Raw genomic sequence first — 51,426 nt, 5'->3', positions numbered from 1 at the left:
CTCCACATGAGGCCCACCCCCGCTCATTAATATTCATGAGTGGGTGGATTTTTACACGAAAGCAGAGGCAGGTCGAGCTGAATTAAATAATTTATTACGCAAAGTCGCTTCAAATATGACGTTTCATTACAGAAAGTGACGGTAAAAAAATAAATCCACGCAGCACAGTGCTACATCCGTACGTGACGTCACTGCAAAAGAGCCCCGCCCCCTCAATAATATTCATGCACGCGTGGAAATTTCCACTAACGCACAAGAAGTTCGCGCACTCCACATGCCGCATCCCTCCCCTCATTAATAATCATGAGCGAGTGACGTCACTCCACATGCCGCACCCCTCATTAATAATCATGAGCGGGTGACGTCACTCCACATGCAGCACCCCTCGTTAACAATCACGAGCGAGTGACGTCACTCCACATGCCGCACCCCTCATTAATAATCATGAGCGGGTGACGTCACTCCACATGCAGCACCCCTCGTTAATAATCATGAGCGGGTGACGTCACTCCACATGCCGCACCCCTCGTTAACAATCACGAGCGAGTGACGTAACTCCACATGCAGCACCCCTCCCCAATAAGCATTAGCGAGTGACGTCACTCCACATGCAGCACCCCTCGTTAACAATCACGAGCGAGTGACGTCACTCCACATGCCGCACCCCTCCCCAATAAGCATTAGCGAGTGACGTCACTCCACATGCAGCACCCCTCGTTAATAATCAGGAGCGAGTGACGTCACTCCACATGCCGCACCCCTCCCCAATAAGCATTAGCGAGTGACGTCACTCCACATGCAGCACCCCTCCCCAATAAGCATTAGCGAGTGACGTCACTCCACATGCCGCACCCCTCATTAATAATCAGGAGCGAGTGACGTCACTCCACATGCCGCACCCCTCCCCAATAAGCATTAGCGAGTGACGTCACTCCACATGCCGCACCCCTCATTAATAATCAGGAGCGAGTGACGTCACTCCACATGCCGCACCCCTCCCCAATAAGCATTAGCCGGTGACGTCACTCCACATGGGGCAACCCCCCCTCCCCCCTCTCCCCTCTCCCCCCTCATTACTAATCCATGAGCTGAACAATTTTTCTATTGAATATTTGAGATTTACTGCAATATACACCTGTCCTCCTTGGACGGACAAAAAGCGAGTTCTAAGAGACTGTGAATCTCAATGTAGCTCTAATGGGTATGCAAAGTACGTCAATCACAATGGCTCACATGATTCAAAGTTACTCTAACGTAGTGAATCTTAATGGACTCAAGGTTATAAAAGAAGTCAGATGACTCACATGGTAGAATAGAGAAATAAGGTGGTTAAGTTGTCTCCCTTTACTGTATTTGTATCTCCGGATGAAACATTTAGGTAGATTTTGCCAACGTTCGCTTGTTCGCTGGGTAATCATTCGTGTCGTGGAGAATGAGCAACGCAACCCTCTACGTTATGTGGAGAGACAGATCAGGGGAAGGCAACGCACGGTGGCTGTGAGATGTTGACTGCCTCGCCTGGTATACAGGAGGTCGCAGGTTCGATCCTCGACCCTGTCGCCTGCTGTATATTTAAACTTTGCGTGTCTCTTTCTCTCTCGGCCCGTGGTCGCGTGGATTTCCCCCCGGGTCCTCGGCTTTTTCGCCTCCACATTTAGAATGAACATCACAAGTTGTAGAGTTTTAGAGTATTTGGCTGCTATACATTTCCACGTGATAAGCCACGTCGTTGAGCTATCATTTGTGATAGCCAGGTCGCTTCAGAAAAAAAATAGCTACATATCTCCCGTGTGGCCTTTCCTGGTGAAATAAAACATAGTTTTAGTTCCTTTTAGTATTTTGATTGAAAGCTTTCGTGACTGCAGGGATTCATATTCTTGGTTCTTTCGGTAAAGTCACGTAGAAGGGAAATAATAAAATAATACAAATATTAAACATATTCATCTTCTTGGTTCTTTCGGTAAAGTTACGTAGAAGGGAAGTAATAAAATAATAAAAATAAAACAATAAAATAATTCTCACGACGTTATTATGTTTTATTTTTATTATTTTATTACTTCCCTTCTACGTGACTTTACCGAAATAACCAAGAAGATGAATCCCTGCAGTCACGAAAGCTTTAAATCGAAATAAAACATATTTAAAACATATTTGAATTATTTTATTACTTCCCTTCTACGTGACTACGTGGCTTTACCGAAAGAACCAAGAATATGAATCCCTGCAGTTACAAAAGTTTTAAATCAAAATACTAAAATTAACTAAAACTATGTTTTATTTCACCAGGAAAGGCCACACGGGAGATATGTAGCTATTTATGTAGCTATATATAAAACATATTTGTATTATTTTATAATTTCCCTTCTACGTATATATTAATTTTTTCTACCAAGAATATTAATTTTAGTAATTATTAAAATCCGCGTGTAAACAACAGCGGTCGCCACGGCAACGGCCGCAACATCAACAACAGCCCCACGTGGTGACCGCCTCCTCGTCCGCCAATGGGAAAGCCGCGTCTGAGATCACGTGACCCGCACGTGACCCGCGTTGCCATGGAGCCGGAGGACGCTCACCTAGGCCGGGCCGAGGGAGGGTGGCGATCGGAAACGTCGATTACGGATTAATTTTAGTTTAAAGTTTATTGTTTTTGTTGTTGTTAATTGATTAAATTAACTCACGCCTCAATCGTCGCGCGCGGGGGTTGTTTAATTTGTGTATTTTTAAAAGAGGCGATTCTGCGACCCAAAGGTGCGTGGATTCAACAAACAACGTTCACACGACAACGCGGCCGGGCGCGTTGTTTACATTATAACTTATATTATAACTTATATTCTAATTGATATAATAACTTATATTATAACTTCATAAGACGCGTGTGTATAGAATCCGCCACAGGTGTGACTGCGTTCACCGAAGGGTCAACACTGATTGAGTGACTGGTTATTTAAAACCCGTTAAGGTGTACAATATTCATGGTAACCATTATGTCGATGTATAACAGCAGCTATGATCCATTGTTTACAGAAGTGCAGAAGTGTGATGGATCATCGAGAAACACAGACCACCCCAGACCGATCGGCTCAGGGCAGACGACAACGCGACTGTGAAGTTGACAGTGAAGTGGACGCCGACCCAGTGCCAACAACTCGGGACCTAGAAGACGACGAACCACCACCAAGTCCTCGACAAGCAACCACGGAAGCTGCCACAACCCACGATGTCGATCCTGCAGACACACACAACGTGTCCCCTGCAGAGACAGAGCACGTGGAGGACCCGAACAACACCCAGAACGTGGATCCTGCAGAAACACCGGGCTTGCTTCCAGCAGAAACACGCGATACCGAGCTCTACCCAGACTCCGCGGAGGAGGATCGGTCAGATACTGAGGAAGGAGGTGACACAAAAATAAATCCTGCGGAGCAAACCGAAGGCGACGTCGTGGAGGACGACGATGCTAACCGTCAGGCGAGTGACATCGCGTTTGCGGTGTCTGTGGAAAATCCCGCTCCAGCTGAAGTCTCAGCGCACATGGACATCTCGGTGCAAGTGCAGTACGCTTCAGGTGGCGATGACGATCAGAGGCAGGCTGTGGATGAGGAGCGTGAGCAGGGTGCGTCGTCGAATGAGAAATATCCGACGCAGGAGAAAGGTGGCTCCGTGGCGGGGCGGTCAGAGGTGGAAGAACTCAGCGAGGAGTCGGATGGAGTGTCTGGATCAGTGGAGCTCGTGCCATCTTCCCCTGAGCAGGAAGATGCCACGGCAACAGGTTCAAGTCTCACGTATTTTTAAATCCTTTATATTAAGTTCGCTTGCTTGCTTGCTTGCGTGCTTGCTTGCTTGCGTGCTTGCTTGCTTGCGTGCTTGCTTGCTTGCGTGCTTGCTTGCTTGCGTGCTTGCTTGCTTGCGTGCTTGCTTGCTTGCGTGCTTGCTTGCTTGCGTGCTTGCTTGCTTGCTTAGGACCGTGCAAATCTTTCGCTCGTTTTTTAACCCACTTCCCGTGATCCAATCGAGCTGACATTTTCCACACAGACTCGTTGTGCCAGACAATTAATGTTCGTGAAAAAAAATTCCCAAAATTGTACACTTTTTAGGCAAAAAAAATATTTTACATATATTCAAATAGAACTCATTCATCGCTTTGGCTGAACGTCACAGTATAAGAGCCCAGAGCGTAACCCCTCCACAGGCCGTGGCGGAGTAGCGCAGTTGGTAGTGCCCTCGCTTCCCATGCCAAAGGTCGTGGGATCGATCCCCGCGTCCTCCACAGGCGGATATATTTTTAAATCCTTTATATTAAGTTCGCTGCCACGCATATAAAGGATTTATAGTGAAAAACTTTGTTTTTACGGGTTATACTTATTTAATCCTTTATATTAAGTTCGCTTGCTTGCTTGCTTACGACCGTGCAAATCTTTCGGTCGTTTTTTAACCCACTTCCCGTGATCCAATCGAGCTGACATTTTCCACACAGACTCGCTGTGCGTGACAATTAATGTTCGTGAAAAACTTTTTTTCCAAAATTTTACACTTTTTAGGACAGAAATATTATATTTAATTACCAATTGCTTAATGGTGCAATGCAATCATCTGACCCATAGGTGGCAGGCATCTCAAGCCAGAGGACGAGAGGACTCTAGCCGCCACGCATATAAAGGATTTATAGTGAAAAACTTTGTTTTTACGGGTTAATTTTTTTGTTATCATGTGGCTGGGTGGCTTAAGAGGTCAAAGCACTGGGCTAGCTAGCACTGCTTGGATTTGAAGCTGGCTGTCAGCTACCTCTGTTTAAACTGGGTTCTCAAGTGTAGTGAGTTTAATAGCGGCAGCTTGGTCACCAATATTTCATGCCTTTTTCCAATATTTGTGCTTTACAGTGTCAGGTCATGAGGTGGAAGTATTAATTTAGATCTTTTGCAGAGCAGTGCAACCCTTTATGTTAGATATCACAGGACTGCTGCCATCCCACTCACTTTGCCACTGATATTAGTGTTCGTCGCATGACAGTCACGTGCATTTATTGTTTTAATTCCCAAAACCAGAATTAAACTATATTGAGTGCAAAGTGAAATGCATTATCCTCGGTGTCAAGGTAACAATGCTCTCTCTCGATCCACAGTAAAAATATTGCTGACGCCAGGGGGTCAAGTTATGACGATGGCGACAGCCTTAAGCCAGACCGCCGGCAGCCTCAAGGAACATTTCGCGACAGAGATGAAGGTGCCCAGCCAAGTTATACTCATCTCCTTTGAAGGTTGGTCTTCCTTTCAAGATTTTCATCACGAGGGTCCACCATTGGGCTGCTTGGCCATTACCATTAATGTGAGTATTTGAATCGGACTCTCCATGACAGAAGGCGATGGTCGGACAAATATAATAATACTCTGTCATGGACATCAAACCTCAGTTGAGGGTGACTTTTGACAGCTAGTCCATGTGCAATATATATTAACACACACACACGCGATATCCCCCAGTGTGTTGCATCTTCCTTCAAACGGTGTGCAGACAGCTCTTGGTGATACTACTGTCGCGCCCACTCGCAGGAAGCACCGTGGACAATGCGCAGAGCCTGCGCATGCTGGGGGTGAAGCCTCACGGCACCGTGCAGCTGGAGATGTGCTCCACAGAGCCTGACACGTACCCGCTGAGGCCCATCAAGTTGCGGCACGAGTACAGCATGCCCGATGTCATCACAGTGCGCGTGCAGACCGGTGGGTGCTCACCGCATTGGCGCCGTTCATTAACGCGTTGCAGCCAAAGGTTCAGAGCGATCGTGTTTTCGACCTTCTCTCATAAAGCAGCGCAACCCGTGGTGTTGGAGAACGGTCTACAGAAGTGGATATCACAGACCTACATCTGAGGTATCTTCAATGTAATTGTGTTCAACACAGAGATCCAGCTGAAGGTCGATGTACAGGATAGATTTTTAGTTTTTATTTGTTATAAATCGCAGACGGGCCATTGCCCCACTTTCTGTACTGCCACCTACACCCACAAAACTTTTCTGCTGGCTTGGAGATCACGGCTGATGAGGATGAGGAATAGGTGATAGCTTTATGGATGCCCTATATGACGAATTTAATACTCTTTTGCAATTGAACGCACGTGTCACTGCCACACAAATTTCCTCCAGGATCAGGAACGCTGGAGGACGTCGTGGTGGAGATCGAGAGGGCGACGCGGCAAAACCCGTTTCTAGGCGGCTTCAGGCACCGGTTGACAGGCACCGAATTCCACCACGCCGGCACTCAAACACTGCCCAAACGACGGCCTGACACTGGAAGAAAGCGATTCTGCCGGAACACCCAGGTGTGCCAGAGCATCGCAAGAGACGCCTTACAAAATTCTGTTCTGTTCCCCCACTCTCGGCCAATACCAGTGATGATTATCTAAACTGGTCCTGAGCCTCCCCGAGGTCGCCTCAGCCTCAAATGAGTACTTGGTGTGGTTTGTAAACATCGCCACTGGGGAAACAAAGGTGGTCGGGTGTGGTGCTATCCACCCACCCCCCCGTTTGCCATTCTGGCCTTCATCGGTGCTCGTTAACAGGACTTTCACCCCAAAAAATCTGTTAATGCTATATGGGGGATCTTTGTCTTGATTGTGTCTGGCAGACTGTGTCGGAGAAGCAACACTACCAGCAGACACACAACACCACGGCGACGCAGATGACCAAGATCGGCTGCTACATAACCAGCACCACGGACCGGCTCCTGGCGCCGCGGCCCTACGTCACGGCCAAGGAGTACCACGAGCGTCGCCGCAGAGCCGTGAGTCAGCACCGCACCGCACCACGCCACATCGCACCACGCCAAACCGCACCACGCCACATCGCACCACGCCACACCGCACCACGCCACATCGCACCACGCCACACCGCACCACGCCACATCGCACCACGCCACATCGCACCACGCCGCACCGCACCACGCCACATCGCACCACGCCAAACCGCACCACGCCACATCGCACCACGCCACACCGCACCACGCCGCACCGCACCACGCCACATCGCACCATGCCACATCGCACCACGCCACATCGCACCACGCCACATAGCACCACGCCGCACCGCACCACGCCACATCGCACCACGCCACATCGCACCACGCCGCACCGCACCACGCCGCACCGCACCACGCCACATCGCACCACGCCGCACCGCACCACGCCACATCGCACCACGCCGCATCGCACCACGCCGCACCGCACCACACCGCACCACGCCGCACCACGCCACATCGCACCATGCCACATCGCACCACGCCACATCGCACCACGCCGCACCGCACCACGCTGCACCGCACCACGCCGCATCGCATCGCACCACGCCGCACCGCACCACGCCGCACTGCACCACGCCGCACCGCACCACGCTGCACCGCACCACGCCACATCGCACCACGCCGCATCGCACCACGCCACATCGCACCACGCCACACCGCACCACGCCACATCACACCACGCCACACCGCACCACGCCACATCGCACCATGCCACATCCCACCACGCCACATCGCACCACGCCGCACCGCACCACGCGGCACCGCACCACGCCGCACCGCACCACGCTGCACCGCACCACGCTGCATCGCACCATACCACATCGCACCACGCCACATCGCACCACGCCACATCGCACCACGCCACACCGCACCACGCCGCACCGCACCACGCCGCACCGCACCACGCCACATCGCACCATGCCACATCGCACCACGCCACATCGCACCACGCCACATCGCACCACGCCGCACCACGCCGCACTGCACCACGCTGCACCGCACCACGCCGCATCGCACCACGCCACATCGCACCACGCCACACCGCACCACGCCACATCACACCACGCCACACCGCACCACGCCACATCGCACCACGCCACACCACACCACGCCGCACCGCGCCACGTCACATCGCACCACGCCACCCCGCACCGCGCTGCACTGCACCACGCCACACCACGGACGAGCGCCTGAACCCGCCAAAAATCCAATTCACTCACACGCAGGGTTACACGCCTACGTGCCTCACTCACTTCACTCACACACAACCAAAAATACTCTTGGCCACGAGTGGTTGAGTGACTTGGATTGACTAGTTCGTATGGATTCGAGCTCGAGCTCGTACGAGGGCTCTTATTAATAACTTACTTGGTGATGCTGCATTGGCAGTGGTGCACAAGTACAAATAGCAGCATTCTGTCGCTGGCATTTACTTTTCTACCAAATGCGATGAAGGCTCCACGTGTAGGCAGGGCTTAATTTCCCCCTCACACCAGTCTACCAGTGATCTGGAAAATTGTAAGTAGCACATACCTATTATCCACAGCCATATCAAGAAGTATACTGGATGTGGTGTGCAAGATACATGTTTTTACAGGTCGCTGACCCTGACAGATCTGACTGAAATGAAGCCCTGCACACAGTAGGCATGCAGCAGTACAGAACACCACCTCCACCGCCACTACCAACGCCACCACCACCACGTTGTCATTGAACAGTGCCGGTGTGTACTTCTGCCTCTCTTTTGCGACGCAGGTAATCGTACTGCAGAGCTACCTACGCCGGTGGCTTGCCAAGGATGCGGTGCAGAAGCTGAGGGAGGCCAGGGCCCTGCGCCTGGATTGGGAGCGGCAGGAGGAGGAGCGGCGGCGCCAAGAGAAGGAGGAGAGGAGACGCAGAGACTACGAGCGTCGCGTCAACCCCAGATCCAAAGAGGACTTTGATCTGCTTTACGCTGCGGTGGAAAGTGAGGGCGCAGTTTGGTGGTACAGCATGTCTTGAAGGTTCAGAATGCTCATAGGTGATGAGACGTTGATGCTTGGACATTAGTAAGGTTTGATTAATCTCTATCAGAGTTATCGTCTGCCCTCCCCCCCTCGTTACTGACAGATGGACAGACAGATATATCGATAGACATATCGATAGATGGACAGAGGTAATGCATAATTACTGTTAACCTTTGACGGAAAACATTAAACAGCAAAAAATGCAGGCAACTGCCTTTGATTAAAGTGGGTTTTCAAGTATAGCGAGTTAATGTTTTGAACCCTGTCACTGAAACCATTACATAAACGTGGGTTCTGCGCTTAATTTGTAAATAAATAACCCCTCTGAACGTGTAACCCCTCGGCTGCGTGGTCTAGAGGATACCTGAAGGGACGGTCAGATATGTCTCTCTCCAATATCGGCTTCCGCGGGCCGTCCTCTGATGCGAAGCGGTTGTCCCCGCCCGGTGCGCCGCACAGAGTGGCGCAAGGAGGAGGTGGCGCGGATCGACGGCGAGCTGAGCGGTGACGAGAGGAAGGCCGCCCTGTGCACGCTGCTGGAGCAGGAGACACAACTGCTCGCGTCCATCGGCCGGCACAAGCTCATCGCGGACGGAGTGAACCGCGAGAAGGCCGTGCGGCAGCTGCTCCAGAAGGTGGGCGGTTGCTGGCTGTGGGTGGGCAGGCGAAGATCTGTATCACGAGTGGGGGTGTCCATTTTGTTGTTTTGTTTTGCATTACCAGTAGCAGTGTGACAAAAAATGGTTAAAGTTGATGACTGACGAGTGCCGTTATGCAAGTAAATATCTTATGACGATAGGGCGAGAATCATGCGAACGTGGCCATAGGATGGGCTGCCCACCAGTTATGTATAATCTATTTATATAAATGATAGAATTTGTATGAATATAAACACTCCACGCATATGGATGTGCAATCATTATTTGCGCACACAATTCCATCGGTGTGTCACTTGCAAAAGAATGCAAATCTCCGACGGCTCATTCACGTCTCTACTCGATCACGGAATATGACAACACCGATTCTCCCGTTTCCAATTCCGTTTCTTGCTCCCGTGAGCCCAGAGTGCTCGCCCCAAGTGCTGGACAGCGTTTGACGGCAAGACGACGGCAATGCACACACCAGCCAGCCTCCTTGCCAAGGAGCTGCAGGACATCTACAGCAGCGTCAGCATGCCCAGCCTGAGCCAGGAGGAGAGACTAGATGCCTTGCGCACCCTAAAGGACAAGGTCAAGGTACTCTCGTGCAGAGCAAGGACGATTATACAAGTCGATTAAATAGACCTGAATTTGTAAATCAATCACTGGCCGGACGAAGGCTCCGACACGCCGTGCACCGTCGCCTAAAGTTGAAACGTTGTCGACGCGCGCCCTTTCCCCTCCCCGTGTCAGGACAATGACTGCAAGCTGACGCGGGAGATAGCGGAGCTGGTGGACCGGGAGACTGACCTGCTCACACGCTCCGTCAAGGAGGCGAACCTGGAGGGACTGCGCAAGAGGATCTGCACGCTCTTCCTGCAGTACATCAAGACGCCTGCCTTCAACCCCGCCGTGGCCAAGCTGCTCAAGGTGACCCAAGAAAAATCGCGACAGCTCTCCGGTGCAGTTTTTTCGTTTTTTCTGGCATGTGCTGTTGAGATGACGTCCACCGTGGGAGATGAAGCTATGAGGTCGGCTCGAGTACGGAGCCAGACGAATCGTTGCATTGCAAGACTGCAACGAGGCCTTTATCTAGCAGTGGATAGATCCTCGCCGATGATTGATGAGGATGACGACGACGATGATCGTGATCCGTAGGTGCCCCAGGACCCGACGGAGCTGCGCAAGAATGTCTACTTCTGCTCGGGCTGCTGCGACCACCTTCCCGCATCGGAGTTCTGGCTGGCGTCGGACAGCCGGGGCCTGGGCCGCTGCCGGCGCTGCTGTCAGGTGGATAACGCGGCGCGGCGCCGGGAGGAGATGTCCGAGTACCGCGCCATGCTCCGCCGCCTGTGCCACACCGAGGAGGGCTACAGCGACGGGTCACGAGCGCCGTTCCTTATCCAGGCAAGTCCACCACTGGCAACGCCGGGTTCAAGTGAAGGGATATCACTGCTCGCTCTGTGATTTGCGCTTCTGTGGGCCATTCTCTAATATGGGGGGGGGGGGGGGGATTTGCAATGCTCTGCGAGAGATCTGAATTGTTGGGTGTGGTGCTGGCAGGCCACACAGTGTAAGTGTTGTCATCTCACTAATCTATCTCTTTATGACTCTGGGAGCCATATCTCTCAACTGGTCATATTTTGGTGGATCACTCCATGAACCTTCTGGCCCACGGGCCGCCAGTTAAAGAACCCCAAATGGAACCGGAAGTCAAGACGCCATTCAGAGACAGCGGGCATATTTATTGTGTCGATAGAGAATAGAGGCAGTCTGTTATTAGGCGGTAAAGGTGTAATCCATCAATTGCTTGCTCAGGCCACTACCGGTTGAACGGCTTTCACTTGAGGGAGCTCTAGAGAGCTCCTTGGTATCGGCAGAGGGTGAAAGTACCAATATCTTGAGAAGGTGGGAGTCGAGAGCATGAATGGCTGGGCACGGGGAAAATCTCCCTATCCAATAAATCAAACAAATAATAATCGGTCATGTGATTATTGAAATATATTGATTACCCCAGCCCTACAGCCCGCTACTATTTCACCAGAATGCTTCAACTTGTGTGTTGCGTCACGTTGCTGGCCGCCCACGGATTGTCCGTCTGCAGGAGCAGGACCTTCAATTCCTCGTGGACAGAGTGTGGGGGGCACAGTCGGCCCTGAGCGCGTTCACCGGCCTGGCAGAGATGGAGCTGGTGCGGTGGGACAAGCGGGAGGCCTGGTCTCCCTGGAACTGCATTCTGCTGACGCGGGATGAAGCGAAATATCACCTGCAGCTGGAGGACATCGACAAGGTCTGTAGACGTGTGTGCCCCAGCCCCATCGATATGCTGGGCTTTCATCAAAGCTTTCGCATTTCTGGGAGGCTCAAACAGAACACATCACTAGCTCATGCAAATAGGATAATGAATTTGGATGAGAATGAATTTGTGTTAAACCATAAACAAAAATGATGCTGATTTTTTTTACGTTTTATTTTTGAGCCTAGGTTCTGCACTGCTCTGCCAGAGCTATCAATTAATTCTTCATCTCATAAAAGAACACTGATAGCATCAGGGCCAGAGGCTTAATTTCAGTTGGGTCCATCCAGCTCAGCGATCTCGTATAACGCATCCACGATACCTCTCACTATGGCTGTGGCTGACAGTCACGTGTCACTACTCTTGTTTACCAGCAACCTGTAAAATATTGAGTGAGCAATTATTCATTTAGTATTATCATTCCGCTCGTTTACCTAGGAAAGCTTCACTGAGCCTCGTGAGTAATTTTCAGGAGGATCCTGCCAAGGTTTTTTGTTGTAGGGAACGCTGTTGCTATGTGTAATCCCAATTGAGTACTTTACAGGTAATTTTCCAGCATTGGCATGTTTGGCCAATACCAAGAACATTTCCTTTTTAAATCCTTTATATTAAGTTCGTTTGCTTGCTTGCGTGCTTGCGTGCTTGCTTGCTTGCTTGCTTACGACCGTGCAAATCTTTCGGTCGTTTTTTAACCCACTTCCCGTGATCCAATCGAGCTGACATTTTCCACACAGACTTGTTGTGCGAGACAATTAATGTTCGTGAAAAAAAAAATCTAAAATGTTACACTTTTTAGGCAAAAAAAAATTATATTACATGTATTCAAATACAACTCATTCATGGCTTTGGCTGAACGTCACAGTGTAGGAGCCCAGAGCGTAACCCCTCCACAGGCCGTGGCGGAGTAGTACAGTTGGTAGCGCCCTCGCTTCCCATGCCAAAGGTCGCGGGATCGATCCCCGCGTCCTCCACAGGCGAATATATTTTTAAATCCTTTATATTAAGTTCACTTGCTTGCTTAGGACCGTGCAAATCTTTCGCTCGTTTTTTTAACCCACTTCCCGTGATCCAATCGAGCTGACATTTTCCACACAGACTCGTTGTGTGTGACAATTAATTTTCGTGAAAAAGAATTTCCAAAATTTTACACTGTTTAGGGAAAACAAATTAAATATTTAATTACCAATTGTTTAATACTGGCAGACAATCATCTAACCCATAGGTGGCAGCCATCTCAAGCCAGAGGACGAGAAGACTCTAGCCGCCACGCATATAAAGGATTTATAGTGAACAACTTTGTTTTTACGGGTTTACTTGTTTACTATGAAAGAAAACTGGTGAATCTAGAGGAAATGCATGCAGAACAGAGGGAGAACATACAAACTCCAGACAGAAAGTCGGGAATCGAACCCTGGACCATCTTGCTGTGTTACCGCTACGCTGCCCTGACACCCAAATTAAGCCCTGGATAGCAAAATTGGGATAAAGTGTACAAAAATAAGTTTTGTTACGACTACGTTAAAACTACAGTCAGAAAAGCGATGGTGGCACTTGGGTCTATCTGTGCGGCATCCGAACAGGCGTACGAGCGTGCGTTCGTGCAGAGAGTGGAGCAGCGGCAAGCCCTGGCTCGAGGCTACTTCTCACGCCTGCCAGGGATGGCCCAACAGCTGGAGTTTCCTCCGGCCCCACCGCCGCCGGGTCTCAAGATCCTACGGCCACGCACAACCACGGCCTCCGCCACCGGGAATGCCACATAGGGGTGCACTCGCACGCACGTGGGTGCATTCTGAATCAAAATCCATATTTATCCTGCAAGAATCCGTTGAGCTGCGAAGCTCTTTTCACGCATTTCCAGAAGTTTTAAGGATGTCCAGTAAGAGCTTCATTTCAGCTAACTCAGGCCAGTTTGGGGACCCGGAAAATATTTCCGCATTAAGCATTTCTAGGGTTGCCGTCGGTCCGGGAATTGGCATCTGCGTTCGGGTGGCAGGAATTGATTTGGACCGAGAACAGTTGGTATTGTATTTAACTTTATCACAGTCTACTGCACCGTTTTGATCATAGACCTAGGCTGACTGAGGTGCAGGTTTGACGCAGGTTTGGTCTGTGGATCAGGTGGTAAGCCTAGACGATTGACGTCCATATTACCTCTTGCTGTGTGGTTGTGGATATTGCTCATGTGCCTACTCCTGTCTCCCAGAAACCATGAACATATTGAGAAATTAAGCCCCGAATGCAATTAAATATATTTAACAAAACATGATCTGGGTATGTAAAAGTGCCTTTGATTTTTTACAACTCTTTGGCAAAAAAACGCTTCTTTGAAGCCAAAAGTCTTATTATGTATTTGGGGTGTGTGGCTACTAAGTCTTTTTTCATGTACATCTGTTTTATGGCTGTCAATCCAACGGCTCTGGGAACTGAGAGTTAAACGCGTAATCGTTCTTAATGAACGTTGTGTACAAGAGGCTGTGTGAGGGGGTATAGCTCAGTGGTAGAGCATTTGACTGCAGATCAAGAGGTCCCCGGTTCAAATCCGAGTGCCCCCTAGAATTTTTATTTAAAAATGAATTATACACTTTGGGTACTGGAAACATTTTTTTTATTCAATCGTACATATTCGATGTGTCATTTGAGTCTAAATAAAGATACCGTAGAAAACTATCCGTTTAAAAAATGCTGCTTTCAGGGACTTGTGTGAAAACTATGTTGTGTGAATTTAGCAAATAAACAGCAATGCATGAACAAATTAAGTAATTTAATTGTAAATCCGTGACTGAAATATCTGGGTGTATGTAGATATTTTTTGTGAACTGTGTAGAGATGTAATCATTCATGCCGAACCATATGAGTGCATTGGCATTCATAGGCATTGGCATTATACCTTATTTGACATGCACGTTATGTACTTAAGCGATTACGCTCACACAGCAACCTGTGGGGGTATAGCTCAGTGGTAGAGCATTTGACTGCAGATCAAGAGGTCCCCGGTTCAAATCCGAGTGCCCCCTCAAAGCTTTTTTTTAATATAACACCTCTCATTTGTTAAAAACCCACTTGTGTCACGTCGGTGTATATTTTTTACTTTAAATCTTTCAATTCCTAAACCAACATCTTTCTTTTAGGTACGACTAAGATGTTTTAAAATATGCACTGTAGTCTCTTTGAATGATTTAACAATGGTGTTGAGTGGCAGCCCCGATGACGACATCAAGGATGTCAAGTGGTTGTGCCGGTGTTGTAATCCTGGTCATCGATCTTGACAAAGGGACCCTGGATCCGGATGCTGTAATACACCACCTGCTTTGTTGCCCACCCCATGTTCCACACCTTTAAATCCACTCCATGTTTCCTCTTTCAAACTACTTTGTTTTCATACTCTTTGGTTCTTTCGGTAGTCATGTTTTCCCCTACAGCCCATTGCCAATCCACTGTCGGATGAATGCCTCCCCACGTCATGTCGGCCATGGGTGTTATTCGTCAATACTCTAATACGCTGAATCTTGGCTTAAAGCTTTCGTGAATGCAGGAATTCATATTCTTTGGGTCTTTCGGTAAAGTCACGTAGATAGGTTAAAAGAAAATAAAAAAAAACTACGACGTTTCGATCGCAACACAAGTGGTCGTCTTCAGGAAAAAGGAGACGCCCACTTGTGTTGCGATCGAAACGTCGTAGTTTTTTGCTTTTGTTATTTTCTTTAAACCTATCTACGTGACTTTACCGAAAGGCCCAAAGAATATATAATGCGCTGGTCAATTTGGTTTGACAAAGGAAGCCCTTACGACCCTGAGCCAGTGGTAGATATTCCACATTCCTAAGCCTGGGTGGAGAACGACTGCAACACGAAGGTCCATACTCGTACAAAAGGTAATCCACTCACTGGCTATCTCACCGAGTAAGAGCTCATTGATTGAGATATGTCTCTTTGGTATAGTGACCTGGGTCTGCTTGTGATGACAGAAACAGTGCAATTACAGACATACCATTTAGAGAGCTAATAGAGATCCAGAGAGACATTTAATTACATAGGGAGTTAAACACAATTGCCAAAGCAAGCAGAACATGACAGTAGAATACTCTTAGTTTTTTCGGTAAAGTCACGTAGGTAAAAAAAAAATCACGACGTTTCGGAGGCAACACAAGTCTCCGTCATCAGGTGGGACCGTCCAAGCCAGATTTGCTGTATCAAGTGAGGCAGGGATTCCAAGATGCAAGTTCTTAAATACAAGTTAAGGGGGAGGAGAGGGGGGGAGCTTATCAGAATGTGGTAGCCAATGAATGGAACATATTGGGTGGGGGGGGCAGCAGAAAACGTATCACGACAAAGCTATCAACTTAATCCTTCCTGTAAGTATTCCCACTTATGCTCTGCCTTCTTACTCCTCTTTCTCAACTCACTCCTATCCTGAGCCATCATCTGTACATCCACTCCACAGTCCTTCACTACCTGGCTCACCACTTGAAGCCACTTCTGTCTGGGCCTGCCTCTCGTTCTCCGCCCCAGTGAATCCATGTTCATCGGCTTTCTTCATCCTTCGTCGGGTTCCCTTTTTTCCTAAGACGTGTCACTCAAGCCATCCGATTTCGTTTGATCTCAGCTTGTCTGAGATGGGTATCACTCTTACCTTCTTCCTCATCTCTTGTAAATTAAAGTTTGATTTTCATAAATGTTTGATCACCAAAACTGATAAACGTTCCATAAATAAAACTAAAAATGAAAATAAATTTGTAGTAGGTGACGTTTGGGGCAATGGCTCTTATTTATAGCAGACGTAGAACCATGCAAAAATAATGCAAATATTAAATGGAGGTACCTAGCATGATATAAGAGAATTTCAATTCAATGTTTATTTGTGACACGAAAAATCCTGTTTAGCCAGTTAGCCAGTTTGCAAAGAAGATCCGTGGTGCATCAACAAAGAACAATATCCAAGTTATACTTATCGAAGGATAAGACATCAGAACAGAATTCACAAAGAACAAAGATTAACAGGCATATTATACCAACAATCATACAAATGATTAATACTCTCTCCTGCTGGTGGTGGTTGGTGGTTGGAACAGACTTATGGTCAGAGGGACTGCTGAGGTTGGATTTTGTCCCATTTTTAAATCCTTTATATTAAGTTCGCTTGCTTGCTTACGACCGTGCAAATCTTTCGGTCGTTTTTTAACCCACTTCCCGTGATCCAATCGAGCTGACATTTTCCACACAGACTCGTTGTGCGTGACAATTAATGTTCGTGAAAAAAAAAATCCAAAATGTTACACTTTTTAGGACAAAAATATATTTAATTACCAATTGCTTAATGGTGCAATGCAATCATCTGACCCATAGGTGGCAGCCATCTCAAGCCAGAGGACGAGAGGACTCTAGCCGCCACGCATATAAAGGATTTATAGTGAAAAACTTTGTTTTTACGGGTTAATTTTTTCCCATGATGCTCTACAGCCTGAGTAATGGTGAGTTGTCTGCCTGCAATTAAGTTGTGTTTAGTTTGTTGTCTTCCCCCCGCACCACCGATTACATAATGTAACACAATTTTAGTTCCTGTGTAGTAAGTGTTATTTCGTAATTGCTTATGCCTAAAGAGTACAGAAAATGGCTAATATTTTCCACAAACTTTGCTTTTGTGCACCAGGACAGTGATATTTTGAAATGTATCTCTTTCAATGAAGAAAACGGGCGAATTTGTGTATTTTCGTTCACATCAAGTCAGAAAAAAATAACATATGAATCAAAATTAACATGTATTTATACTAAAGTAATAAAAAAATTACTACGAAAGATTTAGAAGTGAGTAGTTTTTCGAGATTTACGATTATACTGTAAATCACTTTCACGAATCAGCCCCCAAATGTAGTCCCCCATCATGTTCTTGTTATACTGTCCTTGGTAGCGGCGTTCAAAGTCCAGTATATCCTGGTGGAAGCGCTCACATTGCTCCTCCGAGTACGCTCCCATGTTCTCCTTGAATTTATCAAGATGAGCATCAAGGATATGGACTTTGAGGGACTTGAGGAATTCATTGCACTCCAGGATCTTCTTTATCTGTGGTCCGATGAAGACACCCGCTTTGACCTTTGCCTCAGACAGCTTAGGGAAGAAGTCTTGAAGGTACTTGAAGGCTGCCAACTCCTTATCTACAGCTCTGACAAATTGTTTCATAAGGCCCAATTTGATGTGCAGTGGTGGGGTTCACCAGTGGCTCCCACTTGACGTTGTTCCTCCCCACAGAGAACTCGGTCCGCTGTGGCCAGTCCCGCCTGTGGTAGTGCGCCTTGGTGTCCCTGCTGTCCCAAAGGCAAAGATAGCAGGGAAACTTGGTAAAACCGCCTTGGAGACCCAAAATAATAGGGATAGCGAACTCTCTTTTCCCCTTTGTACCATCCTGCAAAAATAATGTGTAAGAGACTCTCGCAACATTTTTCATATATGACATATCTTTTCAATAACATTGAAAATTGTAAAACATTATAATAATCAGGTGCAGAAAAAATGTGAACTGTAATGAATGATAATCACGTATATACAAACCAGGAAATCACATAACACATCCTGCAACCATAACTGTGTTGCAGGTAATATAATTACCAGTAATTTGTACATGCATACTAAAACATGTTATTGTTAGTTTAAATGTGCGGTTAGAAACACTTAGTCTGCGGTGCTGTCCAGCTGCCTGGGTGAAATGTGGGCCAAGTTTTTGCCTAATCCTGGCCAGCTGACTCCAAGCGTAATACCCTCTATAACCCCCTTACAACCTCAAGTATTCACACACGAGACACACAATTGTGATGTTTATTCAATCTCTATGAAAAATAAGAATAGGTTTTACCCTTTCTAGCAATAAAACAGGTGTTAAGATATTCAAACGCCAAATAGATACCTTTTGCAAGGCATCAACTCTGCATTAACCCCACACGTATTTGTGGCAAAACATGCAGACAAAACATGCTCTAATAATTAATATATACATTGTCTTTGAAACTTTATTCGCAGAAAGCTGTCTGGTGTTGACCAATCAATGTATATATTATCAGAGCATGTGTTTGTTTTTTACATGTTCACCACAAGTACTGTGACAGGATTCCTTGAAAAAGGATTCTGTTTGGTGTTTCAACATCTTAACACAACTGTTTTATTGCCAGAAACGGTAAAACCTATTGTTACATTTTGATACTGGCAGGTAAGGTATTGCCACTATGCTAATGATTGCATAAGTCAGCAAACAGCATAATGAGCTGTCTCCCTTCGTCAATATCGGCATTACCATTATGCTAATTTGGATATATTAGCATAATGGGAGGTCTCACGCTGCAAATGTCGACATTGATAATATGCTAATGAGTGCATAAATTAGCATATATTAGCATAATGAGCCTTCTCGCTTCGGGCGCCTTCCCGATTGGCCAGCGAGTGCGCGCGCCGGGCTCCGTCGCTCGCTCGCCTTCCCATTGGACGGCGATCGCAACGCCGCGCGCTCGTCGACCAATGGCGCGCGTCGTCAACGCCCCCCCCCACCCCCCCCACCCCCCGCGATCGCCTTCGTGCGCTCCGGGGCGATTTGCAAGGCGACGTTGGACGCAATGGAGGCGACGTGGTCACCCTCGTTCTTACGCCTCGGCGTCGCCGTCGCCATCGCCCTCCTCGCGGCGATGAGCGTCGCGGCGGCCGTGGACCAGGTCCCCGTGCTGCTGTGGACCTCGGACGCGTGAGTTGCCGCCCGCCCGCGACGTATGCGAATGGGGCCCGGTCGGTCTCGCGTCGCTAGGGGCAACCGCCATTGCGGTCCGCCAATAATATTAACATCGAATAATATAATATCGACAACAATTATATATTTTGATTTAAAGCTTTCGTGACTGCAGGGATTCATATTCTTGGTTCTTTCGGTAAAGCCACGTAGTCACGTAGAAGGGAAGTAATAAAATAATACAAATATGTTTTATATTTGTATTATTTTATTATTTCCCTTCTACGTGACTTTACCGAAAGAACCAATAATATGAATCCCTGCAGTCACGAAAGTTTTAAATCAAAATACAAAAATTAACTAAAACTATGTTTTATTTCACCAGGAAAGGCCACACGGGAGATATGTAGAAAGGAAATAATAAAATAATATAAATATCAAACAATAAAAACAATTATATAATTCGTGATGTTTGTTTAATGCGGCAGTCTGGTGCATCGTACGCGGTGTATAGCGGAGGTCTCACGCAGCACCGTGCCAACAACAACAACAACCCCATTGACTCGCGCTGGCCACTGCATCCGCCACGACAGTCGACACTGCAGTCGAATGTTGCGTGAATGGGGCCAGGTGATTGGCAGCAAGAGGGGGACGCGGCACCATTCGTCGTCGTTGTTGTTGTACCGCCCGCCTGGTGGTTGACGAGGTTGTTGTGCACGAGTGGCGGGAGCGAGCAGAAGGAAGGAAGCGATGGCGCGCAGACCCCGATTCGCATTTCCCCCAAGGACCGCGCTGCCGTACCATCTGTGCGTGGGCGACGATTCATGATGCCACCACCTGCTTGCAATGCCACAATATCGATACCCAATGTTAGTCCTAATGTAACGGTGGTCACATTACACCGATGCGTATTTTCGGCACAGATTCTCTTTACTGACAGCAGACGTGGGGGGTGGGGGGGCTCTTATTGGCGATCAAATTGAGCACCGTCTGCCTTGTCGTCGTAGTAACCCACCAGCACGGGAATATGCGGTAAACAATGTAGCAGTGGAGAAAGTACCGGCTGCTTAGGTCAGTGCACTGAGCTGGCAAGAGATCGTGGTTCCCATCCAGGCTGTCTTCTGATTAAACCGGGCCCTCGAATTGTTGGGAGTCGAGCTGGGTTTGCATTAAATGTAGCTTTATTCCAGTTCTGGGAGTATAAAATACATCGTGTTGACGGTCATGCAAGGTGCTGCCCACCCCCCCCCTAGATTGGGGCACACAGATCCCTGGAGAGGCTCCAGGAGATAGCTCCGATACGCACTTCTGCTGTCCCCTCTTCTTCACGGTGCTGCTGCTGCGCTCTGTGCACTAGGAGGGGGGTAGCTTGATGTGACGGCTCATGCGGAACAAGATTGTGGAAGGGGTGGGGGTAAGCACGGTACTGTATTCTTCGGTTCTTTCGGTTAAGTCACGTCTAAAGATAAAATAATAAATTAAATAATTGCATATTACGACGTTTATCTTTAGACGTGACTTAACCGAAAGAACCAAATAATAATTCCTGCAGTCACGAAAGCTCAAAAATTAACACGGTACTGTATTTTGAAACATATTCGCCTGTAATGTAACACAAAACGAGGCCCCACTGACAATTATTATGGCCGTGCACCGACGCTAGGAGTCGCTAGACTACCAATACTGCGGTTCATACTAATATACTAATAGGGGTTTTCCCCTTTTTTCTGGCAACAACTGACACCTTTTGCAAGGAATCATGTTTACATTAACCTCAATAATTGCAGTCAATTACAAACAAAAAACAATACTCTGTAATTTATGCATTGTCCTTGAAACTGATTGGTCCACACCTAGTCTCATATGGTGTTCGACCAGATGACGCCAAAAGGCGCACAGTTCAAAGACAACGCACTATCAGAGTAATGAGAGCTCGGGGTGACCAGCTACATCATGGGACCTCCTTTACCAGTACCAAAATATACTAATAGGGTTTTTTCTGGCAACAAAACTGACACCTTTTGCAAGGAATCATGTTTACATTAACCACAATACTTGGAAAAACCCTATTAGTATATTTTGGTACTGGCAAAGGAGGTCCCATAATGTAAATGCGGTTCATGCTTCTTTAATGCCGGAGTCAACACAAACGCAAACAAAGGACAAAAACTACTGCCACTGCACTGCTTTAGTAAAAAAAAAACACATTCGAATATCTTCTCCAAATCAATAATTGCGCCACAATTTTACCGCCGCTGAATCCTCTCCTCTCTCCCCCTGCTGCTGCTGCCGCTCCTGCTGCTGCTGCTCCTGCTGCTACTGCTGCTGCCAGCTCCCTGTGGGGTCCGGCGACCTCCCCGCACTCGGGTCACATCGTGACGGCAAAGGAGCTGCACGGATACCTGAAGCCAGCCCTGCAGATGCCCGACAAAAACCTGGTGCTCTTTCTTCAGGACAAAGTGAGCTGCGTTATTACTGCGTTGTTACATGGTGGCGGGGGGGGGGGGGTGGTGGTGGCTGCTCCATCATTAGGGGGCCGGGGGGGCCCTGAAAGGAGAAAATTAAAAGAACATTGCTTATTGACCTGCACATGCGCTGGCCAGTGGCTATACTTAGAAATGGGATTCATACCCCCCCTCCATTCCTCCCCCACCCTTCCTGCCCCCCTTCCCCCTTACCCCCCCACTCCTCCCATCCTGTCGGGCTTACATGCCCCCACTAATATATTTACTCGCTGGCCAGCACTGAGCAGGGGTTATCAACTCCCAACTGTTCCCTCTGCTACCAAGCTCTGTGTAAATAATTCACGAACACTCTGACCTATGATGGATAATTAAATAGAGAGCTAATACATAGTGCATGGTCCTTCATTCAGCGTAGTCCCTCTGTAAGCTTGCTCGGGCTCGAGTTAGTGGGGGGTGTGGGGCGGGGTTGGGCAAACGGGAACATTTACTTTCAACGCGTGTCATGTGATGGTTGCATGTTTTTTTATACCAGGAAATCACGAGACAGCTCCGTGACACTGACGACTTCCTCTTATTGAATCAAAAAATATGTTATCGTCACAGCTGCCAGGGCATCACTAAATGAGTCATGGATGGGTGGGACTGCCGACAGCTGATTCCACAGTCGGTGAAGTCCCGATTATCTTAGTTTGGTATAATCGCTGGGATGGACCCAACATTCCATCTGGCTCCTGCACGAGCTGATTGCATCGCACCATATCTGCGTGGTGGACGTCTTCTTGGGTGCGTTCTCTCCTTCGACTTCCGCTCCGTTATTTTCCTCGACAAATGGCCATCAGCCCGTCCTGCCCAAGCCCATTTACTCTTCTTAACAGAAATTTAGATGTATCAAAATTGTGTATGGTCTCTAATCCACGTGTTCCTCTTCCTGTCTCGCAGTATAATTTCAAGCGTGGATCTCCTGGTGCTTCATTGCACTATTGCGCTTTCATTTCATATTCATTGCCAGTGTTCATGTTTCTAGTCCATCCTGTACGTGTGACCCCTAATCCCGACCTCCTGTCACAGGGTTGCTCATCCCTTGTTTACCCGTTTTAATCTCCCTAATCTTTATATCGTGTCTACAGCTCTCTTGCTTGTATCTCTTTCATCTCAGTGGTCTCCTTATCTCTTGAAAGGCCACTCCCAGTGGCCCATGGGCTACCAATCACAGAACCCTGACATACAACATGTAATAATTTAATCGATCGTGATCAGTATTCATCGGCATATCATTGCACCCCTACCACCTTGACAACTACATGATGAGAGCTGTTTGTGGTCTTGTGTGGACCTTGAAGGCTAACGGAGTACTGTAATTCTATTGACACATTCTATGTGACTGGTAGCTTAACGCATTCTCTACTGCCTGGCACACGTCTGCCTTCGTCGAACAGAAAGAATGTGCCTTTTAAAGTCTCTAGCTCACGGGGCATTTTAATGGCACTTTTTAGAGTGTAAGCCTCTTAGAGACAGACATGCTAATGCATGTCAGAACACGCACGAGTTTCTTTTTATGGACTTAGACCGTTGGATTCAAATGCACGTGATCTATCCGGATTTAGATAGGCCTGACGTCCAATTTTAGTTACAAAGATAAATTTATCCCCATGAACCGTGGCGTACCAGACACAGACTTATTTAACGCTCCTTTTACGTTAATTTACACGCCGCTGCCAAATATGAAATGTGTTTATGTATACTTGCCAAATGTTTGATTATCATTTAAACAGCCATAAGTCTTGTATAATTATGTAGCCTGGTGGAACATCTGTCGGAGCCATTGAGCCGTTAGCGTATGATTAAACCGCGTTGATGGTCTCATGAAATTTGTATTTTTTATTTGGTTTATTTTGGCTGTGAATTAAAAAAATTGCTTTGATTGATAAGCGATGAAGGCTTTGAAGGGCACTTAAAATTACTGTCCGCCTAGTTTAGACAAAGAGGCTTAGCATTGTAGCAACTTCAGAAGTTGTTCGGTGACATCTCACAGGGCGGTTTGAAAACAGTGTACTGTACTGCTCACTGTGAGAGTTCACAATGGAAATGCCTTAGTCTCATAATCATCAACCATAATCCACTGCTGGTCTTGTGATGTGATAATCCACCTCGCACTCTCACGTGATGGGTTGTCTTCACTCCATCTCTGCTGTGAACATCTCCTTGGCCAACGTGCCGTATATATATTTGTTTTTCAGCTGAGCGTTGATGACTTCACACACTATGGGAGAGCCGACGGAGATAATGCATTTTCCAACATTCAGGTAAATATTTTAGTTACAAAATAAAATATAAATGTTACCTTTACGCTGCAAAAACAACTTAAAGTATATTTTCTAAGGCTGTGAAGCAGAACGCATGTTTCAAACCCAATGCATTTTTGTCTTTTTATGAAGGACAATTGCTTCATAACTTATTCTGTACATCTACAAATTAGTATTGTGATATTTTGAATTGAGATCCATCTTGTCATTTTGAAGGTGATGATGGTGATGCGATTATATTTTCAGCCCTTTCTCAGTTCCTTGTTGGACATATGTCTGCCCACTCTGTGTCAGCAATGGGGGGGGAGTTTGACCAAATGTTGCACCACGCCAATCAGTCCTGGTTGGTGAAGTGAGGTGGTGGGGGGGGGTGACACTCGGGATGGGGGGGGGGTTACACGTTACATACTGCTCGCTCGCCTGTGCCGCAGAGAGCTCTGGCATCGGCTCCGTCCTCCCTGGTGCTTCCGTCAGTCGACTGGCGCTCGGCTGGGAACCTTCCGGCGTTCTTACGCGACCGGCTCGCGGCCGGACGCAGTGTCCGGGAGCTGAGACTGGGGCGCTCGCCTTCGCAGGAGCCCATCCTGGACCCCACGCGGCCCAACTTGCTGCTCGTCAACCTGCCTCGCACAAGCAGGTGCAGCCCGTCCCCGCCCTGCACTGTTGGGCCGAATTTGTTTGTCCGTTTCAGTCAGGGCCCGGGTTTCCCTAATGTGTGGTCATGACCGCTTCTCTGAGTATTTTTTTTTTGTTATTCGTACCCAGAGTTTGCGAGTAAAAACGAATTTCACTAGAATTACGTAATTGGGTAAACCACATAGCAACGTCTCTCCATAATGGCAGATTGTACCCGTCTGTGAAACATAACGCTTTTCGTGATTGCCTTGATCTATAAGAACAGTGCAAATGGCAAATGTACAAAATTATGTCTCGTACTTTTATGGCTGTCATGCGATTAACATTACTCACAGACAGAGCAAATGAGAAAGTGGTGCCCTCTGCTGCATGGACCGGAGGCCACTTGAAGGGATCTCATAGGTAGCTCTGTAATATCCACTTCAGTGGGCTGTTCTCTAAAACAAATTGTGCTCTGTTTTGCAATGGATCTAAATGGATTCTTTGTTTCACAACGCAACTATAGTACAATCGGAATACATTTGGGGGGAAAGGCAAAGGAAAGACAACCGTGGTGATCTTAGGAGTTTCAAGCTGTAGTGGATGATGGTTTGTTCCCTTTGCTTTACCAGCCCTGACGTGTCGTCGCCCAAAGAGGCCTTGGAGAGAAACGGTACGTAAAATGTATACGTTTAACAAATATCTGTAATCATCACTGTCTGTGTCTCTAAATCCGCTCAAGCCTCTTGTAAGCCAAGTGACTTCTGTGTGGCCAATGCCACTCTGAATCCCTCCGCCCTCCCCTCTGCTCCCTGTGAAAACACTCTGAATCCCTCCGCCCTCCCCTCTGCTCCCTGTGAAAACACTCTGAATCCCTCCGCCCTCCCCGCTGCTCCCTGTGAAAACACTCTGAATCCCTCCGCCCTCCCCGCTGCTCCCTGTGAAAACACTCTGAATCCCTCCGCCCTCCCCTCTGCTCCCTGTGAAAACACTCTGAATCCCTCCGCCCTCCCTGCTGCTCCCTGTGAAAACACTCTGAATCCCTCCGCCCTCCCCGCTGCTCCCTGTGAAAACACTCTGAATCCCTCCGCCCTCCCCGCTGCTCCCTGTGAAAACACTCTGAATCCCTCCGCCCTCCCTGCTGCTCCCTGTGAAAACACTCTGAATCCCTCCGCCCTCCCTGCTGCTCCCTGTGAAAACACTCTGAATCCCTCCGCTCTCCCCTCTGCTCCCTGTGAAAACACTCTGAATCCCTCCGCCCTCCCCGCTGCTCCCTGTGAAAACACTCTGAATCCCTCCGCCCTCCCCTCTGCTCCCTGTGAAAACACTCTGAATCCCTCCGCCCTCCCGGCTGCTCCCTGTGAAAACACTCTGAATCCCTCCGCCCTCCCCTCTGCTCCCTGTGAAAACACTCTGAATCCCTCCGCCCTCCCTGCTGCTCCCTGTGAAAACACTCTGAATCCCTCCGCTCTCCCTGCTGCTCCCTGTGAAAACACTCTGAATCCCTCCGCCCTCCCCGCTGCTCCCTGTGAAAACACTCTGAATCCCTCCGCCCTCCCCTCTGCTCCCTGTGAAAACACTCTGAATCCCTCCGCCCTCCCCGCTGCTCCCTGTGAAAACACTCTGAATCCCTCCGCCCTCCCGGCTGCTCCCTGTGAAAACACTCTGAATCCCTCCGCCCTCCCTGCTGCTCCCTGTGAAAACACTCTGAATCCCTCCACTCTCCCTGCTGCTCCCTGTGAAAACACTCTGAATCCCTCCGCTCTCCCCGCTGCTCCCTGTGAAAACACTCTGAATCCCTCCGCTCTCCCCGCTGCTCCCTGTGAAAACACTCTGAATCCCTCCGCTCTCCCCTCTGCTCCCTGTGAAAACACTCTGAATCCCTCCGCTCTCCCCGCTGCTCTCTGTGAAAACACTCTGAATCCCTCCGCCCTCCCTGCTGCTCCCTGTGAAAACACTCTGAATCCCTCCGACCTCCCCTCTGCTCCCTGTGAAAACACTCTGAATCCCTCCGCCCTCCCGGCTGCTCTCTGTGAAAACACTCTGAATCCCTCCGCTCTCCCCGCTGCTCCCTGTGAAAACACTCTGAATCCCTCCGCCCTCCCGGCTGCTGCTCCCTGTGAAAACACTCTGAATCCCTCCGCCCTCCCGGCTGCTCCCTGTGAAAACACTCTGAATCCCTCCGCCCTCCCTGCTGCTCCCTGTGAAAACACTCTGAATCCCTCCGCCCTCCCCGCTGCTCCCTGTGAAAACACTCTGAATCCCTCCGCCCTCCCCGCTGCTCCCTGTGAAAACACTCTGAATCCCTCCGCCCTCCCCGCTGCTCCCTGTGAAAACACTCTGAATCCCTCCGCCCTCCCCGCTGCTCCCTGTGAAAACACTCTGAATCCCTCCGCTCTCCCCTCTGCTCCCTGTGAAAACACTCTGAATCCCTCCGCCCTCCCTGCTGCTCCCTGTGAAAACACTCTGAATCCCTCCGCCCTCCCGGCTGCTCCCTGTGAAAACACTCTGAATCCCTCCGCCCTCCCGGCTGCTGCTCCCTGTGAAAACACTCTGAATCCCTCCGCCCTCCCGGCTGCTGCTCCCTGTGAAAACACTCTGAATCCCTCCGCCCTCCCGGCTGCTCCCTGTGAAAACACTCTGAATCCCTCCGCCCTCCCCGCTGCTCCCTGTGAAAACACTCTGAATCCCTCCGCCCTCCCCGCTGCTCCCTGTGAAAACACTCTGAATCCCTCCGCCCTCCCGGCTGCTGCTCCCTGTGAAAACACTCTGAATCCCTCCGCCCTCCCTGCTGCTCCCTGTGAAAACACTCTGAATCCCTCCGCCCTCCCGGCTGCTCCCTGTGAAAACACTCTGAATCCCTCCGCCCTCCCCTCTGCTCCCTGTGAAAACACTCTGAATCCCTCCGCCCTCCCTGCTGCTCCCTGTGAAAACACTCTGAATCCCTCCGCTCTCCCTGCTGCTCCCTGTGAAAACACTCTGAATCCCTCCGCCCTCCCCGCTGCTCCCTGTGAAAACACTCTGAATCCCTCCGCCCTCCCCTCTGCTCCCTGTGAAAACACTCTGAATCCCTCCGCCCTCCCCGCTGCTCCCTGTGAAAACACTCTGAATCCCTCCGCCCTCCCGGCTGCTCCCTGTGAAAACACTCTGAATCCCTCCGCCCTCCCTGCTGCTCCCTGTGAAAACACTCTGAATCCCTCCACTCTCCCTGCTGCTCCCTGTGAAAACACTCTGAATCCCTCCGCTCTCCCCGCTGCTCCCTGTGAAAACACTCTGAATCCCTCCGCTCTCCCCGCTGCTCCCTGTGAAAACACTCTGAATCCCTCCGCTCTCCCCTCTGCTCCCTGTGAAAACACTCTGAATCCCTCCGCTCTCCCCGCTGCTCTCTGTGAAAACACTCTGAATCCCTCCGCCCTCCCTGCTGCTCCCTGTGAAAACACTCTGAATCCCTCCGACCTCCCCTCTGCTCCCTGTGAAAACACTCTGAATCCCTCCGCCCTCCCGGCTGCTCTCTGTGAAAACACTCTGAATCCCTCCGCTCTCCCCGCTGCTCCCTGTGAAAACACTCTGAATCCCTCCGCCCTCCCGGCTGCTGCTCCCTGTGAAAACACTCTGAATCCCTCCGCCCTCCCGGCTGCTCCCTGTGAAAACACTCTGAATCCCTCCGCCCTCCCTGCTGCTCCCTGTGAAAACACTCTGAATCCCTCCGCCCTCCCCGCTGCTCCCTGTGAAAACACTCTGAATCCCTCCGCCCTCCCCGCTGCTCCCTGTGAAAACACTCTGAATCCCTCCGCCCTCCCCGCTGCTCCCTGTGAAAACACTCTGAATCCCTCCGCCCTCCCCGCTGCTCCCTGTGAAAACACTCTGAATCCCTCCGCTCTCCCCTCTGCTCCCTGTGAAAACACTCTGAATCCCTCCGCCCTCCCTGCTGCTCCCTGTGAAAACACTCTGAATCCCTCCGCCCTCCCGGCTGCTCCCTGTGAAAACACTCTGAATCCCTCCGCCCTCCCGGCTGCTGCTCCCTGTGAAAACACTCTGAATCCCTCCGCCCTCCCGGCTGCTGCTCCCTGTGAAAACACTCTGAATCCCTCCGCCCTCCCGGCTGCTCCCTGTGAAAACACTCTGAATCCCTCCGCCCTCCCCGCTGCTCCCTGTGAAAACACTCTGAATCCCTCCGCCCTCCCCGCTGCTCCCTGTGAAAACACTCTGAATCCCTCCGCCCTCCCGGCTGCTGCTCCCTGTGAAAACACTCTGAATCCCTCCGCCCTCCCTGCTGCTCCCTGTGAAAACACTCTGAATCCCTCCGCCCTCCCGGCTGCTCCCTGTGAAAACACTCTGAATCCCTCCGCCCTCCCCGCTGCTCCCTGTGAAAACACTCTGAATCCCTCCGCCCTCCCGGCTGCTGCTCCCTGTGAAAACACTCTGAATCCCTCCGCCCTCCCCGCTGCTCCCTGTGAAAACACTCTGAATCCCTCCACTCTCCCTGCTGCTCCCTGTGAAAACACTCTGAATCCCTCCGCCCTCCCCGCTGCTCCCTGTGAAAACACTCTGAATCCCTCCGCCCTCCCTGCTGCTCCCTGTGAAAACACTCTGAATCCCTCCGCCCTCCCTGCTGCTCCCTGTGAAAACACTCTGAATCCCTCCGCCCTCCCTGCTGCTCCCTGTGAAAACACTCTGAATCCCTCCGCCCTCCCTGCTGCTCCCTGTGAAAACACTCTGAATCCCTCCGCCCTCCCTGCTGCTCCCTGTGAAAACACTCTGAATCCCTCCGACCTCCCTGCTGCTCCCTGTGAAAACACTCTGAATCCCTCCGCTCTCCCTGCTGCTCCCTGTGAAAACACTCTGAATCCCTCCGCCCTCCCTGCTGCTCCCTGTGAAAACACTCTGAATCCCTCCGCTCTCCCTGCTGCTCCCTGTGAAAACACTCTGAATCCCTCCGACCTCCCCTCTGCTCCCTGTGAAAACACTCTGAATCCCTCCGCCCTCCCCTCTGCTCCCTGTGAAAACACTCTGAATCCCTCCGCCCTCCCGGCTGCTCCCTGTGAAAACACTCTGAATCCCTCCGCCCTCCCCGCTGCTCCCTGTGAAAACACTCTGAATCCCTCCGCTCTCCCTGCTGCTCCCTGTGAAAACACTCTGAATCCCTCCGCCCTCCCCGCTGCTCCCTGTGAAAACACTCTGAATCCCTCCGCTCTCCCCGCTGCTCCCTGTGAAAACAGACGCCGCTCTGTGCAGCTCACTTCTGCTCGCTCCTTCTCTCTCGCTCCGTCTTCTTCCCTCCCCTATTATCATCACCCTCTCATCATCCCCGACATCTTGGCCCGGTCAGTCCTTTTCCCCCTCCTCCCCTTCCTGCCCAGCGCTCCTTCCTGCTGCCCATCTTGAGCCATGCCTTCCTTGTCTTGGGGACTTTCGTCCCAACATCCCTTTCCTTTGCCATTCGCTCTGTTTCGATACATTTTTTCCTTGACTTTACTTTCCTTCCCATGGTCAATCACAAGTAAAAATGTTTTATTATCATCAGACATCATTGATCCACTCTGCGTCGAAAGCCTGCCCACTCCGTCTCCATCTCTGTCTCAATGACACGGTCTGTCTTGCTTGTTTAGAGGAACTAATGTCGTCTGTTGATCCCTGTGGTGGTGGTGGTGGTTCTCTCCTTGGCTGCGATTGTATCACCATTGTATCATCAGCCATCATCCTTTTCAGTGATGTGTCCTCCTTCAGCTCACTTATGTGTCTGTACGGTCGAGATAGCGTGTACTATTTGCATTTGTTAGCTGATCTGTACATTCTCAGTGTAATTCTGCACGCTTCTCTGCACACTTGTCAGCTCACGGTTTGTTTGGGGCACACGTTAACCTTTTTACGTCTCCTCCCTCTGCAGATGAAATCATCAGAGAAGTCACCGAGCAACTGAACAAAAGCGGATTTCCCTTTACTGCAATTTACACAGCATCAAGGCCTTCTCGGGTGAGTGACCATCTCGCATAACGTCGCCCGTTAGGCCGTAGTTTCCGCACGTAACTCCCATTGCATGTGCCCTGCCACGGTTCAGCTTGCCTTGTCTTACCAACCTTCGTTAACGCAGTTGCTGCTCTGTGTATTTGGGTGTTGGGAGCGAACCAAATCTCAGTGAACCACCAACCCTTGCCTCGAAACTAAAGCCGGGTTCCTCAAAAACTCGTTATTGTTACTGCAGAGGGTCTGATTCGTCACACCTCTAACGTAGCTCCGCTCACGCGCAGGTCATCCGCGAGATTTACCAGGCCGCTGCTGGCACCGGCAGGAAGCTGATGCAGGCGGAACCGTCGGCGTCATCGGCGCCGTCAACGGCGGCGGTGGAGGTGGGCCTGTACCCGCCGGTGACGTTCAGGAACAAGACGAGCGACTGCATATTCATGTGGGCATCGCGCGTCATGCTGCGCATCGGCCAGGTCAGCTACGACGCCACGGAGGCCACGTTTAGTGGGCAGGTGGACACAAGCGCCTCGAGCTGCTCGCCCGACAACGCCACGTGAGTCACCTCAAACAGCAACAAAAACTAACAAAAACACAACAAATCACACGTACGCAGGGATTTTGTTACACTCTCAAAAAAGTCAGTTTGACACTTAGGCTTTCACGACTAATATTATTCATAATAAAGGCTTTTGGGTTGGATCACGTAAGTATAAATGTGTCGTAACCCTCCAACACCCGACACAGCCAGTAAGGTTTGTCACGTAATCAACACGCCAATTAGTTACTACTTCAGCCCACCGAGAGTAAATCCACAACATTTACAATTTGAGTAGTACGACGTTTCGCTGGTAATTACATCCAGCGTCATCGGGCGATTTGCCAGAATAGTGAAGCAATCCACCTGCTTCCGGTCTTAAATACTACAACAAAAAATGTTCACACTGGATAATCTTTACAAGAGTTGTCGTGCCCCCCTGTTGGCGGCAGAAGGATGAAGAGAATGCATGAACACCTTTAACCTTTGTTGATGATAATAATAAAACATGCAAGTCGATTGACTCAGAGGTCAGAGTGATGAGATCCTGGGTTCAAGTGTAATTCAGCCAAGTTAAATTTGGTTCTGCATTTAATTTGGATAAATTGCAGTCCTAAGAATGAACGGTTATAGGTTTTACTCCAATGTGACGAACCGTGGTAGGGCAGGTGGGAAAGTGATGCACCTAATGTAGGGACCAGAGGTCACTTGTGTGGGCTCTTAGAGGTAGCTCTGTGGCATCCACTTTTGAGGGCCTTACACGAAGGGTCACACTGCGCTGTGAGGGTTATAAAAGGATGACGTGACGCCTAGCACTATCGGGATTAAACTGGGGGAAATGGACAAATATTTGCAAATGCCACTCAATTAATTCACTTGTGCATGACAAAATGACAAAGGACCTTGATAAAAAAAAACGCCTTCTGTCGCTTTAACGCTGCCACACAAGAGGACCCACACTGACAAGTTTTTTGCGGTCATTCTTTCAGGCTGTCTTTGCAGTTCTCCAAGAGTAGGACCCCCACTCTGCCGGTCCAGAGATTAACCATCAGGTGGGCACTCATGCTGGCATGGAGCTGTTGCAACTGTTATTGAAAAAAAATAAGGTCTGCACGATAGTCAAATGAATGCTTCTTCTCTCGATGTGATAGAGCAATCGGGATAAAACTGGGAGGTAAATCCCCAAGACATTTTAAGTAAAAGAAAAAATATATATTTTGTGCCATAGTTTCTGTCATGCTCGCTATCGTTGCCGTGTTGTCTTAAGTCAAAAAAGTTTCATTTGGAACTCCTTGCAGCGAGCGGCGCACCATATTGTAACCCATGTGCATGTAAGAAAAGGACCAGCTGGACTTGGCACAACCGCCCTTGAACAGCGTTGTCGTTCGTGCCGCAGGTTCTCCATGTCCAACCGCCTGTACCCGGTGTCGGCCGAGCGCTGGTTCACGCTCGACAAGGTGGCGGTCGCCTATGCCAACAGCAGCGCCGGTGCTGCCGGCGCCGAGTTCAACGTCAGCTCCGTGTACGCGCCGGCGATATATTCGTACCGCTGCCAGGTCGTGAGCACCAGCCCCGACTCGGGCGCCCGCCTCGTGCCCGTGTCACCGATCTCCGCGCACGTTCACGTGTCCCTCAAGGACTTCCAGGTGAGAGGTGTTTCCGACGATGCTGCTTCGTCCGGCAGTGGTTGCGACATCGGAAGGTGACGACGACGACGTAGTTGGGAGAGTAGGGAGAGGCGAGCGATGGAACCGATAAATCGGCAGAGCAATCTTCTTCTTTCGTACGGCTGATGTAGATGCAGAGCAGCAACTACAATTTCACATTCAGGTGGACAAGCCAGAATGTGAAATTGTAGTTGTTGCTCTGCATCTACATCGGCCGTACGAAAGAAGATTTCTCTGCCAATCGATTACCTCAATAATCTCAACTTTGCTTGACCTCCCTTCTCTGACCCCAACCCTGACCATGAACCCCCCCCCCCCCAGATCCAGGCCTTTAACGTGCGCGACGGGAAGTTCGCGTACGCGAGCGACTGCGCCTCCTTCTTCACGCCAGCCGTGTGGATGGGCCTGGTGGTCGGCTTCATCCTGCTGCTGGTGCTCACCTACGGCGTGCACATGGTGCTGCAGCTCAAGACCATGGACCGCTTCGACGACCCCAAGGGGCCCACCATCTCTGTGCCGCAGACCGACTGAACGATGAAGACACGAGAGGAGACATCGGCAGCAGTAGGGGCTTCCCCGTTCCCTCTTTTCTTCTCCGTTTCCTCTTCTTTCCTGCTCTTCACCGCACCGTCCTTGTTTAAAGCAGAGGTGGGGAATCTATAGTTGGAAATGTTCTGTAAAGCTTACAAGGCGTAAACATAGCCTCTTCCCGATAGCCTTTGTGCTATGAGAATTGCGCAAATACCAAGCTTTCCATACAGAGAGCTAAATTGGATGTTCAATACCTCTGGCTGGCCACATCCTAACACACTGAAATGTTTGAGCACACCAAAATATTACCGGGTCAAAAATATTCTGCCCTCACAAGGTGCTTGGTAGATCTCATGTGGCCGTTGCGTCAAGCGAAATTAAGTCGCCGGCTCTAGGTTTCCCACCACTGGCTCGTCGGCTTGTCAGCTTTCAGTGAGCTCCGTGTCGTTCCGTTGGGGCGTGGCGCAGGTTTTTCTGACTGCGCCGGATCCTCGTTCCCATGATGCGCGCTAGAGAATTGGTTACGTAAGTCACGTGCAATGTTGTTACCTTCTCTCTACAGTCGCACGCCGCAGGGCTTTATTTTTTATTTCCCGCTTGCGAAGGTCGTAGCGGGCAGCTCTGCCGGTGAGACGTGAGGGTTCGAATTTACGTCATCCATTCCTTTTGTAAATGTACGTGAATCCTGACTGTACATCCCATCTGGTTTTAAAAGGTATACACAACCCAAAAACCAGGTCGCTCTTATACCCTGTTTGTACATGACCTCGGCCTATGTGTCCAGGGTCATCCGATAGAGCGTGGAGTTTAAAGTCCACTCACGTTATGGTAAAGCACGCTTGCCATAGCGCGCCAGTGACGTTGCCGCCATCTCACCACCTGGCTGCGGTCTTCCCACCTGTCTGGTTCCTCAGTGATAGTGAGATGCGATTTGCATGAACGACCACACTACAAAACTACACTTTGTTATATTTTTTTTATCTACATCTTGACACTGACGTATGAAACGCGTGGCAGAAATGTAACTCATGCACTGCTCTAATGACGCACTTGACAGTGATGTTAGTCTTTTTTTCTGTTTACAAAACTTCAGACACATGTTGGACAGTCTGGGTGTGTTTCTGAAAAGTGTGCTTAAAGGTACCTGGTTTAGCATCAATTGGCTGCTAAGATGTATTTATTTAAATTGTTATTTATTGCTATAATGGGGTCGTTTTCTGACGTTATTTTGTACGGCACTTGATATGCGACAGACCGAGTTGAGAACTGTGTACGAGTCTGGCGTCTGGGGTCACCAGATGGATTATGTTTGCACATCTTGCATGAGCGTGTACCGTTGGACAATGGTCGGTGATGTCTGCAACAGTTTGCACATCAACGCGATCGCAGCTCGACTCCCGTAGACTAGGCTCACACAGAGACCCACCAACTCGGGAGTTCCATACACTCGCGTTAGACCCATTCACTCAGCATTGTGCACAATCGCCTAGCCATGCGGTAGCATCCTCAGTGGCCACGTGTGGATCTCTTGGAGACCTCCGCTGAACTTAGTCACAGCTGCTGCTTGGCTTATCGTAAACATCTCAGTGGTGGAGGTTGGCTGTGCAGAGTCCTTGCCCTATGTGGAACCTGTTCAACAAGGCCCACTGACCGCGTGGCAGGTTGACCCACAGCACTAGAATTTACTTTGCGCCAGTCACAATTGGGCCATGATTCCGCACTCGTGGAGAAAGAAGGCAGTTGTAGCTCCCGCAGTGCGGCCGCGACACGCAGGAGCCAGGTGGCTTCTTTGTTGGATCGACAGTAATTGTCTCATTAGGGACATTGCAGCCTTTGCCCCACGTATCCATAACAGCTGTTTACAATTTAGTGTCGTTTCCTGTAAACCTTGTTATTATTGCACACTCCGTGGTCGGTGCTGTGAGTGTACCTGTTTCGTGGAGTCATGCATGTCACATTTCAGCAACGGTGTGCTACGCCAAAAGCACCGGTTGTCCTGTGTTTATTTTTTAAACCCCATTCTCGTTCCTGTTGGGTGTGAGCCACGCAAGGACAGACCCGGCGAGGGGAACTCGCACTCAGCCCCCCCCCACCCCTTGTGCACGCTGCAGTGTAACGGTGCGACGTGCGATGTGCAGGCCCAACTCGGAGGTAGCAAATGGAATGGATTCGTTCCCAGGCAAATTCATGGACACTGAGAGGCTGAAGACGGATGCAGGGTTTGTTTTGCAATCAATTCCTCGGGCCCTGCCGTGGTCGTTACACCTTTTCACTTTTACCAATTTTCACCTCCATTAAAAGGCAGAATAGGTGGTTACGTGAAACTCGTGATCTGACGATTGCCGACTGTGCCCCACGTGACGTAGAGAGCCGATTTGAATGAAGGTGGCTGGAGACCTTGTGTGTGCACGTACGATGGAGAGTGCCGATTCAATTGAATGAAGAGGATAACGGTGGATCACATCAGATCTCTTATCTCAGTTTAATTTGGCACTCCTGCGTCATTTTAGACACGCGGCCACCCCCCACACACGTGCAAAGATATCGCCAACTTGATTTGAATCGATCCTGTGTGTCGCACGTGCGGCACGCGTACACACACACGAGGTTTATTTTCAGGGGAAACAGTTCTGGGTTGAGAAATCGTCGGGCACGTGGAAATGACAATTGCATGTGAACAGAGGTCAATTATGTGGAGGGGGCAGGAGCAGTGGTGCGGTGGTTGGTGCACTGCACAGCGGACCCATGGGCCTACATATGATTCCTGGCCACGGCTCGCAATGAGTGGCGAGTGATACCTGAACTGGTTCTGGGTCCCACCACCCTTCACTGACCGGTGTAGTTAAGTACAACGTGGTCAAACAACACCCATGTTCAGCACAGTGTGGTGAGACCTTCACCCAGCCTTGGGTTGATACACTCCGGAAGACGGATTGAGTCGTGAGGATTAGAGATGGAGAAGCTCTGATGTTAAGAAGTTTATTATTCTTCACGTAATAGAACGTAACGTGTCAGAGATGGAGCTGTGAATCGTTACCCAGCTAGATCAGGAACGTTGGCGGCGGCGGCGGCTTGGAGAGGGCTTCATCCAGCAGTGGATTGACCACGCTCGATGACAACACGGCCGTATCAATCCACTTGTCGCAGGTGATGACCACGAGTCACACTCGTGCTGACTCTTCCCTTCCACGTGTCTGTCCTTGTGTTATGTCACGATGCATTCCCCGTCGTTATCGCTATTCCAACAAGACTTGTGTGCATGGACAAATGATTGCTGCCGTTCCTCTGTCTTTCGACGTGGCTGGCGCCGCGTTTGCAGAGCTGAAAGATTGACGGTTGTTGAGCTGCCTTTCGGCACAGGATGAACCGCGTTTTGAAATCGAATTACTTCAAAATCAAATATACTTCTCGCTGCTCTCTAGGATTTTAACAAGCAAGCACTGTAAATCTGTGGCGTGCGTGTGTGCGTTGTGGTAAACAGATACAAGGCTTGGGGAAGCTGTTACTCGTGGGTCAGTTTGACCTGAGCTTATGTGGTGTATTTAAATAGTGAATTTGACAACTAAAATATGTGTAAAACATTACTAGTATTTAACTGTTGTAGGTGATTGTTGTTGTTGTGTGCGTGAGCAGTGGTTTACGTTTTATTTATTTGTTGCTTGTATAGAATTGCTTACATCGATTTTAACTATTTAAAAACGTAACTATTTAAGTATAATCCCCCCCTGGTCAAATGTTCCGGAAGCTTTCCGAGCAAGCACGCAGAGTTATCCGCTGTCGGATTAAAAATCCACCCCTTCTGATTTGACCACCAAGTGAAATCCTCTTCGGTGTGTTTCGGATTGTGCTGTGTATTCGTTGGGCACGGTGTCCGATGTTTCGCTCCACGTGCTGTGCAGTGCGACCGCGAATACCGAAGGAAAAGTCTGAAATCAGTGTTGTGCAATAAAAACGAACTTTGTTTCCAGATGAATTGCCTGTTTAATCCAAGGCACTGTGACAACGTCGTGCGATCCTGCACACTTATTTCCCCGAACGAAACGGTTTAAAAAAATCTAATCGTATTAAATAAACATCGGGGTACGGCGACAGGCGAGCACAAGCGCAGGGTGATGCACGCTGGCTCGTGTGTGTGAGCTGCTGTGCTGCTGCTGCCATCGTGCTCGCCTGCAAAATATGGAATTCTCTACAAAAAAGTAGAGCATTTACAGTACAGAGTCGAGCACCTATGTAATATCTAAAAAGGTTTAAAACAAACATCCTGTTCACATTTTACACGTCATTTAAACGGCTGTACTGTTGGATGCCTGCCCACTCGTGCTAAACGTACCACATGTAAACCTTCGAGCACAAAAAACATGGAAAACATCTTTCGTCGAAAACCGCTCGCCATCGCAATATTTACATCCCCGAACAAGACGCAAGAACACGTTCAGGGGGTTCACAATCGGACGACGTGGGACGCTTCCGCACGCCACTAGTGCCCACGTTCCGCGTGACACGGCCACCAAGGCACAACCGGGACTCCGTATTTTGGTGCGCGAAGAAAATCTTAATGGTGTCCCGGCTCGCCAAAGCATGGGCCTGATCCACAAACCATCGTTTTGTCCATTTGAGAGTCGCAGCTTGATTATTGAAGAAAAAGATTTTGCCAAAAGCAAGGCAATTTGGATTTTTTTCTTCTTTTAGCTCCGTTTTTCTACGCTAATTTCTCCTTGGACGACACCGCCACCGCCGTCATCACGAGTCCTAAGAACCAGCGGCGCTGCGGCACTACTCGATCGAGTTGTCCTCCGAATCTGGTGAGGCCGAACGGCTGCCGAGCCAGTCTGACTTATTGTCGGGCGTCTCGTCTCCCCGGCTCGTGGGCGTGAGTGGCCCGAAGCAATCTGCGGCGGTGCCCTGCGGCGGCACCGTCGTCGGCACGGAGAAACCGGGGCAGAAGAACGGCATGGGCCCCGGGTACCAGCCCTTCTTGCCGGCGAGCGCCGAGGGGTCCAGCATCGGCAGGTAGGCCGCGGCGACCGAGGCCGCCTCTCCCGACGGCGACGGGAAGAAGTAGAGCGGCACGCAGAAGGGCGGCACCTGCGGCGCTGCGCCGGCGGATCGCGGCGGCGGCGGCGGCTGCTGCTCGCCTGGCTCCACCTTGATTTTCTTCCTCTGCGGTTCGTCCGTCTCGTCGTCGGCGGCGGTGTCGGCGTCAATGGCTTTGGCGCGCCTCGCGCCGCCCTCCCGCCGCTTCGGCTCGGCGCCGTCGAGGTCCTCGGCCGAGCGGTTGCGCTGGATGACGGAGACGCAGTTGCCCACGTCCTCGTCTTTGACGTCGCCGGAAGAGGCGGCCGGGCCGAGCGAGCTCGCCTTGCTCTGGAGGTGCTGCAGCAGGCGGGAGTAGCGGTCGTCGCGCGCGCCGCACCGCTCGTGCTGCTGCAGGTAGCTCAGCGTCTGCTTCATGCACGCGTGGAAGCCCAGCTTGAACGAGTCGCCCTGCTTGAACGAGTCGCCCTGCTCCACGCCGCTCGCCTGCTTGTTCACGGCAGCTGCTGCTGCTGCGGGAACGGAAGACGAACGTTGATGTTAGCTGCGGGACCAGTGGAGGTGCGGTGGCATGTTTTCTTATCGAGGAGTGAGACGTTTCGGTCGCAGCGACGAAAAATGTTGCGGCTGTGATTGCCACCCCTGCCACTGCGCTAAAACGCCCCTCATACTGCTGGCCGTGCTGAGCCGGCTCGGCCCGGCTCAGGAGGCACCAAATTATTAGATTTTCCGCTCATAATTTGGGCTGTGCCACTTCTGTCGCACGCGATGAGTGGGTCGCTACACGCCATTAAAATAATACCGCCTCTGGCTAGCTTTGGATGCAGATTCATCATTAGGCCAGAGTTTCACAGACTGGGTTTTTGCTGAACCGAACGTAGAACCAGTGAAAAAACCATCCGTACGCCGCGAGGGCCCCACGATAGTTCGGCTCCTTTGTGCAAGTGTAAGCGGGTGATGAGTGCGCCAACGTGGCCTTAATGGCCCTCGCTAGCCTGCCGCGAGTTAGCGGCGCGCCGTGCGGTCTCCCGTCCCGGTACCCACCGGTGGGGCCGGCGCCGGCTCCATGCTGCAGGGAGTGGATGCGCTGGCGCTGCTGCTCGGCGAGGGCGTGCAGCTCCTGCATGTACTTGAGCGTGAGCTCCAGCACCACCGCCTTCTCCAGGTGGCCCAGGGTCTGCGCACGCGCGGCGGTCACAGACAGAACGTTAAAAAACCCTGCGCTTTTGTACGACGCTGAGAAATAAGAAACGTAATTTGTTGGTCACAGCTCTCGCTTGAGTTAGTTTTCATCTCGGGAGCAACGGTTAGTTTCGACCGAAAGGTAATCGAGGACTTGTGGTATTGATGGCGAGCTGTGAACGACTTGGATCCGGGTGGGAAAAAAAACACCATGGCCAACAAATGTTTCTTTACGACGTGAATCGTAATGAGTGGTGTCGACGCCGCGAGTGCACAGAGCGCGGCATTGCTCCCAGTGTACAAGGTGATCACGTGGTGGTGATCACGTGGTGGCGGTACAGCCCAACAGAGAAGCCTGAGGTCCGCTCATCCCGTGCAGTATTATTAAACGTCATTTAGCAAAAAAACCCAGAACAAACCACTCGGTCCATGACATGGGCCGGTGGCGGGCTCTGCGGCACGGTGGAGCCGCTTGACCCGCGATCAAATTCCTAGCTCGGGTTCGACTCGGCACAACTTCCCTCCAAGCTCGATAACTAAACGGCGTAGTACTCCAGGGTTTCTTTCGGAATTAATATTTTTTTGTGGCCGATTAATCGACGTAATCGACGGAGCGTCCCGGCTGCAGCCTCGCGGCGCAGGCGCTCGCTGGCAGCGTGAGCGCGGAGGAGACGGAATTTGCCGCTGCCGTGACCGCTCTCTCACCGTCTGCTTCAGGTGGTCGGGAAGGAGCTCCTTGAGCTGGGAGATGCACTCGTTGATGCGGTCGCGCCGCTTCTTCTCGATGAGGCGGTGCGGCAGCTTGTAGAGGTCCTGGGAGGGGGAGACAACGCGGGGCGCCGTCAGCACGGCGGTCGCCTCCGCTGCCGAGACGTCGCGCGGTCGGGGAGCGCCGGTGGTGCGCCCGCCAGCCAACTCAACGTTGGTCAACCCCGCGGTGGTACCTGGGTCTGTCCCGTGACCTCCTGCCAGCGGGCGTTCGACACTTCACGTGGCCTTAAAGTGCACTTCGCCTAGCACGAGCGTCGTGGTGACGTCACTGGCACTTGGTGGCGAATGGCGGTTGTTGTGTGTGATTCCGGTGACCCGTGTTCGATTCTCACCCACGGCCAACACCAGTGACGATTATGATTATAATCGGTCCTGGGCTTCAATTGAGTTCATGGTACATTGTGTAAACATCGCCACTAGGGAGACAAAGACAGCCGGGCATGATTCTGGCCACCCACCCCCTTGTGTGCCTTGCCGGCCTTCATAGGTGCTCGCTAACAGCACTTGCCCCAACAGTCTCTGAAGGCTATATAGGGGGGGGATCTTTGTCTTGTGTGTGGGTGTCCAGGTGTGCTCAGACACACACCTGCAGGTCTTCTGATCCTCTTCTCAACCCCCGCCGAGCTCGCCCGACGATGAGGCCTGAGTAATGCAACCTGAAAAGACAGACAACATCACAGTTTTTATTCCAGTTTTCGTCATCAGCATTGCTATCACCATATTCAGGTTGCATCACGTGTTGTTCGGCATGTTGTCCGACGTTTCGCTCCGCGTGCTAAAGAAGCTCCCAGCGATGAATTTATAAACACGACTGGTGCTGCCAGTTGGAAATATTCCGCCCTCTAGTGCCCGATTAGTGCCGCTAAGACGGTGGCGGTCACGTGTCGCCTGCGGGCTGAGTCGCAGTGGAAAGTCGCCTCGTGACTGTGGGCTGTGGTTATTTATTTAATTAGTTCGCTTACCCAGGAGAGCCTCACCGAGTCTCATGACTCTTTTTCAGGAGGGTCCTGCCAAGTTTTCGCAGTCGCGGGGTGGGGGGGGGTGTAGAGGCGGCAATATTTGCGACGTCTACTCCCAAACGGAGTCATTGGCGGTGTCATTTGGCAACTGTGAACAGTGACGCCGGACGGCGGCACCTCTTGCCAACGACGCCACCGGGATCTTTAACGTCCACGGCGTGCCGGCGCTTATTTCATTTTGTCACGCGGTTAAAATCCCACACCGCCGCAGTATTCACCGGGGCGGCCTGCCGGAGTCGAACCGCGAACCTCCGCAACAACAACAACAAGCGGGCGAGTTCCACGACCGCTGGGCCGCGTGGAAATTAATTCGGGCGGATTGAGGTGGGGGGGTGGGGCAAGGTGAGACAAAGTCGTCCGCCCTCCCGGCGGGGTGCGGCTTTCCAAGCCGACGGAGAAGCCCACGCTGCGTGCGAGATGCTTTAGGGCGGCGAGACGGTGGCTGAGGGCTGACAGCCAAACGCCCTCCACGCCCGCTCACGCGGTGTGCTGCCTATCAATAGACACGCGCTCGGCCAAGCCAGACGCGTGCCCCGGCGTGGCCTGATCGACTGCGCCCCCAGCCTCTACCGCCCACCGCCACCAGCAACCCTCTTGCCAACAACTCCCTCCTTGCCATCAACACCACCACCACCAGCACCACAAACGGACTCTCCTCCTCCCCCATTCGCTACGCAACAGTCCTTCACACGCTGACCCGCCCGTCACCTGCCGTCTTCCTCCCCTTACCCACCCCAGCCTCTGGTTCACCACCATCATCATCATCATCCACCAACCATCCACCCCCCATCATCCACCCCGCACTGAACCTATCCCGCTGCCACCCTCCCCCCTCGCCCGCACGCGGCTGCCGTCACGTGCGCGCGCGCGCGCGCGCACGTGCTCCGGCTGATGACGCCGCCGCTGCCGCTGACACGCGGCGCGTGCCCCGAGGCGCGTGCCCCGAGGCGCGTGCTCGCCTCGCGTGACGCCGCGTGGGGGTGGGGGTGGCCCCAGTGCGCACAGACACAGAGATAGACAGAGATACATAGAGATACTCAGAGATACATAGAGATACTCAGAGATACACAAGAGATACACAAGAGATACACAGAGATACTCAGAGATACACAGAGATACATAGACATACACAAGAGATACACAGAGATACTCAGAGATACACAGAGATACATAGACATACACAGAGATACACAAGAGATACACAAAGATACTCAGAGATACACAGAGATACATAGACATACACAGAGATACACAAGAGATACACAGGGATACACAGAAATACATAGACATACACAGAGATACACAAGAGATACACAGACATACAGAGATACATAGAGATACATAGACATACACATAGATACATAGACATACACAGACATACAGAGAGATACATAGAGATACATAGACATACAGAGAGATACACAGACATACAGAGAGATACATAGAGATGCATAGACATAGAGATACACAGAGGTACATCCCGACACGATAGAAAGCTGAATTTCGGTACGTGGGTAGCTTTGAGGACACACAACAGGGAAATCAGAAAATCCGAGATGTTTCATGTTCAAGGCTCCCAAATCTCGATTGTAAGTACCTCGTGAACGTGTTTGTGTGCTTCATTAAGAAACCCTTCCAAGTGTAAGATTGCGGTTGTTTTCGTTTGATAAAGCATTAGACAGCATTTACAATTAAAGCGACAACCATTCTATATATGTATTTTAGATATTTCGGGTTCAAACGGTTTTGATCGAATAAATACGTATTTTTTCACGTTGAAATCTGAATTATTCTAAAACTGTAAAAGATAGGAGCTTCCCGTCGTAGAGTATTAAGTTAATTAATTTTTGTCCTTTCTCATAAAAAGAACGGAATCTTTAAATTGAGCAGTTTCCGATGGGTACGTCTTTAAAAATGAGCTGCATATCCCATCCATGGCCTTAGCTGGTAAAACAAAACTACTAGTTTAGTAAACTACTAGTTTACTAAACTAGTTGAGAGTTCCACGGGGTTAGTGTGGACTCCGTGAAGAGGTGGCGGGTGGGGGGGGGGGCATCGTGGGGGGCCACGGGGGGGGGGTCGCTGTTATTTTTGGACGCTGACCGCTCTGCAGCATCACGCGCCACTCGCAACAACAACAACATCAGCAGCAGCATCATCATCATCATCAGCAGAATCAGCAGCGGCATCATCATCAGCAGCAGCAGCATAATCAGCAGAATCAGCAGCGGCATCATCATCAGCAGAATCAACAGCAGCATCATCAGCAGCATCAGCAGCGGCAGAAACATCAGCAGCATCATCATCAGCAGCAGCGTCAGCAGCGGCAGCAGCGTCTATGAATGGAAGCTGCAAGTCTCTGGGTGACCTTCTGCCTGGAGCTGGGACGACTGGCAGGACTCGGTGAAGTCGGCTCATTGTTCTGTTCCTCTTTGCGGCCACGCAGTGTCATTGACGAACCAGACATGTGTTTAATAAGCAGATTCACATGTAAATGTCAATTATAAGAATGACAAGAGGAGAGCGACATGGGCCTGGCCAGGACTCGCCGCGGCTATAAGGAGCGGCGAAGGCCGATGGTCGAGAGTAACAATGGAATGGCAGCAGCAGAACCTTTCTGAAAAAGAGTCCTATACGACTCAGCGTGGCTTTGCTGGATAAACAAGTAAACCCGTAAAAACAAAGTTTTTCACTATAAATCCTTTATATGCGTGGCGGCTAGAGTCTTCTCGTCCTCTGGCTTGAGATGGCTGCCACCTATGGGTCAGATGATTGTCTGCCAGTATTAAGCAATTGGTAATTAAATATTTAATTTGTTTTCCCTAAACAGTGTAAAATTTTGGGAATTTTTTTCACGAACATTAATTGTCTCGTAAAACGAGTCTGTATGGAAAATGTCAGCTCGATTGGATCACGGGAAGTGGGTTCAAAAACGACCGAAAGATTTGCACGGTCGTAAGCAAGCAAGCAAGCACGCAAGCAAGCAAGCACGCAAGAAAGCAAGCGAACTTAATATAAAGGATTTAAAAAGAAGGTCAATTATCATTATTATTCAATGCCAATGGGTAGGCACTCGCCCCGGTGGAATTGAGGACAAGCGTAGGCCAGTCGGGCTGCACGTGTCCACGGCGTGACACGCGGCGGCTCTGTCTGGCGGATTTCGAGATAAAACCCCAACCTACCGATGCTGCCTTAAGCCTCTAAAAGCTTAAAGGGCCCATAACGAGACACCAGACACTCCGAATCATTACCCACCACGCCAACCCTCGCTCACCCCTCTCATCATCATCATCCCACTCATCATCTCCCTTTCACCTGTCCTCCACGCCAGCAAAACAAAGCCCTTCTGCCCCCTCGCTGTACACTCCAAAGGTCGCTCCTGGTCAGCTGCTGTTCCCAATGCCTAGACTCTCATTTATCATGGTCCGTCCCATCTATTAAGATTAGTGGCCGGGTGAAATCATTCGAATTGCTTAGTTTTCTAGGATAAACAGCAGGGACAGGGTTAACAAAAACAAATGCATTTAAATATGCTTATAAGGCAAACGGACATTGGATAATTTCAACCAGCGTAGGGGACCCACGAAATATGTCCTGCACCGGGGCCACCACGTCCAGGAGAGATCCTGCTGTGGCTACGTCAACGAGGTCACCCTTCTGCCGTCGTGATGTGTCACGATCATTCGCAGCCGTTTGGTAATCCACCACCGAATGAATGAATGCCCTCATTGAGACTTCCCGGTATCAATATCATCGTATTGTATTTTTATTGTATTTTTTTACGAAGAACATTATTTGCATGATTATTAATGTCATAAATATGTGGTCTAGACGAGATGCGACTTTTATGGTATTTGGCCATTTTCAAGTATTTGACAATTCCTGTCGCGTAAACATCCCAATGCGGTCCACCTTAACCGCCGTAGACACGTGATCATACTAGAACGAGATAAACAAAGGTAATTGTGATCAAAACAAGGCGACTCTTTTAGTGGCCTTTTACAAAAAAAACTGCTCTGTAATTGGTGGTAAATAGCCACACACACACGCTACTATTCTTGCATAACTTACCTTGCAACCCATTGCCACAACCAGAGGGTTACATTATTCATCTTGAGCCCCCTGTCCGTCAATCAGCTGCTGCCATGTAAGTCATGAGAGATGGGGTGAGATAGTCGTTTGCCAATGTTGACTCACACCCCCTAACACCCCCACCCCCCAGTGGTGAAGTATGGTCAAACAACCCCTAAGACCGATATGGCGTGCGGGTGGAATTAATCTATCAGTGGGTTGACACAATGCATTATTATTGTTTTGTACACAACCAACGTGTACCACATACATAATGTAGCTTTTCTTGGGGGGTTCGATCGCGTAAATATAAATGTGTCGTTAAACCCTCCACCACCCGACACAGCCAATTCGTAAGGTTCGCTACGTAAACAGAACGTGCCAATTCGTCACTAGTACAGCACTAACCGGTGTGTTGGAGAGCCAAGCCACAACATTTACAATCTGAGTACGACGTTTCGCCAGGAATTACAACCAGCTTCCTCGCGTGCGTATGAAGCTCACCGATCGAACTCGTTGCCAATTATTGTAACTTTGATTCGTTATTTCTCCCGAGGCCAACTTGGCCTCCTCGACTGTGAGGTTCCCCTCGCATCTCCCGAAGCTGTTTCCCACGACCTCACGGCACTAGTCAGCAAACGATTGGGATAAGGTTGGCAGAGGCCTTCATCCAGCAGTGGATTATCAAGCGCACCGTGACTCACAACACGAAGCACTCCGACGCGACAACAAGCGGCAGACAGCATTATTATATTATTGTATAAAGAAGGGACATTACACGAAACGTCGCTGATGATATTTTTTCTTAAAAGAGTCTGTTCCCCCGTGCTTGTGCACAACTGACAACGCAGCAGCAGCAGCATCACCAGACTTTAGTTTGGCCGTATTGCGTGGATTATAAGACGCTCCGGAAGGTAAGACGCACCCCAAATGTGTGACGTGTGTCACTTAAAGTCACGCAACTCTGGTGACTCACGCACACGCAGCTACCGGATCACAATACGCAGTCGTCAACATCCTAGCGCATACAGAGGGGAGGGGGGAGTGCGTCTTGCAATGGGGACAATACGGCAGTAGTATACCGTAGACACCATCGTAGTCTCGTGGGGAAAGAAGGAGATGGTCATCAGCTCACCCAGAGAAGTCCCTGTTCTCGAGCTCCTGGTCCTCCATGGCAGAGCACAGGTTGGGCTGAATGTTCAGCAGGCAGCGGTCCATCGCAGGCAGGCAGCAGCAGGAGAGCCGAGCGCGTGACTTGTCGTGTGTGCGAAGAGTAGACCCGCACGCGCACAGCGACTGCGTCTCACTGCCTGCGTGTGTGCGCGTGTGAGGCTATGCCGGGGAGGGATCCTGGTTGTGCGAGCGTGAGTTGATGTGTATGCGTGTGTTGACAGCGCTTGTCCCAAGTCTTTTGAGGGCTATAAGGGGGATCTTTGTCTCTGTAGGACGGACGTGTGTGCTCCCACAGCGGCTGATCACTGACTGTGCGTGTCCGCCTCTGTGTGTCTACACTACACCGACTTGATATGCGCAGCTAGTGAACTCCTCCTCCTTCCTCTGTCTGCCACCTCCCCCTTCTAAGGCAGCCAACACAAGCCAGACTCTATCCACTGCTACGTTAGTCGCGTGGTAGTGGCAGATGCGCAACGTGGATACGACAGATACTATGGATGGAATCCGATGATACAGAAGCTGTAGGTGAGGCTATTAGTGTGATGTTAACTACGTACTATCGCCTGAGCCAGTGTCTTGCTGTCACACGATATTAAATATAATCAGTTGTTAATTTCTTACTGATTATCTCTGGAAGCTAAGCAGAAGTCGAGCCTGGCTAGTATACACATTGTTACCAATACAAATCCGGTTGAACGTGAGAATAACGTTTAGTATTGATCAAATACGCGCTATAGCGTCAAACCTAGAGACGCTGCATTGCCTGTGATATATTACACGAATGGCAATAATAAAATATGTGTAACTTATGAACCCGCCGAATTGAACTTAAATCTCAAGACACTGTAAGACACTCCACTCCTACTTTATATCAGCATCAGATACATCCAGATGTAGAGTGTTGGCAACAGCAGCACTTAGAAGCCGTTCGCAGTGTTACCCCACAAGCTCTATGCCGTGTGCCCCACACACGCACTCAGAGAGAGAGATGCTCAGGGAGTCGGAGCCAGTGCGTGTGTGCGGCAGGAGGGGAGATGCGGGGGCGAGATAAGGACTCGGTCTGCCGGGGACTGATTGGTGCCGAGGACACGCGGCTTGCGGGGTCACGCGACGGCCTCGCACGCACGCGCGCACGCACGCACGCGCACGTGTGCCCGCTACACGTGTGCCTGGGGAGTCACGGGGAGAGAGAGGGGGGGGAGCCACGCGGAGCAGGGAGAGCCATGGGGGGGGGTAGGGGGAGGGTCGCCACACGGAGTCGGCAGAGCCACGGGATGAGAGAGGAGGGGAGAGGCAGGGTGACATGCGGAGCAGGCAGAGGCACGGGGACGAGAGAGAGGGAGGGTGGGGAGTGACCTCAGACTGGGGCTGCTGCTGCTGCTGGTGGTGGTGGTGTGTCGAGGCGGTGTGTGGGTGTAGGTAATTGTGGGTAGTGTGTGTGTGGGTAGTGTGTGTGTGGGGGTAGTGTGTAGAGGCAGTGTGTGGGTGTGTGTGTGGGTAGTGTGTGTGTGGGTGTGTGTGGTGGGTGTGTGGGTAGTGTGTGTGTGTGGGGGTAGTGTGTACAGGCAGTGTGTGGGGTGTGGGGGTAGCGTGGGTCTGTGTGTGTGTGGGTAGTGTGTGTGTGGTGTGTATGGGGCTAGTGTGTAGAGGCAGTGTGTGGTGTGTGTGGGTAGTGTGTAGAAGCAGTGTGTGGGGTGTGTGTGTGTGGGTAGTGTGTGTGGGGTGTATGCGTGTGTGGGGTGTGTGTGTGGGTAGTGTGGGTGTGTGGTGTGTGTGTAGGGGGGGGGTGTACTATGTGTGTGTGTGGGTAGTGTGTGTGGGTGCCTGGGTATTTTGTACCATCGGACACTCCACCCCCACAACTCCCAATCGGTGATGGGGCAGTTGTGGAGAGAGTGGAGAGTTTCCCATACCTGGGCAGTGTGCTCATGACCGGCTCTGGTTTGGCAGCGGAGGTCTCACTCCGAATCAGTCGAGCGGCAATATCTTTTCATCGGTTGCGTAACGCTGTGTGGAAGCTGCCTGGTCTGTCACTCCGCACGAAGCTTCAGGTCTTCTCGGCCACAGTCATTCCCTCCCTTCTCTACGCTTGCGAAACGTGGACCCCCCTAATGGAACATCTTCGGCGGTTGGAAACATTTAGGCTGGCCTGCCTACGATCCATCCTGGGTTTAACCAGGCTGGATTGTGTGAGGAGCTCACAAATTCTTTAAAGATCTGGGCAAAGTCCCATCGGTGAGCTCCTCCGTCAGGCAAAGCTGCGTTGGCTGGGTTATGTAGCCCGCATGCCCAATCACCGCATGCCTAAACAGTTTTTGTTCGGCCGGATCGAGGGGGCTAAACGGGCGCGGCACGGGCTAGAGCAGAGATGGAGTGATGTGGTACAGGAGGACGTGGAGCTGAGTGGACTTGCCGATGACTGGTACCAGCGGTGTCAAGATCGGCCTCTGTGGAGGAGGCTCGTGAAGGACGCTACTGGGCAGTTGGAGGCAGTCGCCCTCCAACAACAACGGAGGGCGGAAGAACGACGCTCACAACAACGAGCGGAGCGCCGGGTGGCTAAAGCACAGAAAGTTGGCAGAGTAGGGGGAACAGGTGGTGCATCAGCCAGTCATCTCGGTCATCTCAGTCAGTCGACCCGTGGCACTTGGGTCTGCCCCGTGACCTCCTGGTAGCGGGCGTTCGACACTTCACGTGGCCTCAAAGGTGCACATGGCCTGGCACAAGCGTCGTGGTGACGTCACCGCCACTTAGTGGCGAATGGCGGTTGTTGTTGTTGTGTGTGTGTCTGTGTGTCTGTGTGGGGTGTGTGTCTGTGTGGGGGGGGTGTGTGTGTGGGGTGTGTGTGTGTGGGTGTGTGGGGTGTGTGTGTGTGGGTAGTGTGTAGAGGCAGTGTGTGTGTGTATGGGTGTGTGTGTGTGGAGTGTGTGTGGTGTGTGTGTGCGTGTGGGGTGTGTGTGGGGTGTGTGTGTGAGGGATGTGTGTGTGTGTCTGTGTGGGGTGTGTGTGTGGGTGTGTGTGGGGGGTGTGTGTGGGGTGTGTGTGTGTGGGGTGTGTGTGTGTGTGGGGGTGTGTGTGGGTGTGTGTGGGGTGTGTGTGGGGTGTGGGGGTGGTGTAGCGGTTAGCGCGCTGCGCAACGAACCCGGCGACCCGAGTTTCGATTTCCCGCTCACGGCCAACACCGGTGACGATTTCTGCACCGATCCTGGGTCTCCACTAGGTCGACTCGGCCTCAAATGAACGCCCGGTGCGGTGTGTAAACATCGTCGCTGAGGGAGACAAAGGCGGCCGGGCGTGGTGTTGGCCACCCACCCTCTCGTGTGCCGTGTCGGCCTTCATATGCGGTGCGACTCGCTAACAGCACTTGCCCCTGCAGTATGTGAAGGCTACACGGGGGATCTTTATTGGATAGTTGGTGGGACAGCCGGAGCCCAGATGAGACTCGGGACCAGGACAGACATCACTCGATATCACGGGAAATTATATAATAGGCGACGTTTCGGGCAATGGCCCTTCTGAACAATCGTTATTGACGAATGTGTTGAGTCTGTTGTTGCCTGCTTGTGTGCCACTTCCATCGCAGCAGCAGCAGCAGCTACCAACTCTGTTTAGCCAGCGAGGTTTCACGAAGTCTGAAGAACTCCGTCAGGAGGTGTTCCTGAATTGAAGCTCTCCCACCACCGACTGAGTTCTCCCTTGAACTGCACGCCGCCTGTGCCGCCGTGCCGCGTTCTCTGCTGCCAACGTCCCAGACTCTGACGTCTCTATCCTCGCGCCCGACGGCAGAGCGAGAAACAAAAAGTGGGTCTCAATGTCGAGCACGCTCTACGACTCTGGAAACGTACGGTGGCGAAACACGCGCAGAAGGGTCATTGCCGCGAAACGTCGCGTACATCGGCCTCCCCTTGTCAAGCCACAACACTGTTGTTGTAGACGAACGTGCCGAGTCGATGCTACTTGTGCGCCACTGCCAAACAACGCAGCAGCAGCATCAGCGATGTCACCGCATCACGAGGAGTCATCGCTGAGAGTCATCGGACGTCGAGAAACTCGCGAGCGCTTCCAACCCCCACCCCGACCCCGCCCCGCCCCCCTCCGTGCGCGCGAGGGGGGAGGGGTGGAGGTTTTTTTTGGGGGGGGGGATTATCGCCCATTGACGTCACGGCCTCACGCACGAGGCCGCGTGCTGACCCCGGGAGCCCCCCCCCCAGCCTCAACGTGCGGCGCGCGCTCGCTCCGAGTCGTCATGTGGCGGTGCCAGTGGGGGGGGGGGCACCACGTGACACAGGGTGGGGGGGGGGTGGTGGGGGCACAACGTGACACAGGGTGGGGGGGGTGGGGGGAGGTGGTGGAGGGGGAGGTGGGGGGGGGAGGTGGTGGGGGGGGGCACAACGTGACTCGGGTGGGGGGGGAGGTGGGGGGAGGTGGTGGGGGGGGGAGGTGGTGGGGGGGGCACAACGTGACTCGGGTGGGGGGGGGAGGTGGTGGGGGGGAAGGTGGTGGGGGGGGGAGGTGGTGGGGGGGGGGGCACAACGTGACACAGGGTGGGGGGGCGAAGGTGGTGGGGGGGGCACAACGTGACTCGAGTGGGGGGGGGGAGGTGGTGGGGGGGCGAAACGCTCTCGGATTTCTAAAAGTCCGATTACGGACGCGCGTGATATATT

General features: G+C 51.1%; 3 protein-coding genes and 2 non-coding genes across 7 annotated transcripts; 4 read left to right on the top strand and 1 right to left on the bottom strand.

Moving 5' to 3' along the window:
• Positions 1-2,081: 2,081 nt before the first annotated feature.
• On the top strand, positions 2,082-14,487 carry IQUB (IQ motif and ubiquitin domain containing). 2 transcript variants are annotated; one of them, XM_078612976.1, is made up of 13 exons: positions 2,082-2,751; positions 3,028-3,772; positions 5,123-5,257; positions 5,550-5,717; positions 6,140-6,315; positions 6,621-6,776; positions 8,547-8,757; positions 9,257-9,432; positions 9,862-10,032; positions 10,189-10,365; positions 10,594-10,842; positions 11,540-11,725; positions 13,312-14,487. In XM_078612976.1, exons 2-13 carry the CDS (start codon positions 3,043-3,045, stop codon positions 13,489-13,491), a joined length of 2,715 nt encoding a protein of 904 aa, XP_078469102.1. In that variant the 5' UTR covers positions 2,082-2,751; positions 3,028-3,042; the 3' UTR covers positions 13,492-14,487. The 2 variants fall into 2 exon arrangements, with proteins under 2 accessions (XP_078469102.1, XP_078469100.1); XM_078612974.1 differs by lacking the exon at positions 2,082-2,751 and having other exon boundaries at positions 2,811-3,772.
• On the top strand, positions 14,212-14,283 carry TRNAC-GCA (transfer RNA cysteine (anticodon GCA)). Its single transcript has one exon. It is a non-coding gene; the product is annotated as a tRNA-Cys (tRNA).
• Positions 14,488-14,673: 186 nt separating the features above from the next.
• TRNAC-GCA (transfer RNA cysteine (anticodon GCA)) lies at positions 14,674-14,745 on the top strand. The gene has a single exon. It is a non-coding gene; the product is annotated as a tRNA-Cys (tRNA).
• Positions 14,746-19,230: 4,485 nt separating this feature from the next.
• Positions 19,231-37,479, top strand: LOC144731750 (V-type proton ATPase subunit S1-like). The gene is given in 12 exon segments (XM_078612965.1): positions 19,231-19,269; positions 19,271-19,297; positions 19,299-19,450; positions 21,765-21,891; positions 24,135-24,200; positions 24,632-24,837; positions 25,448-25,488; positions 30,703-30,788; positions 31,064-31,332; positions 32,304-32,366; positions 32,711-32,960; positions 33,303-37,479. Coding segments are annotated over 12 exon segments (1,536 nt in total). The 3' UTR covers positions 33,513-37,479.
• On the bottom strand, positions 35,965-50,849 carry LOC144731751 (class E basic helix-loop-helix protein 41-like). 2 transcript variants are annotated; one of them, XM_078612967.1, is made up of 5 exons: positions 46,725-50,849; positions 41,086-41,155; positions 40,434-40,541; positions 39,591-39,723; positions 35,965-39,055 (listed from the first exon to the last, which is right to left on the bottom strand). In XM_078612967.1, the coding sequence occupies exons 1-5, from the start codon at positions 46,805-46,807 to the stop codon at positions 38,286-38,288; spliced, it is 1,164 nt and encodes a 387-aa protein (XP_078469093.1). In that variant the 5' UTR covers positions 46,808-50,849; the 3' UTR covers positions 35,965-38,285. The 2 variants fall into 2 exon arrangements, with proteins under 2 accessions (XP_078469093.1, XP_078469092.1); XM_078612966.1 differs by having other exon boundaries at positions 35,965-39,058; positions 46,725-50,847.
• Positions 50,850-51,426: the final 577 nt, after the last annotated feature.

This window comes from Lampetra planeri, chromosome 40 (genome assembly GCF_965212315.1).
Source record: "Lampetra planeri chromosome 40, kcLamPlan1.2.h2, whole genome shotgun sequence".
In the NCBI taxonomy this organism is placed as follows: domain Eukaryota; kingdom Metazoa; phylum Chordata; class Hyperoartia; order Petromyzontiformes; family Petromyzontidae; genus Lampetra; species Lampetra planeri.
The sequence above is the reverse complement of the archived record's forward strand: the minus strand, read 5'-3'. Positions and strand labels throughout refer to the sequence as shown.

Coding starts and splice junctions, on each gene's coding strand:
- IQUB (XM_078612974.1), top strand. CDS start 3,010: ATGATCCATTGTTTACAGAAGTGCAGAAGTGTGATGGATCATCGAGAA. Junction 6,777..8,546: donor ACGAGCGTCGCCGCAGAGCC/GTGAGTCAGCAC, acceptor TTTGCGACGCAG/GTAATCGTACTGCAGAGCTA. Junction 8,758..9,256: donor GCTTTACGCTGCGGTGGAAA/GTGAGGGCGCAG, acceptor TGCGCCGCACAG/AGTGGCGCAAGGAGGAGGTG.
- LOC144731751 (XM_078612966.1), bottom strand. CDS start 46,807: ATGGACCGCTGCCTGCTGAACATTCAGCCCAACCTGTGCTCTGCCATG. Junction 41,156..46,724: donor GAGAACAGGGACTTCTCTGG/GTGAGCTGATGA, acceptor CTGTCTTTTCAG/GTTGCATTACTCAGGCCTCA. Junction 40,542..41,085: donor GAGGATCAGAAGACCTGCAG/GTGTGTGTCTGA, acceptor TCCCCCTCCCAG/GACCTCTACAAGCTGCCGCA.